Source organism: Leptidea sinapis, chromosome 14, assembly GCF_905404315.1.
Source record: "Leptidea sinapis chromosome 14, ilLepSina1.1, whole genome shotgun sequence".
Taxonomy (NCBI): Eukaryota; Metazoa; Arthropoda; class Insecta; order Lepidoptera; family Pieridae; genus Leptidea; species Leptidea sinapis.
The window spans coordinates 4,509,249-4,560,141 of NC_066278.1; the positions used below are offsets into that span (position 1 = coordinate 4,509,249).

At 36.3% G+C, this 50,893-nt stretch overlaps 4 protein-coding genes across 4 annotated transcripts; 2 read left to right on the forward strand and 2 right to left on the reverse strand.

Annotated features, from left to right (window-relative positions):
• Positions 1–954: 954 nt before the first annotated feature.
• Positions 955–15,839, forward strand: LOC126967898 (multiple coagulation factor deficiency protein 2 homolog). Its single transcript, XM_050812594.1, has 5 exons — positions 955–1,091; positions 9,141–9,294; positions 9,803–9,938; positions 11,038–11,119; positions 12,988–15,839. Exons 1-5 carry the CDS (start codon positions 1,079–1,081, stop codon positions 13,119–13,121), a joined length of 519 nt encoding a protein of 172 aa, XP_050668551.1. The 5' UTR covers positions 955–1,078; the 3' UTR covers positions 13,122–15,839.
• A 1,474-nt stretch (positions 15,840–17,313) lies between these two features.
• LOC126967892 (uncharacterized) lies at positions 17,314–30,154 on the reverse strand. The gene is made up of 4 exons (XM_050812589.1): positions 29,715–30,154; positions 28,292–28,412; positions 23,973–24,153; positions 17,314–17,491 (listed from the first exon to the last, which is right to left on the reverse strand). Exons 1-4 carry the CDS (start codon positions 30,030–30,032, stop codon positions 17,386–17,388), a joined length of 726 nt encoding a protein of 241 aa, XP_050668546.1. The 5' UTR covers positions 30,033–30,154; the 3' UTR covers positions 17,314–17,385.
• Positions 30,155–30,784: 630 nt separating this feature from the next.
• LOC126967887 (uncharacterized) lies at positions 30,785–33,105 on the forward strand. The gene is made up of 2 exons (XM_050812581.1): positions 30,785–31,208; positions 32,167–33,105. The coding sequence occupies exons 1-2, from the start codon at positions 30,907–30,909 to the stop codon at positions 33,044–33,046; spliced, it is 1,182 nt and encodes a 393-aa protein (XP_050668538.1). The 5' UTR covers positions 30,785–30,906; the 3' UTR covers positions 33,047–33,105.
• Positions 31,199–33,543, reverse strand: LOC126967890 (uncharacterized). Its single transcript, XM_050812585.1, has 2 exons — positions 33,107–33,543; positions 31,199–32,108 (listed from the first exon to the last, which is right to left on the reverse strand). Exons 1-2 carry the CDS (start codon positions 33,282–33,284, stop codon positions 31,348–31,350), a joined length of 939 nt encoding a protein of 312 aa, XP_050668542.1. The 5' UTR covers positions 33,285–33,543; the 3' UTR covers positions 31,199–31,347.
• Positions 33,544–50,893: the final 17,350 nt, after the last annotated feature.

Here is a 50,893-nt window from a genome sequence, read left to right on the forward strand (position 1 = left end):
GACCGAAACAAAATAATGCTCACGCATTACTGCTCCACGGCGGAAATAGACGCTGGTGTGCAAAGGAGCCTCCCACTGGTAAATAGTAGATCCTCGATTATTATTAGTTCTAGAAGGCTCTACTAAGATAACGTGCATAGCGTTTTTCATTTATTTTTGAAACGGCCTCTTGAACACGGCTGCGTAATTCCTCCAAATTTGAAATTGTTTTCGAGTACACTTTTTCCTTTAGACAGCCCCAGTAAAATGTCATGTCAAATACTCAAGTTATTATTTTGTCTTTGAAAAAATTATCATAGATACTTATATTGTTTAATGTATTTCTATTAGTCTATCACGAATAAGATGAAACCAAAAACGCCACAAATTTCATTACATTTTGGGCGTTGTGCACATGAATGTGAAGTAAAGTAAAAAAAAACGTATGTTTTTCTAAAAAAAATCATATTTTGGGTATCACATGGAATTATTTTATTTAGATATTTTTTTCTGAGCGCTGGAGAGCTGTCCCGTGCGGGGTTCAAGGATTATCCATTATTTCTGGCACACCCTGTAGAAGTAAATTACAAATTTTCTATTTCTTACGTTCGTTGTGGTATGAATTTATTATTATTAGTAAGCTTGTATTTATTTATAATTGAGATGAAAAATGAATATGACAATATTTAAAATTCCTTGTAATGTGGATCATCAACATTGCAATATATAAATCGACGTAGAACTATTTGTGTTTCCCTAGGGTTAATTATATCCCTGGTTAGCCATAGTTTTCCCGTATTTTTAGTCACCTAACGCCACCTTTTGGTACTTTCAGGAGGCTTAGAACTTTTGCGCAATTATTTGCGCACAATTACCGAGCATGCGCCAAATTATTAGAAATTTAGACAATAGTAAGCCTTACAACCTTGCATCAAGGTAGATAATTGTATAACTCTTTGACGCTTGCGCTTAAGACAAGACGCCATTGCTGAAAGCTCTAATTATATAAACAGTGTTGACAAGAGAATCTTCAACAAAATGTGAGGAATTGGCTGAGTTTGAAACTAAAATAACACATTGTAAATACGACGATTCTAGGATGGAATTGGAAGGTATGTGTTCATGGTTATCTTATCTGTTATTATGTATGTTTAAATGTAACAATGCATATGGTAGGCGGAAATGGGAGGATTTATTGCCAGACACACTAAATGGTTTGCCAGCAAACGTTTTAAAAAGCATTGAGACAAAACCGGAAAAGTCAAAGTATTTGTTAAACAAACAAATTTTAATGTAATCATGTATATTATAAGGCGTGTTAATATTATTGGTATAAGAATTTAATATAATAATGTTAGTAATTAAGAGCGATCTCGTCCCCACGGATAAACCTTACATGGTTTCTTGTGACTTTATATTATGTATTTTCTCTGTAATACGTTTAATTGTGAACAATAAAGAAAAAAAAGGATAACAATCTGTCATAACAATATGGATCTTATAAATAGTAAATAGCTAACAAAGGAACGCCTGTCTCCCAGAAAGATGTGCATAGAGTTCAGACCTGCATCCTCCACTGTTCTGATATCCTATTTCTGGCGTGAAGCACTAATGTGTAAACAAAACTGTGTTTCGTTCTGAAGGGCGCCGTAGCTTGTGAAATTATTGGGCAAATGAAACTTATCATCGCATGTCTCGAGGTGACGAGCACAATTGTGGTACCGTTCACAATTTTTGGGTTTATTAAGAATCCTGAGGGGTACTGCATTGTTATGGCGTATCAATTACCATCAGCTGAACGTTCTGCTCACCACGTCCCATAATATCATAATAAAAATCCTAGTTTGGCCTTTTCCACTCATATAACCCTTTTATAAAATCTCCAGTTATCTTGGCGTTCGTAGATCTGCAATTTGCCTTGTTTTCAGTCACCGATCTGCCGTATGCTAAGCCTATCTTACTAAACAATTCCACATTAACTATGCAATTTTAATTCACTTTCAACCAAAGCTCTGTGCAAACTCTCTGCATGACCAAATCTGATCATTGTCTTCTCAATAACTGTCATTAGATCTTCTTTAACTTGACTTTACTCTCTATTATAATATTATATATTATTATAGTTAAAACATGTTACGGTCATCGACATACATTATAAGTAGCCTTAGATAATTTATACGACTAGATAGAGCCTCTTACTGTTAGACAACCGATGAAAACAGGCCAGGTTTATTACTTAAATGTGCGCGACAAGCTACGACTTACACTCGCGATTTGTATGTCACTTTGTGTTGCGTGCTCAAAACAGACGTTAACTGTCGAACTCAATTCTTTCGAAGTTTTCACAGCTGTCACAGTCTATCTAGACATATAATTAATAATCTTATATACTAGCGTATAGACAAAACAAAGCGTGCAAGGGAGAAGGATGCAGTAAGATAAAAAAGGAAAGCAAATCTATTGTTACAGTTACTGTGATTGACAAGTCGGAATCAGTCAGCCACACTATGAGTTATTTTGAATATTAAACTAGCTAACCCACTGACCTCACTGTATACCACTGGAATGGCGCCTGTCGAAGTGCTTTTGTGCCTGTTTGATTATGCCATTTCGCTGACGCTGTCGCGTCTGCGGTACTAAAACTAGTGATGATAACCTCAGCAAACATCGATAGATGGTGGAAAACTAATTACAAAAAAAAATGTGTACTTTATTACGTTGATTCTTGAAGTATAAATAACACGGTAATTGAACGAAATTAATTCAAAATGTAACAGTACATCAGAGTATTGTACGTTCCTTCGCAGCCATTTGTATTATACGTCAAAATTAGTTCTCTGGACGCTCGCGAGTGGCGCTTCAAAATAGACACATAAAAATTGCTGTCAAACATATGGAACAGCCTGTCCAGTAGTATTTATACAGGTCTGGGAGCTAACCACTAGATAACGTACACATTGAAAATTCAAAATATGTCACGCATTATCGCGCGGTCGTCTAAATAAATATTTTTAAAATCGTAAAAGAACTTCAGGAGCGAATGGAAACGTCAGAATAAATAAATGACGTTAAATTTAAAAATCTTAATGTTAAGTTGTTATTAATGATATGTTCTAATCCTTTAAAAGTATATTATAGAAGAAATTACAATGAATATAGTGATAATACAATACAGGATTTAGGAATGACATAACAAATGTAACCAAAGTTGTGAATAAAGGAATCCATGATGCGTGGCGGGATGAATTGTAATCGCATATTTAGGGTGTGATAAGGCGATAATATAGTGGGTAGTGTACCAATACCTTCGAGACACACTGCTATTCAAAATGGGCAGCAAAATGTAGGTAGCTGTATAGAATTTGTAAGTCTTAAGATATATCTCCTTCTTTTAAAGATAACGTATTTAGTTTTTTATTGCTGTATCTTTAATATGAAAATTACAAATATGTTCTCCACTTTATAATGGGAACCACCACTATTCAAATATCAGCTAAACTGGATCTGAATCAAAAACATAATTTGGAGTATGTGATCATTTCTCACGCTCTTTTTGGGGTTAAAATATTTATTCTCATAAAGAATAATTAATTTCCATGAGAATTTAAAATCTAACTAAATCATATTTAATATTCACATATGCTGAGAAACGTACAAAACAAAATAGTAAGTACAAAACAATATGTCAGTAAGTGATAAACAAAGTATTTTAATTTATCTACATTTTGAAGATTTCTGTCATCGCATAATATAATTTGTGCCAAGATAACAGACAGCATGGATGTGGTACCTACTGGAACACTCAAGGTTACCTACTGGAAGCAAGGAAAAGGAAAAATACGGAAAAAATTATGACAATATATTTAAAGACTTAAAAATACTGCCAGTAACTAACAAAGTAAACTATTTAATAACAAAAGAAAATTATTACTCAAATAGATTTAAAAACCCTGTTAATCTGAGGGAAAATTTGAGAAAGAATATCAGGAATATTTATATAATACCAAAAATATGTAACTACTATGGGGAAAGATTAAGGGAATATGTTGTGCCAAAAATTTTTAATAGTATAGAATGGTTAAGAGAGGATAAAAAAGACTGTAGAGTAGTACTTAAGAAAAAAATAAAAGAGCACTTTCTTAAAGTCTCCACATAAGCCTTAATATTTAAAGTAGTATAGTTTAGTTATATGTATACAGGTAAGATTTTAAAAGGTTTTTAGGAATATTATGAATTGATAACTAAGTAATGATATGTGTGTAATGTTATATGTGTATTAGTAATAGTGTATAATATAACGAACAAATTAGGTATAATTTATTATAGATGCACAATAGTATAATATTGTCTAAGAGCGTAAACTCGCCAACAAACTGTTGCAACAGTTTGGCGAGATGTAAAATTTAAGTACCAACTGTGCATATATTTATGATTAAATAAATTTAAAAAAAAAAAAAACTCATAAATTTAAAAACAAAAAAAGGATAGATTTCATATACTAATTTTATTTATTTATTTTTATTCAAAAGATATTAATTTTCTCAACTTCATTTCATAAGCTGTGGTAGAATGCTGGGATAGCTTGGTACTTTATCAGTATTTTTAACGACTATGTTAGGTACTTAAATGTCAAAAAATATTCAAAATGAATAAAATTATATAATATAACTATAATTAAATCTGGATTTCATTATATCTTCCATAGGCATTTTCCTTTATGTTTGCGTGTTTAGAAATCCGTGTGTAGCCCGGACCTCTATAGCCGGACACCCCAACATACGGAGCGCGCACTTGTCACTGCGAGCGAATAATTTGTACTGCATTATGGCTTTATACTAGTGTATAATAAAGTGGGGTCCGATTAAAGGCTGGTCTCGTCTTACCGACAGGACAACTGTTCAGTTTCAAGGGTCGTGGATAATTTATTCATACGGCGCATTGAATTCAATGGAGTTTTTTTGCTTTAGGGTGATTAGCACCTGTTTGTTTGGTTATGTGAGACGTTAGTTACTATTTAATAACTTGAAATTTTAGTTTTATTACTGAGAAAGGGCTGTATTTCGGGACTAAGGAAACGATGAAAATTATACGATCTGAGTGTGTGTTGAGAACTAAATTAAATACTTTTCTTGAACCAATCTGTCACTCATTGATTTGAGCGCGTTTGGGAGTTGAAAGTTACCTCAAACCGGGTGCATGTCCTTATAAGCCTAGCTAGTTTTTCCATTACATTTTCCACAAAAATACGCAGTTATTCCAACATATATACCAAATATTGATAATATGTTGGAATAATTTGGAAAGAAAGAAATTTGATATAAGGTAAAGCCGGCTTTGAGTAATCGCAATCGGGCAACACCAGAGGAATCTTATAAAGCGTCGAATACATATGAATTTAAAAAACCGAAAACATATTCGAACACGGCGGGTGGGGATCGAACTGGGGGCTCGTGGTTAGAGTCAAACGATACGCACCGAGCTTGAGAGAAGAACATGCAGTAAATTCACTTCTCTCTTTTAAGCCAAAAATTCAGCGTTTCACAGGAACAACACACCTTCATATAGTAGATAGGATGCGGCTAGATAGGTGATTTTTTTGTATGACATTGAGAGGACGTTCAGCTGGTGTTAATTGATACGCCTTGCCTGCATTACAATGCAATGCCGCTCAGGTTTCTTGAAAAACCAAAAACTATGTGCGGCACTACAATTGCGCACCTTGAGACATAAGTCTCATTTTTCTAGTAATTTCACTAGCTACGGCGCCCTTCAGACCGAAACACAATAATGCTTACACATTACTGCTTCACGGCAGAAATAGGCGCCGTTGTGGTACCCACAATCAAGTCGGCATACAGTGCAAAAGAGCCTCCCACTGGTAGGTCTTTTTGTGCCGCTAAGTAAGGGGTAGTTAGTCTGTCAGCAGTATCTGTGTTACAGTTTGCACGTCATAATATGACACAATCACAGTGCTGCGCAGCATCTTGGGCTTTCTAGGATTGGTTTTGTACAATCTGTTATCAAAACTACTTCATTTCTGTTTTCATCTCGGCGTTCTTATAAACAAACTTACAAAACGATACGCACTAACGAAGTACGATACACACAAAGTGAAAATAAACTCGATTTTTTGAGCATCTTTGATGTAATCGCCAACCATCAACTTACCCCTACTCTCGTGCTTTTATAACCCTCAAGTATGTAAAGTACAGATAAAGACAGTGTTGAAATTCCTCAGTAACCACAATAGGTACAGACCCCAATAATATATCATTTTAAAGGCCTTCATGTTTATCTTTGGGTTTCTAGGAGGTCGTGATCAAAAGCTATTTACGGACAAACAATGAAAATGAGGTTTGTTCACTAGTTAGTTTACTAGTTCACAACGGCCATTTTGAATAAATATGGCCGTTGATGTTGATTGTGAAAATAAAAATAAAGTTGTTTGATAAATTTGATTGGTTTCATTAAATTGTGAGTCACACGCTTTTGTTTATAAATAAACCAAACCAACGACGAAGTCACGAGCGAACGAGTCATCAGTAGCATATAGATATAACAAAATCATTTTTTTGTAGTTGTACCATTTCAATCTATATATATAAAAGAGTGTATGTTTGTACGTTCCCTAATAACTCCTTAACCACTGATCGTATCGACATGAAACTACCACCATTCGATGCTAAATTTATCCTAGATGGTTTTTTTGCTTTTGGTTGGTACTTATTTTTTATTGCTTAATTTAATTCCTTTTAAAATCGCCCAGCGAAGCGCGCGGGATCGACTAGTTATCAATAAGTGAAAGCGATGTTTAGTTCGAATAGTCATCCTAAAGCTAAAAACTACGTACGTATCTTCGTTTTCTGCTCAATAATAAAATAGGGTAGTTGTGAAATGAGGTGTGAATATTGCATCTGGGCTCACCCCCTCGGGGTTCATTTGGACCCCCGAGGGGGTGAGCCCAGTGGGACCCAGCTGTCCACTCCCTCGCTCTGTATCCCAATTATCGACAGGTATCGACACTATTGTTAGATTATTCGGGTAAAGGGGTAAGACTCATAATGCGCGCGTGTCCTTTTTGAGATGAGATTTTCGTTTCTTTCTAAACTTAAAAACGCTAGAAGATATTTGTTAGAACATACTTGTATAGTAATTAAGTGGCATGCGTCTTATCATTAAAATCTTGGGTAATTTATACGTCTAGATAAAGTCTCATGCTGCTAGACAACTGATAAAAACAGGCCAGGTTTGCTACTTTAGTGTGCGTGGCAAGCTACGTCTTACATACGCGGTTTGTAAGTCACTTTCTTACAGTGTGCGTGTATTGCTCAAAATAGACTGTCAACCTCAATTTATTTCGATGCTTCCCCAGCTGTTATTGTCTATCTAGATGTATAAATGATCTAAGCTTAGATTAAGTAATGGTCTCGGCTGCGCTCCAACTAGATACCGCAGGCGTAGTCACAAAGTGCGGCAACTAGTACTACGCCCAAGTACTCGTTGGGCGTACCCGAGCCAGTCTCGAACAATGTGTGACGAAGAGGTGCCACATGTTCTGTTAAACTTTGTTAATAATTGAAACTAAAATGCTGCGTAGTAAAACTTTGTAAAAATAATACTACAAGAAATAAGACACTAGGATCACATATCATCAGTAAGTATTTTGTATTTTATTAATTTCAATGTAAAATAATATGAAGCGTATGTTACAAAGTTTGAAAGATGCCATTGAGTGTCAACATGCCACGCACACTAGCATCTAAAAGTTGCCATAATAAAAAAACTATTGTTCTTAGGTAGTGCGGTATCTAGTTGGAGCACAGCGGAGACCAATCCTTAATCTAAGGATCTAAGATTTAATTTATGTTTTAAGACTAAAACGCGAGCGACTATAAACACACTCTGTAGATGGTTGAGGCGCATCACGCACTTTATATCTACATGAAATTTATAATTTACTAGCTGACGCGACAGACGTTGTTCTGTAGATAATAAAAAAAAAATACTGTTTTATAGGAATTTGCCAATAATATTTCAAAACATCAAGAATTATTTCGTAACGTATGCTCCTTAATGTTATAATCAAATTGTTTCACAACAGAACTGTCAAACCGTGCGTCACTAAATTATCTCATAGAAAATATGTCCATACAAAACAAATAATGGAAATAAAAATAATTATGGGTCCCAAATCGAAATAAACAGTATCCTATCTTTCAAGTTGAACTAAACTGCACTCCATGAAGTAATTCCCATTAAAATCCGTTCATTAGTTTAGGAGTCCATCGCGGACAAACAACTTGTCACGTAATTTATATATATTAAGATTTAACGTAAATAATGGAAACTATAAACAGACTGGAATTATTTATATTGCTTGTTATTATTTAATTGATATACTAATATTATTTCGTTCTGGCACAGTCGCTGAATCGTACACAGATAACTCAATTCATAACAAAGCGAAAATCAGTGACAAAATAACGCAACCCATTAAATTGGAGCCAAAGGCAAAAAAGTTTTGCCCCGAACCACAACCATGTACATCTCGTAGCACGAGTTATTTCGTGCCGTCTCCTTCCAGTGATTTGTATGGTTTACCTTTGTTGCCAAAGTTGCCATCAAAAACAATCCAATATGGTATTGAAAATTGTACATACACCAATTGTTTTAATAATTAAACCATGTATGCAAAATATGTTTGTTTTTTTGTCGTAGTGGAGTAGTGTATTAGAAAAATGCGTATGAAAGTCACTTATAATAATAATATCTATTTATTTTGTCCTCACAAAAAATCTTAAAGCTAAAACAGTTTTAATGGAAAAAGGAGGGCCAACGAGCGTACGGGTCATCTGGTGTTAAGTGATCACCACCGCCCACATTCTATTGCCACACCATAGGAATCACAGGAGCGTTGGCGGCCTTTAAGGAAGATATACGTGTTTTTATTGAAGGAACCCATGTCGTTTCGTCCCGGAAACACCGCACGAGGAAGCTCATTCCACAGCTATGTAGTACCTGGAAGAGAGCTCCTTGAAAATCGCACTGTTGAGGACCGCCACACATGCAGATGGTGGGGATGATATCAATGATGGAGGGGGTGGCTTATTCTTTTCTGACGTGTCGAGATTATTCCGTTGAAGATGGCTCTTATATTTCAGCTTTAATCGTCTTGTTGTTGAGTGTGGTGACGTCATGCCTCCGCCGTGGACCCCATCACCCCGCTGGTCAGGGTGTACACCATTCCCATCACCACTACGTACCACGGGGCACCGATAAGTTGACTCAAGAGTCGAATCTACTGCACGATGCTAAGTGAGTGTTAAAATTCATGTAAAAACGTTTTAGCTCGGCTCAAAACACGTTGTGGTTATTGAAAAGAACATACTTAAGGCTCAGTATCACGCCAACGACCTTCAGCGTTTGGGCGGAGCTAGCTATCTCGACTCACGCAAACCAACCCGTAGTTTCGAAGCTGTAGCAAATTTAAAGTTGAAGACAACTATCATTTCAATAATTTTTATTACCATGTAAGGTATTTTACGTTTTACAAAATTTATAAACGTTCGGATTGGAGATTACATATCGTTACCTAACACATATCTTTTTTAATCTCCCAACTAACTCATTGCAGTGCATTAGGCCCCCAAAGATGATAATTTCAAGATACCAAGCGCCTTAATAATTCGTGTTGTAGCTATTATGAGAACGCTCACGACGCGTTTTCATCGAATGATGTTCTTCTTAAATTGTTGATTCAAATAAATAAAGTTACTAATGTCCCACAAAATCGTCTATTATAAACATCTTTTCTCTTCTTCAGGCACATAGAAGAGGATGTAAAAGAGTTAACACCAGAGTTACTGGCCAATATGACACCAGAGGAGTTAGAGTTCCACTACTTCTCCGCGCATGATTTCGATAAAAACTCAATGTTGGATGGTTTGGAAATGCTGAAGGTATATTTGTATTATAATGAATGAATTTACTCATAAAAGACGTGGATAATCCAAACAGATATTAAATTTCCGCCCGGAATAAAGCCGCCGGAGCTATATATCTATGTTATGGCCACACTACTGTAGCATGGAAAAGGTTCTAATTAAAGCAAATTCAATTTTTTCTTTCGCTCATCGAGAGAGTTAGATAGAGAGAGAGAGAGATAGAGAGAGAGAGCGAGATTGAATCCGAAATAAGGAAATCCGTAGGAGAACCAGTGAAAGTCACCGATGAAGCCCAAATGATTGCAAAGCTGAAGTGGCAGTGGGCAGGGCACATAGTTCGACGGACAGATGGCCGTTGGGGCAGTAAAGTCCTCGAATTGCGACCACGTACCAGAAGGCTTAGTGTTGGTAGGCCCCCCACAAGATTGACCGACGATCTGCGCAGCGCAGGACCGATCGTCGTGGAAATCTTTGGGGGAGGCCTTTGTCCACCAGTGGACGTCTTCCGGCTGATGATGGATAATGATGAATGATTTTCGCTCATTGACAATTTGGAGAGACATCACGAGTTCGAATAAGCCTGCATCCAAATATAGCGAACAACAGCGACTGAAATCTAAATAAGGAAAGAGATAGCGGGATGAGAAAAAGAGAAGAGAAACTGTTCGCTGGTTTTAAGGCTTTATAATATTATGTAGTTATAAGTAGTAAGAACTGTAACTCAAGGGTGGAGATACTAATTGGCATAATATAACGATTTTTCGCCTATTTGCTTGGAAGTTTCTCCCTGGATAAAATCAGTACATGTGTAATATTAGTAACTGCGGTTGAAACACAATGGAAAGCACTAGAGGCGCCATCTGTTATAAATTTCAGTTAACTACAAGTTTTCCTAATTCAAATTCTTTAAATATTCAGTGTGTAGCCCGTACAGCTGTATTCGTAATTTAATAATTAATTGTCAAAGCCATCGTTGCAGGATTATTACAATATTATTTTACAATCGTAGAATAGCACGAGGTATAAATAATTTTATGGATTTTTGCTTTGTTACGCCAAAGGAGTATAACATTTTGGGTGCATATATAAGTACACACACACTTTTTTTTTATAGGCTGTATATCACACCGCAGAACATGAACATCAAGAAGAATCTACAATTGAATCCGATGCTATCAGCTTAGCGACCTATATTGGTAAGATATATAACTCCTAGTGGGATTAAAACGATCGAACTTAGATCATTTATACATCTACATAGACAGTGACTGCGGTGACAACGTCGAAAAAGATAGAGGTTGACTGTTAACCTCTATTTTGAGCAATGCACGCACACAAACACAAAGTGACATACGTATTATCAAAGCGATTGTATTCATTCAGACTTACAGCTACTGGTTCTATTTAGATTTAGATTCTATACAACCCTGTTGATACAAACAGCAATTTAAGTTGGAAAAAAGCTGAGTTTTCAGTATGGAAGAGGAGGATAATCGAGCATACGGGTCACCTAAGTTAAAGTAATCACCACCAGCCATTTTCTTTGAACACCAGAGGAATTACAGGAGCATTACCGGCCTTTTAGGAAAGTGTACGCGCTTTTGTAGATACCTACCCTATAAGATGTATCATCTATTGTTGTAACGAAAAATTTTCGATCCTTGCTGGATCTTGAGCACTGTCAGTTAATCTGCAAAGTATAAAGTCCATCCATTCCATGGGGGTAGGGCTTGGAGGGAGCGAAGAACGAACCCAGTGTTAGATCTTGCCTCGCTTTGTGGATTATCAAGATTGTCGAGATCCAGTCCGATGTGAGCATTATTTTTGTAATTTTGTAGTAATCATGTGTATGCTATAACACAGTTCGTCATGCTCACTAAAATGGCAGTGCTTACGGCGGTGTCATGTGCCAGGTCATCACCTTCCCTCAAATATGTGCGAAGGGAACGATGGCTGGTCCATGCGTCAACTCGTGAACTGCGGGTGCTGCTTGTGGTGCCAGGTCGACCTGTTATATTTAATAAATAAATCATTGTATTTGTTTGATGCGATTACTAATTATGACAGTAATCACGACCATCATGTTCACGAAGCATAAGGATGCTTCGTGACACAAACAATGAATTCAAGCTCTAAAGGTTGATGCATCCGATATACGATATTTTATATTTATACAGTGTATTCATTTTTATTATTTTTATGAAATATTTTATATTTAAAACGTTTTTATCTTTGAACACGATTCATATATTGGATGCAGCACCTTAAAACTAATTTGTTTTGTATATTACAGCTATTGTAAAATACTCTATTGATTGAAAAGAGTATCCGTTGAGTTTCTTGTATATTCTTCTCACGAGCTCTACTTTTTGAACCTTTTCGAACAAAAATTCTACAATAGATTTGGTAATTACAAAAGAAATATTTTTAGTGACGATTAAAAGCGCTTAGTTTAAGCCTATTTGAATAATGTTTATTTGACTTGGTTTTTGACGTTGTCTTTTGACTTTGATGCCTTATGTACTATACAATCTTAATATATATAAATCTCGTGTCACAATGTTTGTCCTCAATGGACTCCTAAACTAATGAACGGATTTCAATGGGGATTACTTCATGGAGTGCAGTTTACTCCAACTTAAGAGATAGGATAGTTTTTATTTCGATTTGGGACCCTTAATTATTTTTATTTGTTTTGTTTGGACATATTTTCTGTGAGAGTATTTTTGACGCGCGGTTTGACAGTTCTGCTGTGAAACAATTTCATTATAACAACAAGGAGCATATTATTATGTCACAATGAAAAATTATTGACAAATTCATCAAAAACGGTATTTTATTTATTATGTACAGAACAACGTCTGTCTGGTCAGCTAGTATTGTGTATTTTATTAAAAAGAGCGCAAAAAAGAATGCTGCGAGAGTTTCTTGTGCCACTTCTTCTCTCTCAGAGCGCTCTTTGTTTCCGAAGCGGTAGTAGTATCTAGTGTATTAAAATATTAAAAAATAGAAATGACAGAGAAAATAAATGCCTTTTTATTCAAATGAATTTTCATCAAAACAGATATCGTGGATCGTACGCTGGAGTCCGATGACACAGACGGTGATGGCTTCGTGTCTTACGCTGAGTACAGAGCCGCCAGGATAAACAATCCTTTAGACAGACCGCCAGCTGTCATTGCAAGTCATATAACATAGGTTGATTGGATTCCACACACATATAACGCGCGAGTTGAATGCAGAGTTCTGGAATGCTATAGTGCTGTGACCTAATTTTTATTGATGAACGTAAGTTATGGGTGTGTCGATGAAGGAGCACAACCAAATTGGTACTGGCATGTACAGTTATCATTTTTATATAGATTATTGTACGATTTACTACGAGTAAAATTTGTTTAAATCAGGAGTCGTAGCTAGTGAAAGTCTAAAAACATTATTTAAAATTATCAAATAGTTTGGAATAGAACCCAGTTAGTATTAATCGATTTTGTCATTACAAAAATAAATAAGTACAGAAATATGTCTAATATAACCACGGACTAGTAAAAAAATAAGGACGCCGTGTCACCTTAAATAACAGTGTAGCACCAAAACAAGCCGATTAACGTGTAACTACATAGCCCCATGCACTTACACTACTAGAGGCCGATAGGCGGCCATTATGAGAATTGTCATCGTCTGTGACAGATCAGTTTGCGTCTCAATAAAGTATTTTAAAAATGCTGTCGTGTGTTGTGAAAAAGTGTAAAAACGATACTACTTGTGGCCATATATGATTATTTAAGGGAGAAAAAATTGTGTAACTAGTATCCCCCGTAACCACACACACACTAGCATAACGGTGCTTCACTTGCTAATATCACGGCGCGGAATCCTTCTTTTTTTACTCGTCAGTGGATATTACTAATTACTATTAATATTAATTATTAACGCAATTCCAGTAGTGTTTTTAGTATTCAGTTACCTAAAGTATCAGCTACCGTATTTATAAGGGTATTTATTTTTTTATTAGTGTTTTAGTATAGATTCGATGTGGCTGATATTAAGACCTCAAATCGATGTCAACTGTCAATTTCTATCGTAGTTTCTTACTTTAACATAAGATTTTATTCACTTGTGATTTGCGAACGCTTGCTAGATGCTTTGGTGTTTTTGTTTTTTTTTGCGACTAAATAATAATGAGAGGATAAATGTAGAATATGAGGAAATCAATTAATAAAGTTAATAAAATTATTATTGTTTCCTCTTTATACTTTTTGTGATTTCATTTGGTAAAAGATTCTGACGAACTGAGAAACTCCTGCTTTTTTGAAGCGAGTTAAAAAAAGCTCTTGTTAAAGTTATTTAGGAAAACCTTTATCATCAGATGGAATTATTTATGTAGTTAACCCTTCTATTTCCTTTCGTTGTAATCCTTCGATGGAAAAAACTGAGGATGCATATAACTGTGGAGTAAGTGTGTGTTACTCTTGGGTGAGACTGTTACAACATGCTTAATCAAATAATATTGTGGTTTCATCACTTTAGACATTTATTTGGTCTTAATCTAAGAAATCAATCAAATCAATTATAAAATACGGCTTATTTTGTAATTACTTGCTCAAACAACAAGTTCTGAAAGTTTGAATAAAGCGGCTTTCATGAAATATAAAAACCATTATAACTAATGAACCCCGCTAGGTAGCAAATCTAATAAAAACTGTAAGTATACTAAAGCAGTAAGGTTTGTAATGGCATATGTTTTGTTGATGTAAAACGAATTTTATTTCAGTACCAATGCTCCATACAAACTGGTTGTTCTCCTTTAAACAATGCTTAAAGTTTACAATTTTGCACTAATTAATAAAACAAGGTTATCATCATTTTCAACTAATAATAATTAAAACTCTAATTCCTTCAACACATACGTCTAAAACATTTTTCATGATTAAAACTCGCAACGGAACCTGATGGACACGGATCAGTCATTATTAAAAATTAAAAACTTAACACGGTATCGCAACCTTAGTATTAATGCAGTAACATATATATAACACGGTAAGACTACGGCACAGCACTACACACAGGTGTGGGACAGACGCCTTAAAGTGACGTTTTCAGAAGACTGTAGTGCCATCTGTTAGTTGGCCCGAAAATGAAAGCTTTGTCAGCTGTCACTCGGTTTGAAACCTTTCAACTTTTCTTTAATTGTGTCACTGCCCACTGGTCATAAAATGGCGGCTACTTCTAGCGTTTGCGCATGTATGTAACCCGAGGGTTACATACACGAGTGTCCCATTTTGAATTTTTACAATACTATATCTATCGTTTATGTTCTATGTTGTGACACAATTAAATAACTAACTCTACGCGAAATGACAACATGGTAAAAAATTGCAATACCTACATTAAAATGTAGAGTTAGTTATTTAATTGCGTCACAACATTACAAATGAATTTTATAATTTCGAGCTTATATATAGTTATTTTCGGGGCCAACCTCCAGATGGCGCTAGTTTTCAAATAGACAGATGATGTTTCCGCTGTTTACACCAGGCCCCGACTGCATTTAACTCGCGCGCTAACGTATGCTTGTGGTATTGCTGTGGAGGAATCGACAGTTGCCCTAAAGTACCAGCAAGGAACTCCACAGGTTCCTCACGCAGACGGGGTAAAGGATAATCTGTTATAATTAATTTATAAGATATTATAAATAATGGTAATTTTTCTGTTGGTTTTTAATAATGTAATATACCTCGGTGTTTGTAGGCACTTTATTGTAAATACGTTTAATTATCACTATTATCTATAATTAAATTATTTTACACTAAGAAGTACGTACAGTTTCAATTTATTTAATTTTTAAATATAAATGATTATATTTATTGGGTTCTGTTCAAAGAATAAAATATTGTACATTAAATTGTTCATATCAAAGTGATTTTCATTACACAATTATTTATATATTAACAGCTAATTATGTTTTTTTTTGTGGCCAAAATATTATACAATTTCTCGAAAATATTTACTTACTTAAATTTTAATTCCGGGTCCACATAATAGAACGCTCGATGGTATGTGTGGCAGGCAAGCAAAAGAGATGTTTACGTTCGGTGATGTTATTTGTATGTAGACAAGGAAAAACAGACACGTATTCATGTGTAGGCCAGGTCATTCATGTTGACCTTACTTCTAGAATATTCGAATACTTGTAAATACGTAAGTATTGTCACAGTATACATTATCTTGTACATTGAAAGAACAGTAACTAAACCATCTCTCTTGAGTTAATATTACACCAATGTTATTGATAAAACTCGATAAAACGTACCTCTGGCAGAAAACTTATAGATTATTATTAAGTATTTTACTTATTTAGAGCATCGCTAACGATGATACCATCAGTTCAAACCAAAATACAACAAAAGAAGAATATTGAAATCATTCTTCAATATACTTAATTACAAGAACAAACCGCGTTAGATTTATATGACAAAAAAAATCGTAATGTAGGTTAGAGGTCCACTTTCTGAAATTTGTGAAAAATTTTAGCCTTAGATTCTTGCTGCTAGACAACCGATAAAAACAGGCCAGGTTTATTACTTAAGTGTGCGTGACAAATTACATCTTACACTCGCATTTGTATGACACTTTGTTTAAGTATGCGTGCATTGCTCAAAATAGAGGTTAGCTGTCAATTCGACGCTTTCACAGCTGTCGCAATCTATCTAGACGTATAAATGATCTAAGATAAATTTTCTCCAATAATTATATCTTTTCAATAATCACTTCTAATAATATTGGTGTAAGGATGGATTTCCTGTATTTTTGACGACATCTTGCAGAGATACTGAAACTGTAAATTATGATTTAAAGTATTTGTTTTTTGGATTATGAACATGAATCTAATACAATATTGAACTAGGCGTGATCGTCGATGTGACAAGCGCCCTCTGCCGTTTCGGTAAGTGTTTAAGGCGAAGGGTAGACAGAAAACACGCAATCAAGGTGTTTTTAGACAAGTTCTTTGGTGAAAATACAGCATTTGGAGCTATGAACACTACTTTATCCTGTTACACAAACCCTTAAGTCTTACTTGTAGGTTGCTAATGCTTGCTGTTGGTTAAAATTAACACTCCAGAACTATTATGAACTACCAGTTTTCTTTGCAGTTAAACAAGTTTTTTCTCGGCATGATGCATTTGTTTAGTATACTACTCTCATAAAAGTTGTTTTTATAGCTTTTACTTTTTTGTGTAGGTTCATTTATTCAGATTAGTAATCAATAATGAGGATTGTAAGCAAATAAACTGTTTGCGCCTGTTAAAATGTTACAATTTCGACGCAAGAGTTTTTAAAATATTGGCTTTGTTACATAGGAGCCGTGAACTTATATCGTTCAAGGTCGCCGGCATTAAGTGTCGCCTTAATCGTAGCAGGTTTGCCGATTGCTGTTGACAGCGGCTTTGTTCAGTGTTCAGAGCTAGGTGCACTGGTAGCGATCTTCACAGTTTCCTTGTTCACCCCAAGCTGCTGCCTGTTTTATCCCGTTTGAGAGTTGTTCGTAAGGTTCCAGCTCAATGCTGTTTCTGTAACACAGTTTTTTACATGTTTACTAGCTGACCCAGCAAACGTGGTATTGCCATAGAAATTAATAAAATAAATTCAATAATTAAAATTTTTCGAGTATAAAAAATAGATGACGGCCGATTCGCAGGCCTACCAAATGATATATTATAATTTATCATACATCAATAATCATTGAATTCGATTGCCATCTTGCAACCCTTGTGCGTATTTGTGGATGTAATAGAATAATATTAAAATCGCGATAGAAAAATAGGTGTTGCTCGTAGAGTGTTGAACGTATATTTTAATGTTGTATCATAACAAAAAAAATCAGGGTTGGACTACCTGGACTACATTAAGGGGGATGAAAAATAGATGTTGTTTGATTCTCAGACCTACCCAATATGCACTCAAAATTTCATGAGAATCGCGGTCAAGCCGTTTCGGAGGAGTTTAACTACAAATACCGCGACACGAGAATTTAATATATAAGATGAAACATTTATTTCTCTATTTACTAATAATCCGACAGAACTACAAATAACTTTACATATATGCCAATTTAGGATTAAGAATAATAGTTACAAAACTTTAATAGGTATACATCAGCTGTTATTTATGCTAGTATTATAACTTACGTTTATAATAATAGTATTGAAGAGGTGTGTGTGTGTATAAGTGTAGGAGTAAGGGTGTGGGCGATTGAGTGTTTTCGTGTTTATGTTATACAATTTTATTTTCGTGTTAATTTAGTATTGAGATTTCGTGTAAAAAGCGTTGCTTAACATCGCAAAAATGCCCCTGCGTGCTCACTATTAAGCCCAGATAAGCCTACTGTCCAATATTTAGGACAGTAGAAATAAAAAAAAATATCAGAATACCCTCTTTATCTAAGATTATTTAGTCTTATGATTTGCAGTAAGAAACGTGTCAGCTTTATTAGAAAAAATAAAAAGACAGTTATTTTAACAGTTTTTACCTTATATTTTTACCTTATAAGTGTGTAATAAAAGTGCGTTGCAGACATGGCAAATGACAGGTATGTATAAAAAGTTATATTTTACTCGTGAGTTGTTTTTTTCTGTGTTAATATCTAGTTGATAACCTTAACTTTTGTACTAAATAAATATTCTAGCAAAATAATATAAATAAATTACGTATAACTTGTTACAAATACTAGCGTACTATATATAGGACAGTAGGATAATATACATGATTTTAGTACAATAATACAACTTTTTCTTTACAGACCGTTAGCTGCGCATGAAATTTTAGATGCTTTAGAAAATGTTTCTGATAATGAAGAAGATTATAGTGAACGACTGATATGTATTCTACCTCCTCCTGTTGATCCTGACTGTCTCACTGACGAAGATTCGGGTGAAGAAGATAATGTAACTTTGAATAATTTGCCACGAAACATTCTGCTTCAACCGGCTGAAGTAATGATTCAAGGGCAGATTATGGTGAGTGATACAGAAGAAGAACCTTCTGATTCTACAGGTCGAACTAAACGTAGGCGTACCTACGCATGGAGAAAACGGGACTTGGCAAAAAATCCCGTGAATCGGCCAGATGTTCAAGGCGCTTGCCAAGATAAGCGCCCAATTGAGTGGTTTGAAAACTTCTTAGATGAAGATGTTATTTCGTTGTTGGTGTCAGAGAGCAATAAATATGCTGTCAAAAAGAATTTGCCTGGAGACATAACCACTGAAGATATGAAATGTTTCATCGGCATATTGTTGGTTAGTGGTTATTCATGGCTCCCCCGTAGAAGAATGTATTGGGAAAACTCCCCTGATACAAAGAATGAATTGATCAGCTCGGCTATGACTAGGGATAGATTTGACTTTATTTTTCGCCACCTTCATGTCAATGATAATCTGGATTTGCAAGACAAATACACAAAAGTACGCCCCCTAGTTACACTTCTAAATAAAAAGTTCTTAGAGTTTTCTCCTCTTGAAGAGCATTACAGTGTAGATGAGGCCATGATCCCCTACTATGGTAGACATGGCTGCAAACAGCACATAAAAGGTAAACCTATTAGGTACGGGTTCAAAGCTTGGGTTGGTGCTACACGGTTAGGGTATGTTTTATGGATGGAACCATACCAAGGTGCTACAACTATGTGCAATCCAATATATAAAGAATTGGGGTTGGGTGCAAGCGTTGTTCTCACTTTTTGCGATGTGCTGATTTCACGTGGCTTCGACCTTCCTTACCACGTAGTTTTTGATAATTTTTTTACTGGGACGCCCTTGCTGGAAGAGATAACAAAGAAAGGCCTTCGTTGCACTGGGACAGTTCGAGAAAACATCAGTTTTCTATCTTCAGAGAGGACATCTAGTTGTCCTCTGATTACATCGAAGTTACTGAAAAAAAAGGAACGTGGTGCTGTCGATTACAGAACGACACATGACAACACGTTCATTATTGCTAAATGGCATGACAATAATATATTCAGTATTGCTTCTAATGCTGTAGGAATAAATCCTAAACAATCTGCCAAACGCTTCTCACAAAGTGAAAAGAGAAACATTGTCATAGAAGAACCACATATGGTGTCCATCTATAACAAATATATGGGAGGAGTGGATCGGTCTGATGAAAATATTTCACATTACCGAATTGGTATACGAGGTAAGAAATGGTACATGCCGTTGCTCACACACATGATTGATCTTGCCGAACATAATGCATGGCAGTTATATAAAATAAATCATGGAAAACTGGATTATCTTGGCTTTCGCAGAAGGGTAGCAATTGCTTTGATTGAATCAAACAGAAAAAATGCCAAAAGAGGGCCTAGCCGACCCTCCCATCATGAACATGCTGATAGTCGTAAAGACCAAATGAATCATCTGGTTATTCCTCAATCGAAGCAAACACACTGTCGTCAATGTCACAAAAAATGTTTGACACGTTGCAAGAAATGTGATGTTGGAGTGTGTGTCAAGTGTTTTGAAACATATCATTCATAAATAGTGTTAATCTAGTAAATTACATATAACAATGGGTAATATAATCAATAGTTATCTAATAAACTACACTTTTTGATTACATTCTGTTTTGTCATAAATGGTCTTTTATTTCCTCTTATTATCCTACTGTCCTACATATAGGACGGCTGTTTCCCTGAAAGCCTTACACTTAATTTTTTTTTCATATTTTTTTTTATGTTGCATAAGATCTAATAAACTAAATAATGTAACTTTTTTCAAAATTTTCAGAAAATTTTAGTTTCAGGCTTATCTGGGATAAGTATGTTATACGTTTTAAAATACTGTTCTGGGCATTATTGGGGGACGTGAAACAGGGCAGTGGGACGTCATTATTTAGATAATAAAATGTCTGTTATTCTTAAGCCTTTCAATTGATTTATTAGGTTTGCCTGTGGCGATCCTATGATCGCTAACAAAAATAATAGCTAACTATTATTTTTTTATTATTGACCAGATAAGTGCCCTCGCACCAGCATTGGCATCAGCTGATATTTTATTATATTATTTCAATATTCGTAGAGATCTCTTGATAAAAAAAACAAAAATGGTACCGTATATACATATATACCGTAGATATCAACGAGAATATTAAAATATAAATTAGAAAAAGAGAAATTCGCACTATTTTACGATATATTATACTAATAGTACTTTCTGACATAATTTTTTCGTTATTATGTTAATTTAAGAAAAATTTGTAATATATTTTTAGGATAAATTATGCAATATATTTTTTTCATATAAATTTACAGGTTTACGCGACGCATGTCAGTAAATCCGGCTAGCATTATTTTCGTCTAGCCCAACTATCGTCATAGTTCAGCAAATTTACGCAAATCGTCAATTAATACATTTAAACTTTCTCATCATACTATCTACTCCTGTAAGCCTTATTGGAATCCAATCTGTAGTTTTTTTAATTGACCGCGTCGAGATAGAGAGAATGACGGGACGGGAGCTTTTTTACACGGTTTTTATTAGCTTCACCTGTATGTATGTTCGTTTGTAACCGACTCATTTAAGCGTGATTTTGACCCACTTTAGCCAGATTTCGTTCAAACTTCGTAGATTTATCAAGGACCGATGACAATATCATTTTATAAAATTATTCTGTCTTTCAATTTGCAAAATTAGATTTTTGTTAATTTATATAATTTTCATCTATAGTGAATAAGGAATTGATGTTAATTTTAAATTTCAAAACAAAATTTCTATATTTTGTTCGGTTTTCTATATAAAGCATGTTTTCTTAGTTTTTTTAACTATTTGTTTAAATCGAATTCAAAAAAGGCAGAAGCAATAAAGCCGTGTATATTTTTTACAAATTGTCGTAATTTTAAAGGCTTACTTACTTCAACTCATTTTTTTTAAAGTTTAGGTGTCTTCTTAATAATATAATTTAGAAACATATTTAGAAACAGAAACATGTAAAGTTTAGCTGTCTTTGCTGCCTGTATGTAAACAATATAACTAAGAAACATATTTTGAACTTGTAACACTACTATTTATTGTAATAAAGTGAAGTTTTGAAGCAAAAATATATATATTACTTTATTGCCTTGATTTTAATTTAATATTTATCTATGACGAAAAGTTTAAACATTTTATCGATGGTTTTTTCATTTCTTTAATCAGAATTACTGTTTCCTATAATATACGTGTAAACAGACGAACCCAAAACCCTGTCATATTGTAGACGCTAGCTAGTAGGAATGATTCAAGAATTAATAACATCAGTAACTGTTACTAACATTCCAATTTGGTTAATTATATCTGTTAAACAATTCGATTATCAACATTATTTACTAACGAAATACACACAGAATTAATGTTTAAAAAAAAGAAGTATTCCTAAGAAAAAAACTTAAGAAGTTATAATGACTCAATGCTACGTCCACCAAGAACTAATTACGGTAAAAGGAACTTAACTTACGAGGGAATTCAGATTTATAATAAACTTCCAAATACTATAAAAGAAATTAAAAGTAAGTAAAAAACTTAAAGCACATATTATTATAAACAACACTATTTAATATATATATAATTATACTTCATTCTAAGTATTTTTTCATCTTAACTTTGTTTGTTAGCCACATCCAGTCCTTCTTATTCCGGATAAATATAAAATATGTTGATGTTCTTTCGTTGAGAATTTTTATGTACCTTCATTTTTTGTGATTGTTCACTTTGTTTGTTTTGCATCCTTAGTCATAGAAACCTAAAGTAATATTATATTGTATATTTATGTAAAATTCTCATGTAAGTGATTTTATGTTAAATCTTATGAGAATAAATGTCTTTAAGCCGAACATCTGAAACACGAAAGTTACTTAAATAATAATCATTAATTGTGTATGAATCAAATACAATATCTTTGATCATTCTTACGTCTTTAGAGAGGCTCTTGCTGTTAGGCAAGACATGACATCAGGCCAGGTTCATTAATTTTCATGCAAAACTTACGTCTTACACTCGCAATATCTTTTTTAAATTACGTCAATTTGTTTAGTGTGCATGCGTTGCCGAAAATAGAGGCTAACAATTCGCAATTCTATTTCGACGTGTTCAGAGCTCTAACAGTTTATCAAGACGTATAAATAATTTACGTACAATATCATTTAAATCCGAATATTACCATCTGGATGCGACGTTATGCTATAAAGATACTGGTTACACCAAGAAACTCACAAACCAAAATATAATAAAAAAATGTATTAAGTATAAGCGTACATGAGTGTTGGGACAGCTATGAGGTCACAGAATGGCTATAGAGTGCCAGCATATGCCGAGCTTGTGCATATTTGCGGCTGATGTTTAACTAGTTTTATTTTATTAATAGTAGTTGCCCGTTGCATTCGCAACTAAAGGTTTTATCTCAATAAAATGTTTGTATGAAAATAAGGGACGAGACGAGCAGGACTTTCAGCTGATGGTAATTGATAGGCCCTGCCCATTACAATGCAGTGCCGCTCAGGATTCTTGAAAAACCCCAAAAATTCTGAGCGGCACTACAACTGCGCTCGTCACCTTGAGACATAAGATGTTCAGTCTTATTTGCCTAGTAATTTCACTAGCTACGGCGCCCTTCAGACCGAAACACAGTAATGCACACATTACTGTTTCACAGCAGAAATGGGAGCCGTTGTGGTACCCATAATCTAACCGGCATCCTATGCAAAGGAGCCTCCTACTGGTGTATATAATATTCTGTGTAATAAAATGTTTAAGTAGGGATAACAGAGAGAGTTGTCATATTGAAACATGCAAGGGCAGGCCTGCCAGCCATTACATTGGCATAACGAGATCCCATTCTGCACGGACGCACACCAAGAAAGGGAGGTTATAAGTAGGATGTATGGTATATATTATTTTAATTTTTAGTATTGTTGTATTTTGTACTTAGTGGTTTTTAGCTGCAAAAAAATATTTTATTATTATTATAAATATTAGTATCTTCGACCAAAGGGATTACTGAAAAACATTGGAAGCAATTTACCCCTGAATAAGCTTAGTTCCTTGTAGCAGCAGATCAGCCCCGGAAGCGTATAGCGCTGCGTGATGTGGCTTCTGACAGGACACGCGGTATAGACATCCGAAGTCACGGGTCTGTTGACCCACCAGGTAGCTCAGGTATAGGAGGAGTTCGTCTTCAGTTATATATGATGCGTTTTTATTCTCTGAAACACGTTGGGCACTTTTTGGTTCGCGTCACCGACATGCTCATGACAGGCACACGTGATAAATAAATAATTAATAAAATAAATACATATATCATGAAAATGGTCATTGTTTGAGGCTCAATCACGCCAAACAACTGATCGTATCGACATGAAACTACCACCATTCGATGCGAAATTTATCCTAGATGGTTTATGGCTACTTATTTTTTTATTGTATTTGAATGAATGAATGAAAACTTTATTAATAACAAACACAAGCCACACAGAATAATACAACTAAAAAAGACTTAAGAGGTAAAAAAATATTTAAATACTAATAAAAAAAAACAAATGTATGCATAATATTATAGTGATTATCTTAATTTAAAAGTACTGTGTAGCAGTCATTGTTATCAAAAGGAACTGACTCAGCATCATGCTGCATTGGAATAATACCAACACAGCGCTGATTTACAGCAGCCCCAGGTGACCCATTGAGTAACTACTATTGTTAAAAAATAAATTAAGTTTTATTAAAGGTTCCATAATATTATTTTTAAAGATAATAATTTGAAATTAGGTTCTACTTGTTCAGAATATAATAGCAATTTTAGAAATATTTGCAGAAACAAACTAAAACTTCGATCCCATTATGTATTATTAATAACATATATCTTATAATGTAGGACTTATGCACACAATTTGTAAGCAGATACTTAATAATTCAAATAGACATAACGATGAGATTTGTAACTTTTTTCTGGAAAGTTCCAACAGTCTTGTATTGTTATTTGTAATAAGATGAATAAAATTTAATTTATTTCTTTTTAGAATTCGCCCAGCAAAGCGGGTGTGTAATATATTATAGTCAGACACTTTTTCGATGAGTGAAATCTTGTGAGTTCGCGTCACCGAAATACTTATAGCAGTATGTCTGTAGCTATACAGCTGCCGTATTGTGAAAAAGTAGTTCTGTGAATATCTCATAAGTGAAATTGAATGGATGTAGCGAAAAGTTCAATTTGCATTGTTGAAATAGTGTTTTTGTTTGATTAATATATTATTGAAAATAAGTTCAAAAAATGTTTTGAAAACTGATAATTTCATTAATTTAATAAATAATGAAATTACAAATACTAATAAGATTCTATTTTTTCACTTCTATCAGCAGTCTCTACAGCTGCCAATTTTATAGTGAGATTAATTGACGAGATTGCGTGGCATCTTGACACTCAATGGCACCTTTAAAATTTTGTAACATACGCTTCGTGTTATTTAACATTGAAATTAATAAAATACAAATTAATGATGATATGTGATCCCAGTGTCTTTCTTATTTCTAGTAGTATTATTCTTACAAAGTTTTACGGCATTTGTTTAAAGCATTTTAGTTCAATTGTTAGCAAAGTTTAACCGAACATGTAGCTCGTCAACGTGTGACGTTGTTTGATAATGGCTCGAGTACGCCCATTCGGGCGTAAGATTTGTCGCCGCACTTTGTGACTACGCCTGCGGTATCTAGTTGGAGCGCAGCGGAGACCAATCCTTAATATAAGTAGTGTAATTGTATCTATGTTCTTACATTAGGTTTTTGCGTAAAAGTTACATTTTTATTACAATTTTGTTTAACCCGACATTTTGTGACCTTTTCAGAGCATGTTTTCAGGGCGACTGCGGTTGACAGGGGTCGAAATAATATAATATAATGATTGGTGATGATGGAATGATTTTGAATTTCTCTCCCAATTCGATTCCATATTCAGAATGACAAAAACACCGAATGATAACCTTATTTAAGACCCAGATGAATCTTGTTTTTGCAGTGTTCATACAAAACTGCTGTAGTTTGTCCATTTATCACCGGCATTCTGGGAGATAATCCTTTAGCAATGGGATTACTCCGAAATGGACAAGACAAATGCATCGCAAAGTATTGGATTATCGTAATAGCTCTAATGGTCAGCTTTGGCACGTGGTCAGCTTAAATTAGAAAGCAATGAAATTTCATTTCTATTTCAGAGTTACAAGGTTGATTTTTTATTGGACTTGTGCAGGAGATGCAGATGTTTGTTTATCGAGCGAGAAATCGGTAGCGTTTCCGGATTATTGTTTGATTTGTAAGTGGCCTGTTGTATTGTGGCTGTAGTTGAACAAGCGTGTAAGTATTTTGGAAAGTGTTTGACGAATAGAAGTATAAACACACATGAAAAGTATTAGTAGCAATAGCAGATCTTAAAAGGTGGGGTTATTGCCATGTCACATTAACTCTTTTGTAAGTTGACAAGGTAGGTGGTCTTGTCTAAAACTGTTGGACAAGTTCATACGCGCTGCACCAGAAATGTTCATTGACTGGTTTTGGATAGACCACAACGTACTTCATTGCTTCAATGTAACACACGGAATGTGTGTTAAATTATTTAATGAAGTACCTGACTGTGTACAAAAATTACCCGATTATAAATTTACTATTGACATTAATATTTAAATTACTTGTTTATATTAATAATTGTCAATCACTGATAATATTTGCACGCTTATAATAAATCTGAGTAGCATAAACATTTTATACTGCCTTACCTGTACCTATTCAATGCAAATAAAGTTTATCTTATCTTATATAACATAAAAAGCCTTTTTATTTGCTATTATAATAAAATTATAATGAAATAAAGTAATTTTTGTTAGTATTTATTAGTTAAGGTAATATTTATTTGATTTCTTCCATAGAAATCCCCGTGCGGGTGAAGGCCTCCTCCAGGTTGTGCCATTTATCCCTATCGTGTGCCAATCCGAGCCAGTGTTTGCCTGCGGTCTCGCGTATGTCATCTGACCAGCGTTTGAGCGGACGACCTAGTTTGCGCTTTCCTCTTCCTGGTCCTTTCCACTCTGTGACCACTTTCGTCCAACGCCCATCCTCAAGTCTCGCTACATGACCGGCCCACTTCCATTTTAGTCTTCTGATATGTTGTATAGCATCTCTAACTTTGGTACGTTTCCGAATTTCTTCATTTCTGATCCTGTCTTTAAGTTTTATCCCTAGGAGACTTCTCTCCATCGCTCTTTGGCATACCGACAGTCTATTTGCGTTAGCTTCTGTTAAAGACCAGGTCTGGCTACTATAGGTTAGTGTAGGTAGAATGATAGAGTCCATGAGTCTCCGTTTGTGAACAATAGGTTAGAGGTTAGCTTAGATTTAAGAAGATTTTTCAGGGACCAGTATCGTTTCCATGCCAGCGCCATTCGTCTCTTTATTTCCTCCGAGACAATCTCTCTGAACGAAACCAGTTTGCCTAAATATATGTACTCTTCAACGTACTCTATTACTTCGCCTTCGACGCTGAGAGTAGGTTTAGTATCTTATCTTATGGAAGAATAATTTACAAAATTTTAAATTTCTGTGCAAAGCACACTTGGGTGGCCACTTAATAAAATACTTTTAAAACAAGAAGAAAGCAGAAAAATCTGACGACGCATGGAAATATCTGTATATAGTGCAGTTTTATCCTTACTAATATAATAAATGTGAATGTAAGTTTGTTTGCTTTTATGCCGGAGCTTCTGAACCGATTATGATGAAATTTGGTACACCGATAGACTTGGTAAAAGACATAGGCTACATTTTATCCCGCAAAAATCTATAGTTCCGCGGGATTTGTGAAAAACTGAAATTCACGTCGATGAGCTTAACTATACCAATAGTAGGTTAAGTGTGCCATAGCAATTTTTCACGAAATAAGATTCATATAATATGTTGGAAATGAGAGCGAAACCGGGAACCGGAACTAGAATAGGACATGAGATAATCTTCAATTCCAAACTTGCTTATTATTTTTAAGTGGTGGGCATCAGCTAGTACTTAGATATTTTACATCTAGATAGAGCCTCTTGGTGCTAGACAGCCGATGAAAACAGGCCAGATTTATTACTTTAGTTTGCGTGAGAAGCTATGTCTTACACGCGCGATTTGTGTGTCACTTTGTGTTAGTGTGCGTGCATTGCTTAATTGCTTTTTCGATGTTTTCCCAGCTGTCACAGTCTACTCTATCTATCATATTTCTATTAAATTATCAGTTTAACTTTACAGTTCCTCCAGCTTAGAGACAAAGATTCAAAGATTTAGTATCGGTGATTATATTATATTATATTATGTTCATACCATCCAAACTCCTTCCATAGTGGTGGCCCTTCCACGCCCCGGCGCCGAAGAAACCAGCGGCTAGGATGAGAGCCTTCAGTACTATCAGTATCACCAGGTTTGTTAAATTGAGGCTCAAAACCTGTGAGATTACAAAACAATAATTAATTTCAGTGTCTAAGTAAATGCTATTTACAAAACAACTTAAATATTCGTTCGCTGAAAATATTACATTTATAAGCTTTTGTAAGGAATTCGGAAAATGATGGTAAAATATTATGATGTTATTATTATTTTATGCAAAGGATATTATTTAATAAGTGGTCATAGAATGTGAGCAAATTCGATAGGTTTTCTAACAGTAGTGTATGTATGCACGCAAGAAGTTATACTTCTTTGGCGTAACAAAGCAAAAATCCTTAAAATTATTTATTCCTCCTGCAGTTCTACGTTTGCAGAAAGAACAATATTGTAAAAACTTGCAAAGATGGCTTTGACAATTAATTATTAAATAATGAATACAGCTGTATGGCCTTGAACCCTTTGCCAGTCCTAATAATGGACGAAGAAACCAAAAAAAATAACGGATGTTGCAAACGTCAGAAAATTTTAGGAACCAACTTCACCCTGTTACTTTTGTGTTACACTGATACGCGTGCATCTAAAAATTTCACTCTCATATTACTCATAAAGTGCCAAAAGAAGTATAACTTCAAAACAAGGTTTCCTCTTATTAATTTGTAAATTTACTTAAATTTAAAGAATAACAAAACAGAACGAAATGCGTGGTTAAGTTTGATTTAGGAGGGGCCCAATAATAATTTTAAAAAGAATTTTGGACCTGCTGCCACGTCTCTGACAAAATTATCAAAATTATCATCTTCTCATAAACACCATCACGTTTAATTTAAAAAACAAAAGGAAAATTGTTACTATTTCATTTACTATTAGCATTGGCAACGAGACCGACTGAAGACAAAATATAGTATCAACGAAAATCCATTTAAAAACATTGACAACACAGTAATCTTTTAGATTTTGGGATAAATAAAAGTCCTAATGTAATGACCTAAATATTTACGAGACTTCTGCAAATAGCACAATCTTTTTGTTCTGTTCTTTTTGTTAAGTGTTCCAAAATATGCATTTAAGAAAAACAAGATTTTTGCTAACAAAATAGTTTATGATACGCCGTTTGAATTAGGCCACTAAATGATTTTATAAGCGAACGTAACCAAATCATAATATTATTGAAAAATAATATCAGGTTCTAAGATAAAATATTTAACACAATGCTTACGGAAATGGTAGCTGTTCTGTTCCTAAAAGCTTATCAAGATAACACTGACTAATCATTACCGACAACATCGCTGAGTCATGCAAGAATTCGTGCAATTTACAGTTTAAGTGCGATACGAACCTGCGAAATGCAGTCAAAACCAACCTGACTGCTGCCTGTCGATCTTGCAATGAAATCCTTCGCCAAACTGGACATCACCTGACCTCCAGCGCCAGTGAGAAAACTGCCAGCCGTATCGAGAAACGACGAGCGTCCATATTGTGACGTATCGTTTAAATCCCCGTCGAATCTATCAATGCTTCTGAACGGTACCGGCGGCTCTTCTTTTGGTAGTAGGACGCTTGTGTCATAGTTTTGTTTCGGGAACATCTTCTTCGCATATTGAGGTGACGAATAGGCTCCTGAATGCTCGGGGTACGCGAATATACACGGTAATATAACCAGGAGGTACAAGGCAACCATTTCTGAGGAAGTTCTAGCAGTAAATGGCAGGTAGATTTGCGATAGGATGCGACGATTCCGTTGCACTGCGCTATTTTATCTCTTCGACAACGCTTTTGTCTTGTGCACGCTCGATGACATTTCCTAATGGCACTTCTATTGTTGCTTTTAAGTGGTAGTGAAATAATACTCTACGCAATATTTTATGTATGAGTGCCTGTCTTAAAATGGATTTCTGGAAGAAATTACAATTTATAACGATTTTAAGCTTGAACACGAATCATATATTGGATGCAACACCTTACAAACTAATTTTTAACCGACTTCAAAAAAGGAGGAGAATCTCAATTCGTCGGTTTTTTTTATGTTTGTTACGTTAAAACTTTCGACTGGATGAACCGATTTTGATAATTCTTTTTTTATTTGAAAGCTGGTGCTTCCCGTGTGGCTTCATTGTAATTTGGTCCAGATCTGACAATGGCATCCATGAGAAAAACATAAAAGTCTGAAATTTGCTATACATACGCATAGCAAAGTGGATGATAAATTTACGAATAACTCACGCGCCAACCGATTTCGATGAATATTTTTTTATTGGAAAGGTTCAAAGATATTTTGGTGAGAGTTTGGTTAGGTTCTTAATCGTAATAACGTAGTTCGTAATTTTTGGAGTCGGTGTCATCCAAGATACACATATAGTTATAGGTGAGATGTGCTTGAGTCGTGAGGAGGCGAGAGGCGAGAGGCGAAAGCGGGTCGCGGCGTAAGAGCCTGTCCAGATGAAGCGTTTTACGCGCGAGTTCACTCGCGCGTTTTGATTTGTATTGCGTCCAGATGCGGCGTATCACGCGCGTTCTCGCGCGCATGTGTTGGAGACGGATTTGAGCAGTTAAACATGGACTCGGATACAGCGGTTGTGTTGTGGCTTGCATACCGTCGATGGAGACGTCGTAAACAAAGAGAAAGTCGACGATTTAACGTACATCCCATTCTACGTGATAGAATGACGCATAGTATGTTTATAACTTTATACCCAAAACTCAGAGAACATAGTGAAAAGTTTTTCAACTACTTTCGGATGTCAATAGCATCGTTTGATAATTTACTAGAAATTATCAAAGAAGATTTGTCTCCATGTCAAAATTATATGGTACGGGATACTGTTTCTGCAGAAGAAAAACTCGTGATTACTTTGAGGTAATATTTTTTATTGCTTTAGTAATACCTTAAGTAACAATTATAAGCCCAATTAACAAAAATAAAGAATTTAAACAAAATTAACAAAAATTAGGAATCATCATTCTTATATAATATAGGTAGGTACTTAAGATTTAATTTAATTATCGTATAGTTCCATTAATTCAGATTCATTGGAATCTTGTGTAGATGCCGGTGAAGGGTGTTTGTAGCTAGACGTCGTTGGTGGTCGTGACGCAGTGCAATAACCTCGATTGTAAGTCGAAAAGGTTTCAGGTGGAAACGAAGATGTTGAAGGGTCTGTTGTGGTATATCCTGTTTCTCCAAAATAATCTCTCTGTCCACGTTGTGTCATTCCTGTTTGGTAATGATATTGTGTCGAAGGTTGGTAGTCGGAACGAGCTGCTGCAGGTCTAAGACACAGAGCTTGTTGAGCTTGAAGTACTTTCATTAATTCAATTTTTGTTTGAAGTCTGTTTTCCTCTGGTACTTTAAGAAGCTCTTTGTGTAAGGACAAACAAAATAGTTTGTCATCATCTGACTCTATTTGGTTTGTTGCCTGTGGCTGATTCCCAGATGCTAAATTTGTTTTTATGATTGAGAGGAATTCTTCGTCAGCCGCATTTAGTTTTTTCTTCTTTTTTGCCTGACTACGTGGAGGTCTCATCACATCTTCCCCATCGCCAGAAAACTCCTGTTCTTCAGTTGCAACACACGCGGTGTTGATGTTGCTCTCAGTTATTTTATTCCGTGTCGATCTTTCGAGAAACATCAAACGTTCAAAATAAATATATTTGGCTTTGCCGGAGGCTCCTGATCCAGACGGTGTGGTTTTCTTCTTCTTCATTTCTCTCACAAAGCCATCACGCAACCCTTTCCACTTCTTCTGCAATAAAGTACCTGTAAATAATAAAAAGATCGAAATAAAATAATAATAATTATTTTACTTTCTTTTCAGATATTTGGCCACAGGATGTTATTTTGCGGATCTGCATTATGCCTACAGATTAGGAAAGTCTACAGTTATCGAAATAGTACAGAAAACCTGTTACATCATGTGGAACAAACTGCTAAACATAGTAATGAGACAACCAACGAAAGCTAAATGGAAAGAAATTTCGAAACAATTTCAAAAATACACAAATTTTCCAAACTGCATCGGTGCCATTGACGGCAAGCATATCCGTATTATAAAACCTAACGATTCTGGGTCTCTTTACTATAACTATAAGAGTTATTTTTCAACTGTTTTGTTGGCCGTATGTGATGCAAATTATTGTTTTATTGCAGTGGACATAGGCGCATATGGAAAAAGTAATGACTCCACAATTTTTAAAGACTCTATTTTATATAAAAAACTTGTCGAGAAAACTTTAGATATTCCAGATCCAAAGCCAATATCGCAAACAGATGCAACCCCCTTACCTCATGTCATAGTAGGAGATGAGGCGTTTAGTCTGTCTGAAAATATAATGCGCCCTTACTGCGGTAGATCTCTAACAACCAAAAAAAAAATTTTCAACTATCGCTTATCCAGGGCCCGGCGTTACATTGAATGTTGCTTTGGCATCTTGGTAAATAAATGGAGAATATTTCATAGACCGTTGAATGTGGATATAGAATTTGCAATAAACATAATTAAGGCTTGTTGTGTTCTCCATAACTACGTAAGGTTAAGGGATGGCTATAGGTATGATCACACTCTCTACGAAACATCTCTGAATAATTTGAACAATGAGGCAGTGAGGCCTAATGCGAGATCATTGAATATAAGAGATAGATTTGCTGATTATTTTGTAAACGAAGACAAACTCCCTTGGCAAGATAAAATGATATAGTTTAACAATGTAAAATCTATGCAAATAATAATATTATTTAATAAAGTATTATTTACTTACCTAAAGTTTTTTTTTTCTCTTCGGAATCACCAACTTCACAAAAAATTTCCACTATTTCTTCCCAGTTCCTACGTTTAATGGTTCTATTAGAATAATCTGATGATTCCATGTCCCATAGAGCTACCCTTTTCTCAATTTCGTCGATAAAAAGTTCCGTGTCAAAGTTATCACGCTCCATTTTGAACCAAATACGTCCACTCGCCACGGACACGCGCGTAGTACTGGACGCAGCACAGGCCCCCGAGTACCTCGACTCGCGCGGCGCTCGCGCATGGGACGCGCGAGTCGAGAGTCCCGCTCATTGCACGCGTTTTACGCGCGAGTGAGGAAACGCGCGTAGGCATCTGGACGGGATGTACGTAGCTCTAGTACCTCGGTTACGCGCGAGTGTCAACGCGCGAGTGAACTCGCGCGTAAAACGCTTCATCTGGACAGGCTCTAAGGACACCGATTCCAGAAATAACAATAATCGTAACTAGAATTAGAATAATTAATTAGAATGTATAAAAATACGCAATTATTTTAATACTTTTTAGTGCATATTATATCTATTGTTTTGGAATAGTATTTTTGAAGTCGGTTGTTTTTTTGTTAAAAATTTTTTTAGGTTATGTTACTGCCGTTGTAAAATATTCTAATTGATTTAAAAGAGTGGCCGTTGAGTTTTTGTGTGTTCTTCTCACGAGCTCTGTTCTTTCCGAACATACGGTAGTTTCAGTAATTTGTAGGAAATATTTTTAGTGACGATTATAAAGCGTTTTGTTTAAGCCTATCCTAATAAAGTATATTTGACATCATTTCAAGATGTCCACAGCTGGACAAAGGCCTCCCCCAAAGATCGCCACGAAGATCAGTCCTTCGCTGCCCTCATCCAACCTGTCCCGGCGATCTTGGCCAGATCGTCGGTCCATCTTGTGGGAGGCCTACCAACATTACGCCTTCCGGTACATGGTAGCCATTCGAGGACTAAAGTCCTGCCCCAACGGCTATCTGTCCATCGAGCTATGTACCCTGCCCACTGCCACTTCAGTTTCGCAACCATCTAGGCTATATCAGTGACTTTGGACCTACGGATCTCCTCATTTCTGATTCGATTTCGCAGGGAAGCACTGTGCATGACTTTTTGGATAATTTCATAGAAAATATAATACATATATAATATTGACACACTTTTACATAATTATCTTGCCCCAAACTAGGCATCGCCTGTACTATGGGTACAAGACAATGATATATTTAATTCGGTATACTTACTTAAACATATATACTCGTAAATGCATATATATACATCCATGACTCGGAAACAAACATTCATATTCATCATACAAATGTTTGCAACTACTGGGATTCGAACCCAGGACCTCTAGCTCAGATAAAAAATTAATAAAACTATGGGAGCAATAAACTCAGCGGGCTTCTTCTTTTTAATAACTTAACTAAAAATATAATCAGGGTAAGTATCGAAGTCAATATGGTATATTGAACTTCGTCATTCCTCTATACTTAAACGAGACTCCCTTAGAGATTCAAAAATTATATATAAATAAAAATAAATATAAGTCATCGTTAAAAAAGTACTTTTTACAAAATCCTTCATCAATATTATTGTATCTGCGGTAAGCTAAGTAGACAACTAATTTGTAATTACTAACATTTAGTTGATAATTATTTTTAATTTTGCATTTTATTGATTTCTATACTACTTTGTTTAGAATAACATCATGTAATAACTTTATTAATTGAAAATAATTGTTCTTTTCTTTTTAAATATTATCTAATTTAATTTTAAGCGGCTTCACACACAGATAAGCTTCCTAAAGTTTAAGTGTGTGTTATTATATTGTAAGCTATAACTATATTGTATTTTAAATAAATATTATAAAAAATAAAATTAAAACAAAAAAGAAACATAACTTAACTCTTAAAGCAGACACGACGAGAGTAGGAAGGAAAGGTGACAATGGTATATTTGCGTATACAAAGTTGCTTCCGTATAAGTTATTTAGAGCGTATCCACTGTAATAACATGTTATTGTTATATAACGTGTTTACTGGGAAGGAAATTTTGGTAGAGATTTCGGTGACCTTGCTTCTGGTAATTTAAATACGTTTCTAAATTCGAAATAAAAAAAAACATTTGAAGTCGCAGTTGAGACTAATTAATATTCCAATTATACATTTCAGCAACTACAACCATTAAGGCAAATGGGCTTTAATGAGAAGAAGTTGCAAGAAACTGATATTTATTATTGCCATAGTTTAGGAACCGATGCAGTATATTGAATCTTGTCAAGAGAAAACGTTCAGTAGGTACATTTAATAAAAATACGAAAGGTTTATTTTAATATCATCACAAAGTGTATGTACTATGTATACGCAAGCTAGAAGTTATGTTTATAAGTATGTAAAAAAAATAGTAATAAACGTATGAATAAAACAAAAGAAAAATATTAATACCGTTTATTGAACTGTCATCAAATTATTTTTTTACAATTCGAACGAAATGAATTTCTTTTTTTTCAACTCATACATAATTAAATTTAATTAATTCTCGTCCATTGGTTTTGTTTCAGTAGACATATTATTAATTACAAGAGGCTTATGGTAACTGAAGTATGGTCTACAAATGGTCTAGTTGACCATCTAACGTTAGGGTGTCGACTACTAAAGTTCGCCAAAAGAAGTACTTATAACTTAAAAAAATGTCATGAAAACTATGAGGCAATATGGACGGTCAAGTATAAGGCATAAACCTAGATAGTTCATACGTGTAGATAGAGCCTCTTGCTGTTAAGCAACCGATAAAAACAGGCCAGGAATTTTAGTTAAGTGTGCGTGACAAGCTACGTCTTACACTCGCAATTTTTTATGACACTTTGTGTTAGTGTGCGTGCATAAGGTGCATTGCTCAAAAAAGAGGTTAGTTCCAAAGTAAATTTTTTTGAAATGATCTAAGGGCAAAAATATTTAATCCTTATATAATAGAACCTCTGCTGGACGCACTTCAAGAGAGACGCGAAAAAAATCGTGCTAAATAAGGGTTTCGAGTCTATGATTTATGAAGAGTTTCGAAATAGGGCGCGTTTAAGTGATTCACGTGGTACTTAATAGACACATCCCTCACACATCTCTGGTGGGAACAGCCTTCGGCAAATTTTGTTAGTAAACATTTGATTTGTTATGTTTTTAAAGTGATAATCCTCACTTCTGGGATTAATTACACAAATAAAACTGAAAACAAAATTTTATGAACGATGCGGGACTCTCAGGTGGTTCAACTGTCAGGCGAGGAGAGTTGAACAAAGATTTTATAAACGATACGTCACTCAAACGGTTGACTCAGTTGCAAAGTTGCAAAGAGCGCTCGCACGGAACGTGAGAGGTTTCGAGTCACGCATCGTTCATAAAAAAAATGGTTTTCAGTTTTGTTTGTACCATTACTTATACTAAACTTCTATCTATAAGATACTTATAATGCAATAACAACTTATAGCTTCTTGAATTCACTTTCTTCGAAAGCAATAAAACACAGTGCTTGATATAAATAGCCAATTTTATTGTGAGTTCATGCTCTGCCATCCACATAATGATCAGCGTGTTCTGAAGTTCTTTGTTTGTAAATACACCATTTATTGGTTATATTGACCGCAGACCGACAAGAAGCAAAGAGAAACGGAGTAGATGAGCGGAGAGTTTTTTTATTTAATTTAATTCCGAAAAAAATATAAATAAACGAATCCCGTTTTAATTAATATTTTGTTTAGTGTGTGTATTTTTTTTTATGGAATAGGAGGACAATCGAGCGTACGGGTCACCTGTTGTTAAGTGATCACCGCCGCCCACAATCTCTTGCAACACCAGAGGAGTCACAGGAGCGTTGCCGGCCTTTAAGGAAGGTGTACGCGCTTTTTTTGAAGGTACACATGTCATATCGTCCCGGAAACACCGCACAAAGAAGTTCATTCCACAGCTTTGTAGCACGCGGAAGAAAGCTCCTTGTAAACCGCACTGTGGAGGACCGCCACACATCCAGATGGTGGGGATTACATCCTAACTTGTGGCGTGTCGTGCAAAGGTGGAATTCGGCGGCAGGAATCAGGTTAAACAGCTCTTTAGAACACTCCCCGTGATAAATGCGGTAGAAGACACACAATGAAGCGACGTCTCTACGCAACGCCAAGTGATCCAGCCGTTCACAGAGCACTGGGTCCCCGACAATTCGAGTGCTGCTCTGCGTTGCACGCGGTCAAATGGATCGAGCTGATACTGGGGTGCGCCAGACCAGAGATGACAGCAATACTCCATGTGTGGCCGGAATTGCGCTTTGTACAGCGCTAGAATGTGGGCCGGCTTGAAGTATTGCCGTGCTCTATTAATGACGCCCAGTTTCTTTGAAGCCAATTTGGCTTTGCCCTCCATGGCTGGCCACGAAATTGGCATTCGCTCGAGATTTCGAGACCCAGTATTCCGATACTAGGCGAGGCTTTTAGGGAGGTGTTGTCGAAGAGCGGTGATACGACAAATGGGGTTTTTTAGTGGTAAACGCGCAAACTTGAGTCTTCTGGGGGTTAAATTGGACAAAGTTCAATTTACCCCATTCCGCGACCTTTTCAAGAGAGGACTCGATATAAGATACAAGTTTCTCCCGGCACTGATCGACGAAAAACCGAGAGAGACCTGCATGGCCCGTGTATACGGCATCACCAGTGACACCAGTGATCACCAGAAACAGCGTAGGAGATAGCACACAGCCTTGGGGCACTCCAGCATTCACGGGCTTCGGGTTCGAGCAATATCCGTCGACAACGACCTGTATGCTACGCCCAGTGAGGATGCTAGAGGTCCACTTGCACAAGCTCTCGGGAAGCCCAAATGATGGAAGTTTTGAGAGGAGCGCCTTGTGCCATACACGATCAAAGGCCTTCGCTATATCCAGGCTAACTGCCAGGCCTTCCCCCTTGCTTTCAATAGCCGCCGCCCATCTATGTGTTAGGTATACCAGAAGATCACCTGCCGACCGTCCATGGCGAAAGCCGTACTGTCGGTCGTTGATCAACTGGTGACCCTCTAGGTATACTTAAAGCTGGCGGCTAATTATGCTCTCCATGATTTTGGAGAGCAGGGAGGTGATAGCAATAGGCCTGTAGTTCACCGGATCCGAATTGTCTCTTTTTTTTTGGATCGGATGGACAAGGGCTGACTTCCATGAGTCAGGGACTACGCCTTTGGAATAAGAGTGCCGGAATAAACGCGTTAGCACCGGCGTCAACTCAGGGGCACACGTTCTAAGCACGATTGGAGAAATGCCATCTGGCCCGCTCGACTTCCTGACGTCCAACGAAAACAGAGCTCGCCTAACAGTTTTCTGTCTGAACTGTACTTCAGGCCTAGAGCTCTGACACCGCGCGATGGTTGGCGGTGTTTTTCCGTCGTCGTCAAGAGTCGAGTTGGAGGCGAAAAGAGCGCACAGATGGCTTTCGGCCTTCTCTTTTGCCGTATGATCCTTTGAGCCCAGCGCCGCAACCCAAGTTCGATACGTCTGTTTTTTGCAGTCAGATGCTGCTTTAACTGACGCATCGAACCAAGGCTGTGATCTGCCACCGATCGGTACTACAGAGCTTGGTATAAAAATATCCATGCCCTGTAGTATCACATCGGCTACTGCAACGGCGATGGCACTAGGATCATCCGAAGGGAAACAAACCCTGCCCCAAGGGAAGGATGCAAAAAAGGAACGCATCCTATCCCAATCTGCTGACTTGTAGTGCCAAACGCGGCGGGTCGCTGGTGGTCTGCGACGTTGGCGTCGGATAGGCACTACACTCCTGACCAGGCAATGGTCGGACGTTCCGAGAGGGGCGTCGACAAAGACCTGGTAACCATCGGGATGTGTAGTCAGCAGAAGATCCAATACGGACGGCATGTGGCTATCCACATCCGGGAGCCGCGTTGGCGACTCAACCAATTGGGACAGACCATACGCCAATGCAAAAAGATGCACAGATCGCAGAGAGTGATCGAATCGTGAGGCGAATCACATCTGCACCAAGAGACGTTACTTCGTGATGACCACGACCGCTCTGCCAAGAGATATACTAAGAAGATGTACGGCGCTTAAAGTGTCTGTTTTGGTAAAGAAATTCAGCAGAGTCAAAGAATAGCAACGTTTCAAATCCGTGTATCATTAGCCAGGGTCAAAAACTAATTATGAGCGAGTACGGAGTAAGTTATTAAATGAAACGGGATTGGTGGCGTGCGCGCACCCCATCATACGCATTACTCACACAAAATACGGGCTATTCACGCACACATAGATCGTTGTGTTTAGGGCGCAGGGCGACAGCGATAGTTTCTTCAAATATGATTTAAAAAGTGTTACGTTATCTGAATTTAGGGTATAAAAATATCATCGGATTTTTCATTGCTGTATTCAATATTGGCTTATGTCCGTTTTGGGCTAATTTTAATCTTAATATGTTATTGCTTTTATTTATAAATCATCGGATTGATTTGAATCAAAATCATTTCAAATGATTAAAACACGGGTAATTATAACGGAATGTACCTTACGTCTTCAAAAACTTTTACCTTTGAGCTTTGAATGTTATGTGGCTTAAAATATAAGTAAAAAAAGTGTGAGTGTAATTATGTATGCACGCAAGAAGTTATACTTCTTTGGCCGAAGCAAAAATCCTTAAAATTATTTATTGCTCGTGCTATTTCTATGTTTGTAGAAAGAATAATGTTGTAAAAATCTTGCAACGATGGCTTTGATTATTGATGGATTAATTATTAATAAATACCTAGGTAACACTGAAAATGTTTAAAAAATGAAAAACGGCTTAATGTATAAAGTTGCCAATACTTTTATTGTTTTTCGAAGTAATCGCCGTTCCTCTCTACACATCCTCGCATTCGATTGAACCACTGAGAAAAGCAGTGGGCCCATTCGTCCTTATGGGTCTTTCCACGGCATTTTCATACGCTTTCACCGCATCTTCAGGGCTCGTAAAGCGGATACCTCGAATTTTATCTTTAGTTCTTGAGAATAAATAAAAGTCGCAGGGCGCCAGGTCAGGACTGTATGGCGGATGACTCATTAATCTCGACACCTGCCATAGTCAAATATTCCACAGTCCGTTTTGCGGAGTGCGCTGAATCATTGTCATGGTGAAGGAGGATCCTGCTTCGAGGGCGCTGCTGTCGAATTTTTTCCAAGACGATGATTATAAATCGAAATGATAATATATAATATAATAGTAAAGAAATTTGTAGAGAATTTTGTATTCTACAATATTGATGATAAATACAAATAGCAAAAAAACCCATAGGAAATTACATAATTAATATTTACAAAAAAAGCGCAAAAAGCCGATTTTTGTGACCTTTGACATTAAAATTTAATAGTTGCGTACACCCTCCCATATGTAGGTTTTGAGACAACTTTTAGGGTGTCAATATACAAGTATTTACAGACTTACAGCTGGGTATCTCGAATTTCGAGGTGAACTTACTATAATGACTGGACTAATATAACTTCATGTTTTGAGCAATGTTGGCATTTTCTCTACCTAAAATAAAAGAATACCTTTATAATAAATAATATTATTTGATCAAGTGAGATTTTATATATTCTACAAAGAATGATATAATGTTATTTTGATATTATTATTCAACAGAAAATAAACAATTAAATTTTTTACAGGTGAAGTCATTATCAGGTTCTTGATTGTGTTCCTGGGATTCCGCCATTTTATTTGACTGATTATTATTTTCATTTTATATAATATTCATAATTCATTAATACCATTCGCACGTATTCGTTGTATTAGCACATATTAATATGACGTTGTTATTAAATATTAACGAATATGGCTGTATGGGCTCGAACCCTTTGCCTAACCTAATAATGCACGAAGGAACCAAAAACAAAATAACGAATGTTCCAAACGTCGGAAAAATTCTGATAACTTATATATTACTAGCTGTCCGACAGACGTTGTTCTGTAGATAATAAAAAAATACTGTTTTATAGGAATTTGCCAATAATATTTCAAAACATCAATAATTATTTCATAAAAAATGCTCCCTGTTGTTATAATGAAATTGTTTCACAGCGGAACTGTCAAACCGTGCGTAAACTAAATTCTCTCATAGAAAATATGTCCATACAAAACAAATATTGAAAATAAAAATAATTATGGGTCCCGAATCGAAAAATAAAGAAAAAAAATAGATTTTCAAAAATACTACTGAGCATATTGAAATGCTTTTTTTAAAACCATAAAAATAAAACGGCTTAAAAAATTGTTTCAACTGACTTTTTTACTGTGCGTTACTTCCGTCAGAAAAAATTTCTAAGTTACCTTCAAGTCGCGCCTAAAGAAGTCTTACTTCAAAAAATTGCTCAGTTGTCGCATTGATTTGTATTTTACCCAATATTTTTTTCTTTTTTCCATAATTAAGACATTGAAATATTATAATATGAGTGAGCATAATTATAGGAAATATGTAAAACTGTGAAATAACCAGCCACTCTACACGAGGCTTCCTCAGGACGTGTTGTCTCGCCAAAATCTGACACGAGACTGACATATAATTACGGATTTCCGCAAAGTAACGCCTACTTCCATGAAAAAAGAACTATTTATCCTATTTTTGTTTTATTGTTAATTAATCATAGTATTTTGATAAGATTTTGGATGCCTATAATATGATATGCTCGGACAAAATATGTGTTAATAAATAAAGAAAACAGGTTTCTTTAGAGCAAAAGTTTTCGTCATAACAAACATTAATTATAGCAAGGTTTTTTCAATATTTTTTTTTGTCTTACATTCATTACTAAATTAAGTCTAGATTTATTTTGGTATTGGTATTGGTAAAGGGCTCCTGTTTCCGCAATTAGACCGCTTAATTGGGTCCATTTTGCGTGCAGTGTTGGCCAGTCATTCCAACCAGCCCAGCTCCTTCCAGAAGTTCAGAACACTCCTGGGGTGTTCGCAGACTTCCTGGAGCGACCTTGTATTTACTAAGGTTTGTGCCCGTTGGTTGGCCACCCCAGCACATTCCAGGATTACGTGAGTGACCGTTTCATCTTCGGTTAGACAGCCCCTGCACTTAGGACTGTCCGTAACGCCGATTGTAAATAGGTGTTTGTTCAGTGATGTGTGACCCGTTAGGATGCCGACCATAATTCGGATGTCATGTCTGTTTAGGCTAATAAGTCGACGTGTCAGTTTGGGCGATAGTGCAGGAATCGCCTCTTTCAACTGTCTGCAGCCTGATTTGTCCATCGGGTTCCATGTAGGTTGTTGGTGAGAGAGCGTATCCATGACCGCATTTGGCTGAAGGGTAGCGGCAGGACTGGCCCTGGGCCAGCCACTTGCGTTTCCGACCCCCGCCTTGCAAGTTCATCCGCTGCATCATTCCCCAACGAACCGCTGTGTCCTTTGATCCATTGCAGAGTTACCCAGTTGTTAGAGGCAGCTCGTTCTAAGGATCGGTGACACTCGTATATCAGCGCTGAGTTACTGTTGCTCCCCAGCGCAGTCAGTACTGCCATACTATCGGATAGAATACGGATATAATATCCGTGTATTTTCCTTCTTAGTATCTAGATTTATTTGTAAAAATTGTTTATTTTATGGGATACCCTAAAAACAGTTTTGTGTTAAAAGTGAGAAATGAGAATGAGAATGCGGATTTCCTTTTCTAAGTGAATCTATTGTGACTGTAACCGATTTTGAGCTCTTCAGTTTTTTTGATAATATTATTTTTGTGTAGTTGTCGGAAGGAGAAGCAAATAATATAGTAATTCTAATGAGAGAAATATCAAGTGTACTATTTTAAAACGTAAGTATCCATCCCTACTCTGTGGTACTATGTTATTCATTTAACATATTCTCTTAAAAGCGCCATCTCTTTTAATATTACAAAACTATCATCATAAATCTAGAATTTGGTGGCTGTTAACTAAGCTGTTGATTGTAGTAAGCTTGTAGTTCTTCAAGTAATTTACACTAAACACACTAGATGGCTCTTTATCGCCAAGTACTTTGTAAAAAGAGATCTTTTCAGAATGACTACTTTGACTTCGACTTCTAGAATGAATCTGAACTAGCTATGAACTATATTAAATTTTAACAACGAGTCTAAAATAAATGCCTACATAGTCAAGAAGTTGTTATGAACTTTGTTGTTCACTATTTGAGATTAAGTACCTACCTATTTCTAATAGAGTATATTTTTTTACAGAAAGAGTTTCCTGTTATTTGGTATCTCATGGAACTTTTGGGGATGGGCTTCTTATTTTTTGAAGCAAAACATCCACTGGATGTAAAGAGAATGACCATGATACTTACTTTACGTCAGACATTTATTTTTTTTAAAATCACTTCTATGTAATTAGCATGCCGATTACGACCATTTCGAAGTTAAGTGCGGCAAAAAAGAAAAGAAAGAAAAATCAAAGTACTTAAAAATTTACACGCTATAAATCGTAATATTTCAAATCCCAAGATTACGTGAACGGTCACAGTGAGTGATTGCGTCACGTCGGCCAGCGGTGAGCTTCGAAAGTAATTGGCGCCAATGTTATGAGATCAAGATGAAGCACTTTCCTCTGACTAATCGCTGTTTTATAAAGCTTGGACAGTGACGTCTGTGGAGACGCAATTGATACTTATTTTATATAATACTTTATATTTATTTAAGCAAAGTATTAGAATAATAATATTATTATAGTCTACTAGATTTTCTTTGAGACGTTTAAATTTTTTATTTTAAAATTATTAATGTCCGTTTATTCACGCAAATCTCATAATTTAGTTAAAAATTCAAATTCAAATATTTTTATTCAAAATAGGATGTGACATCACTTATTGAAAGTCAAAAAACTACCACCCATTCCAAAATGAATGCCTCAGACGTGAGAAGAATGGGCGCAACAAACTCAGTGGGCTTTTTTTTTCATCAATAATATGTTTTACAATTAAAGTAACATTAACAAAGAACAAAGTAACATTATACAATTAAACTTATTATTTAATAGCCTGAGGGCGGTCGCTCCATTCCCAATCTGTGGTATCATTAAGAAAGTCATTTATGTTATAGCAAACTTTACCACACAAACGCTTTTTAACAATTCTTTTGAATAACGTAATACTTTTGTTTTGAACATTTTCTGGGATCTTGTTGTAAAAGCATATACATCTCCCCACAAAAGATTTACTAACTCGACTTAGCCGAGTAGTAGGCATCATCAGTTCTGGCAAATTCACTTATGTGCCTATGAAAATACATTACATTATCAAGAATATATTGAGAAGCAACAGTCAAGATGTTAATTTCTTTGAATTTTGCTCTCAATGATTCTCTAGGACCTAGGTGATCGGACTAAGCACTCTATTATAAGCAATTGGAATACAGATTCACACAATTTATACTCTTCGCTTAATTATAACCATACTCCTATTTCTGGGACCCTATGTGTTATGTGTGTAATTATGTGTATCAAGTAGTCATTTTGATCGCTTTTTACGTCATTATTAACGACCGGTAACACGTCAGCTTGCCGTCTAGCCTTTCTCAACTTTTGTCCCTCGCTTTGCATCTTTAATAGTGTTTTTCAAGTGGACTTAACCTGTGGACTTTAAGAGCTTCCCTTACTCCTGGACATTCTTTTCATCGACACTTAATGCATGAACTCATTATGGTCTTTTAAAATAAAATTTCAGTTAAGGTCCATTGTTTGCCATTTATAAGTTATGCACGGCAAAAAACAAGTGTTGAATCATTTATTTTTGGGTGATTTAAAGACTTCTTGAGACCCCAGTAACTTCAACTTGAATTTTTCAATTTTGCATTAATATCTTTTTATGTTTAGTAATCTCGGGAAATATGTCAGCCTATGTACTCTATAGAGTTGGAATGGTTTTTATATTCATATAATTTTTTCTGTACACTTATATAATCTAATGAGGCCAACCCCTTAACGTCCACCTACTAATTGTTGTATCATTACTTGAGGACTTTTTACAAGATTATTTTATTTAATTCATAAGATGCGTGTGTATAGAAAATAAGCTTGAGAAAGTCTACATACACCTGCGGAGAAATTCAAAGGTAGTTAACAAATCACACTAAGGAAATCTTACGAAGGGATCCCAGGACCATTTTCACGAAAAATAAGTGCACAGTAAACGTCAAATAGCGATGGTTACCTATTTTTTTAAATTAAATTAGGTTACTTTTACATTGACCTAGAAGAAAATGAAATTTGACGAGACTCTTGTTTTCACAGCAAAACCAAAGGAGACTAAAACAAGTTTAAAAATACGACACTAAAAGATATGTATGAACCATTAATGTTTTCAAAAGGAGTTATGTGTACAGCGTAGTATGTAAACTACATTCAACTTGCAATATGCAAATTAGAAAGGTAACAGGCGACTCCATTGCTCGGGTCGTGACGGTCAAGGCCCGGTTTCACTTTCTGCTACAAACATTTCACCGGTCGCTCTCACGACTCGCTGTTATAAGCGTCACGCTAGCTTATAACACTGTTTTGAAAACAAATACAGATTTGACTGTTCTATTTATAGACAGTTTAGCATCTTTAGAACACGTATAGGGTGGCAGGTGCAGCAAAGGAAGGTGCAAATTACTTTAATAGGAGAAAAAATGCGTCACTGGGTGATGAACACATATTTCTTAACATTGAACTGTATGATATATAGATATACGAACTGATAGTCCGATGATGCGGGAAATTTTTTTATTTGCGAAATACTAAAGAGCTAAGCCAAGCGTGGCTAACTGTTTACGACTTTTCAATTTAAATAGGCTACAGCAACAATAGCTTCAGTTTCCTTCCTATCTTGCTGTTATCTCCGTTAGAGGTTTTTTTCTCTCTTGCACGCTTTGTTTGTCTAAAAGTTCCTCATAAAATAGTTGTCAAGGCGATTTATAAATTTGACACGCCACCCGAGTCACAGAATAAGTGACTAATTATTCACCCTGAACCATTTAGATATGTTTTCTAAGGACTGGTTTATTTTTACTAAATTCACTGATTATCTGTCAATATTATAAACTAATGAAGTGTTGTCTGCGAAAAGAACAATTTCACATTCTTTAGAGGCTACATATGGCAAATCATTAATATACACGAGGAATAAGAAAGGTCCTAGGATTGAACCCTGAAGCACAACCAATCGCATTACAGCACCTAATGAATATTCATTATTAATTACTACTACATTCTGGGTTCTATTGGCTGAGTATAACGTAATAAGATCAAGTGATTTAATTTTAATTCCATAATAAATTGTCTACGGCGTAGACCATTCTACTCTACTGAATCAAATGCTTTCAAAAGATCATAGAATATTTCTACAGCGTTATCTGTTTCCTCCCAAGTATTCGATATGTATCGAATCAACGCCATACCGGCATCAGAAGTTGAACGTCCTTTCTTAAAACCAAATTGTTATATAAGATGTTAATTTAGATATAACCATAACTATTTTTCGCATTTTATTTCCTTCCTTGACGGTTTCTATCAGTCAAGCAGGCTGTGCGATGTCATTCTAATAGCTTAAATTGTCATTTTCATTGTTGTAAGTGTAAACTCGGATTTGTACGGTCCCGGTTGGACCGATTGGTCCGGTGACGAACTCGGCAATAATAATAATTTTGAGCGAATGACAATGCAGGTCGCATCAAATATGGTCCACTATCAGACCGTGTCAGATGATTCGGCCGTACCAAATCTGATCATGTGTTTAGGCTATGAATACATGAAGTTACAAAAAAGAGATTTAAATAGTTTATATTTCATTCATACAATGTAAGTAGGAAAAGCGTAAGTCGATTATAATGAAGGGTCCACAGTCTCTTGGTGAATAGCGTGAATAGAGCCATTCATTACTGCTAGTGAATAGCTTCATTAAGTTCATTCAGTTTGCTTGCATTATCGTATCAAATAACAAACTTAAATGTTTTATAAGCTACACTCTGGAACTAGACAACCTCTGAATACAAGAGGGTCCCTTACAGCAGTCTTTAACTAAATCATTGCTATTGGCATTTAGAGAGCTTTATTGTAGTAACAATATTTGAATTGTATTTGTTCAATACTATAAATAAGTATTACATTACATGAGACTTGCTCCTACGAAATTCTGCTATGTAATCTTATGATTAATTCTATAAATTATTAATAATATAAATAAATAATTTTTTCAAGTTATGCTTCTTTAGGCGCGTTATGAAAAAATGATGAGAGTGAAATTCTAAGATGCGCACGCATCATTGTATCAAAAGTAACAGGTTGAAGTTGTTTCCTAAAATTTTCTGACGTTTGCGTCAGAAAGATTATATGGGATGAATAGAAAGAAGACTTCCCTTTTTCTGTTGTTTGTTGTGTGTGGACAAGGCCTGACGGAAAATTGCAATGTGATAACTGATACCTATTGTAATTTTATCGCGGTAATACGTGGATACACCAGTGTTAAATCGATATTTATTCTTTATAAAATATTTATTCATATGTAAGATATTCAACGCCCACCATCGCGAATTTATTGGCGTTGTTCGGTAGTGTGGCGCCACTATAGGTATAATAAAAGTATAACAATTATTTGCTGATACTGATAACTTCGATACCTTTTAGTTTGTAATATATGAATTCAACTGAGCATGCCGCCTGGTATGTAATCACCGCTGCAGCAACAGAGGAATGACAGCAACGCTGCTGGTCGGTTGGATGTTTGAAAATTCAATCTATACCATTTTATTTATAATAGACACACCAACAAGCTATTCTAAACTATACAATTATTTATTATCAAATTTTGAGGGTAGGGACCTGTCTACTCTCAGGCTCCGCGTAGATTTAGAGGACCGCGTCCGCATCTATGCGTGTGTCTACAGGTCCCATAGTGGTAACACAGAAACCGATCATCTCATGGGCTGCGTTCAAGCGGCAATTGACGACGTGCTTGCACAGATCTCCTCCGCTGAAATCGTAGTCTTGGGTGATTTCAACGGGCACAATGCCGAATGGCTTGCATCACGTACCACAGACTACGCAGGCCGATCTGTGCATAGTTTTGCATTGGCTTATGGCCTGTCCCAATTGGTTGAGTCACCAACGCGGCTCCCGGATGTGGATAGCCATATGCCGTCCTTATAGGATCTTCTGCTGACTACACATGCTGATAGTTACCAGGTCTTTGTCGACGCCCCTCTCGGAACGTCCGACCACTGCTTGGTGAGGAGTGTAGTGCCTATCCGACGCCAACGTTGCAGACCACCAGCGACCCGCCGCGTTTGGCACTACAAGTCAGCAGATTGGGATAGGATTCGTTCCTTTTTTGCATCCTACCCTTGGGGCAAAGTTTGTTTCCCTTCGGATATTCCTTGTGCCTGCGCCGTTGCAGTAACCGATGTGGTACTGCAGGGCATGGATATTTTTATACCAAGCACTGTAGTACCGATCGGTGGCAGATCACAGCCCTGGTTCGATGCGTCAGTTAAAGCAGCATCTGACTGCAAAAAACAAGCGTATCGAACTTGGGTTGCGGCGCTGGGCTCAAAGGATCCGAACTGCAAAGATCTAAAGAGGAAATATAAACGTGCCTCCAGATTTTTAAGCGGCAAAACGCCCGTGTGAAGTCAAAGCACGTCGTCAAAATCGGCGAGCAGCTTTCCATTTACCCGACTGGAACACGCAAGTTCTGGTCGTTGTCGAAAGCTGCTCTTGGTAACTTCTACCAGCCGTCCATGCCGCCGTTGCACATGAGGAATGACACCCTGGCCCATACGTCAAAAGAGAAAGCCGAGCTCCTGTGCGCTATTTTCGCCTCCAACTCGACTCTTGACGACAACGGAAAAACACCGCCGACCATCCCGCGGTGTCAGAGCTCTATGCCTGAAGTACAGTTCAGACAGAAGACTGTTAGGTGAGCACTGTTTTCGTTGGACGTCAGGAAGTCGAGCGGGCCGGATGGCATTTCTCCAATCGTGCTTAGAACGTGTGCCCCTTAGTTGACGCCGGTGCTAACGCGTTTATTCTGGCACTCTTATTCTAAAGGCGTACTCATGGAAGTCAGTCCTTGTCCATCCGAACCAAAAAAAGGAGACAGTTCGGATCCGGCGAACTACAGGCCTATTGCTATTACCTCCCTGCTCTCCAAAATCATGGAGAGCATAATTTGCCGCCAGCTCTTGGTATACCTAGAGGGTCACCAGTTGATCAACGACCGACAGTACGGCTTTCGGCATGGTCGGTCGGTAGGTGATCTTCTGGTATACCTAACACATAGATGGGCGGCGGCTAATGAAAGCAAGGGGGAAGGCCTGGCAGTTAGCCTGGATATAGCGAAGGCCTTTGATCTTGTATGGCACAAGGCGCTCCTCTCAAAACTTCCATTGTTTGGGCTTCCCGAGAGCTTATGCAAGTGGACCTCCAGCTTCCTCACTGGGCGCAGCATACAGGTCGTTGTCGACGGATATCGCTCGAACCCGAAGCCCGTGAACGCTGGAATGCCCCAAGGCTGTGTGCTATCTCCCACGCTGTTTCTTCTGCATGTCAATAATATGCTGGACATCTCCAACATTCATTGCTATGCAGACACTGGTGATGCCGTATACACGGGCAATGCAGGTCTCTCTCGGGAAATCGCTGACCAGTGCCGGGAGAAACTTGTGTCTTCTATCGAGTCCTCTCTTGAGAAGGTCGCGGAATGGGGTAAATTGAACCTTGACCAATTTAACCCCCAGAAGACTCAAGTTTGCGCGTTTACCACTAAAAAAACCCCATTTGCCGTATTACCGACTCTTCGACAACACTTCCCGTAAAGCCTCGCCTAGTATCGGAATACTGAGTCTCAAAATCTCGAGCGATTGCCAATTCCGTGGCCATCTGGAGGGCAAAGCCAAGCCGGCCCACATTCTAGCGCTCTACATAGCGCAGGTCCGGCCACACATGGAGTATTGCTGTCATCTCTGGTCTGGCGCACCCCAGTATCAGCTCGACCCATTTGACCGAATGCAACGTAGAGCAGCTCGAATTGTCGGGGACCCAGTGCTCTGTGGACGGCTGGATTACTTGGCGTTGCGTAGAGATGTCGCTTCATTGTGCTCTTCGGAACACTCCCCGTGATAAATGCGGTAGAAAACTTGCATGAGGGCATCAGTTACCTTACTTTTTTGTCTAATTTCTTCACATCTGACTTTGTGTATTTTCCTTATTTTTAATATGCTTCGCTCCATGGCTCTTTGTGTTGTCCTGTTGGGCACTAACAATACCATTACATAATTTAAATAAAAATAGAAAGTCTTGAATACGACGATGATTTTTATTTAAAAATATTTAGCCTATAGCCTGGCTATATGATAAACATTAACCGCTATGTTTCGTGTCTTTCTATACCAGAACTCCAGTAAAAGTCCATTGATTTCTTCCCAACCTATCAATATGAATTTTGTAGAACTGGTCCCAAATCACACAAGCATATTCCAAATGCAACCGAACAAATACATTGTTAAAGCAGATGATAGAATTACTCTGTTTAAAATCTTTGGTAGTACGTTGAACCTAACCTAACTATTTTCGTCGCCTTTCCAACAACTTGATCTAAATGTGGTTTAAGTGAAAATCTAGAGTCAATTAATATTGTAGCATATGTAATGTATCATAATGTAACTTCTTAGTTTAAGTTTAAAAGTGCATTATAAAGTTATTATTATTATATTAGTTCAAACAACACTAATCTTATA

What these genes read in the sequence shown, in the direction of transcription:
- LOC126967898 (XM_050812594.1), top strand. An exon ending in AATCTACTGCACGATGCTAA is followed by an intron (nt 9,295 to 9,802) that starts GTGAGTGTTAAA and finishes TCTCTTCTTCAG; the next exon opens with GCACATAGAAGAGGATGTAA. An exon ending in ATGGTTTGGAAATGCTGAAG is followed by an intron (nt 9,939 to 11,037) that starts GTATATTTGTAT and finishes TTTTTTTTATAG; the next exon opens with GCTGTATATCACACCGCAGA.
- LOC126967892 (XM_050812589.1), bottom strand. Translation starts at nt 30,032, where the DNA reads ATGGTTGCCTTGTACCTCCTGGTTATATTACCGTGTATATTCGCGTAC. An exon ending in GATCGACAGGCAGCAGTCAG is followed by an intron (nt 28,413 to 29,714) that starts GTTGGTTTTGAC and finishes GTAATCTCACAG; the next exon opens with GTTTTGAGCCTCAATTTAAC. An exon ending in CTATGGAAGGAGTTTGGATG is followed by an intron (nt 24,154 to 28,291) that starts GTATGAACATAA and finishes AACGTGTTTCAG; the next exon opens with AGAATAAAAACGCATCATAT.
- LOC126967887 (XM_050812581.1), top strand. Translation starts at nt 30,907, where the DNA reads ATGGACTCGGATACAGCGGTTGTGTTGTGGCTTGCATACCGTCGATGG. An exon ending in AAACTCGTGATTACTTTGAG is followed by an intron (nt 31,209 to 32,166) that starts GTAATATTTTTT and finishes CTTTCTTTTCAG; the next exon opens with ATATTTGGCCACAGGATGTT.
- LOC126967890 (XM_050812585.1), bottom strand. Translation starts at nt 33,284, where the DNA reads ATGGAGCGTGATAACTTTGACACGGAACTTTTTATCGACGAAATTGAG. An exon ending in AGAGAAAAAAAAAACTTTAG is followed by an intron (nt 32,109 to 33,106) that starts GTAAGTAAATAA and finishes TATTATTTACAG; the next exon opens with GTACTTTATTGCAGAAGAAG.